We start from the raw sequence: 60,948 nt of genomic DNA, 5'->3' as shown, positions 1-60,948 counted from the left end.
CGCTTTTGATATCCACTCAAAAATTGGAATAATATCTACATTAGATATTAGTTAATTTCATAAATCAATCGAACTCCAACTCCTTTCTATATATATATATATAGAAAGTAAGTTATATTATTGGGAGAATGTTATATTAGATATTAAGCTTTTAGTTGAATTAATATCACAAATTAACAAAACATCAACTCAATTGGAAAAATACCAAAATACATTTTATATACAAAATAAGTTAAAAACTTAAAATTTTACTATTTCAACCAAAATTTCATTTAAATTTTATATAACTTTTAATAAATATACTTATTATATAATAGTTTTACCCCAACATAAATAAATGTGCCATATAGTAAGATACAATCCCTTTTTACTTACTTTTAGGTTCAGTTGAAGTACTCATGTTCTATATTCATGTTCAACACATCCGGAGGTGATACAATCTTTTTACATATAAGGACCAATAGCAGAATTTAACCTTTCTACATATTTTTCTTTCTTTCAACGAATAAAATCCAATCTATAATATTAAAACCTCGTCCAAATTTGGATCATAATATAGTGAATACACTATGCATGCAGTATAAATATTTGAGAACCAAGAAATCACTAACTTACAAATAGCTAGCAATTGCCACAGCCATCAAACCAAAGGCATAATGAAAAAACAAGCTTCAAATCTCATCTCATTTTAAACCGAAGCCAGTAGAACTCATAAAGAAAAGCTAGATATTTCAGAACCAAATAGGTAAATAAAGATTCCATAGCAATAAGTCTGTATATAATAACATCTACACAATCAGACAATAAGTCTACTTTCAACTGCTAAAAACAGTAAGCTAAAACTTGCCTTCACACAAATGACAACATCAAGCGCTTCTGCCACCAGTTTGGTGAAGCATAGCATCAATCTCATCACCATCCTCCATTTCCAGCTGAAGGAAAAGAGAAAATATGCATTAGAACACATTCCCCATCCGCAATGTGCACATTAGCACGAGTGGTCACTCATCTAACAGAGAGAAAATGGAATGATACCTCATCAGGAGTTTGCTCGCCTCGCAGGCGGCGGCCATCGAACAAGAAGGCAATTGAGTTGAAATCCACAGATTGTCGATCACAATATGCATTCATGAGCTTCTTCAGTTGAGTGCTTCTTTTGATCCTAAAGAAAACTTCATTTCCATCCTAGGCACATCATACAAAATTACAAATTTAGTCCAAAATAAAAGAGGAAGCCTTACTCCAAAAGGCCAATTATAAATCTCAATTCCACTACGACAATATGAACACCTCTCCAAATATATATATCATTTAACGGTAAACTAACAAAGTGTTGAACCAGAACCGCTTACCAACAAAAAAATTAACAGTTTCCATGAATAGATAAGTCAAAACAAAGGTGTGTCACGGTCACTACAAGAATTTATACCAGACTTGCAGTTCTCTATCATCCCAAAAGTACTAAAACTACTTCAACCTTCAAATTTTCTACGACCCACAACCCGAATTAACTTCCCATTATTCATATATCTCTCGCTTATATGTGTTTTCCAAACTGGATTGCAAGAAATACAAGAAGCACAAGAAGATCCGAAGTAAGTCCGACACTAACCATTCTAATGTATGCCTACAAATGGAAGGGATGGTTGTAAATTTGTCAGCCAACTTTCAAAAAGAAAACTATCAGATACCGGAAAAATCAAACTGGAAGTGTGGTGTTTCTTTTGGCCAGGGAAAGGGTGCCATTATTATGTAAGCAAAGAATCAATTAAAAGACAAAATCAAACATAAATAAATAAAAACAAAGTGAACTTGAGAGACAGAAACTGGATTTGGTTTGTTATACAAATTGAAAGAATGACATATGCACCGTGTAAAAACTAGTTAACATTCAATATATACTATTTATATATTTGAAACATATAACAAAATGAACTTGAAAATAATTTACCATTACATAGTATTCAACAAATCAGATAAATTTGAAAATAATCATAAAACTCATAATTACATGTCGTTTATCTACATTTTATACTAATAGAAAAATCCATTCTTTTGTGAAAAAAAATACTCAAGTTACCGAAGACAGTCTAGTCTAACTCTAAAGCATGCATAAATCGTAACAAAGAAAAAGAAGAAGAAAATAATGAAAATAATATTATAAGACGAAAATTACAGAATTAACTTTAATTTCAAGTATTAAGCTCCATAACAACAAAAACAGGAATATAAAAAGAACAATCTCTGCAACAACCCAATCGCAATCATACCAGCATCTTATTTAATCCCAAAGCTCAAATATCAAACACAGAAATTACAAGGAAAGACAAGGGGAATTATGAAATCAATCCTAGTCCACATTAGCATAATTTTCTATGTGCAATGAAAAAGAACAGGAATTAAAATAACTGAGCAAACAAGTGAAAAGGGAAAAAAAGAGAAAATTTTCTCCCAGTATTAACTAAAAAAAAATAGAATGGAGGGATTCAAGTGGAGAAAGACCTGGCCTTTGACTTTGAGGTTGATATGGGCGGCGGATTGATCGCCAGGCTTCTTATCTTCCTCTTGCGGCCCCGACATATTATTCTTTTTCTGGGTTTTGTCCTCTCAGTGATTTCTGATTCCGATTCTTCACTAAATCGATCTTTTATAGAATTAGGGTTTTCTTTTCTTTTGATTTCAAATTATTTTATTATTTTATTAAAGCATCAGCTTATATATTTTTTAAATCAAATTTAATGACGTGTAAACTTAATTCGATTTTTATTTATTATCAAATTAAATAAATAAATATAAGTTAACTTTTTCAATAATATATGTTTGACACATTCAAACTTATATCCTCCTATATTGATAATAATATTTATGTCAAACTAATTAAAATTCAATCACTTGTAATTATTTTTTCAAAACATTTTCATTGTTTAATAAAATATTAAGAAAAGGAAAATCATAATTATCTAAAATAAAGACATTTTACTTACAATTGTCAACAACTCATTTTACAATTGTGCAAATTCCAATTTATTTATTTTATTTTTAGGTATATTTTTACCTATTTTTATGCATATTTTAAAGGATATTGAGCAATAATTTTCGTAATTATAATTGGTGAAAATATTCGGACAAGAAAAATTCTTTTAAAAGTTTTAGTATATTTCACTTACATTGTTTAAAGTGATTTGTCATTGGTAGAAATTTGATTGTTGAAGATCTATTTTATTTTATGTCATATCAAGTGTGCTTAATTGGAATGTTTATTTTGATCATACTAGCTTGGATTTACAGTTTTACAAACGTCTATATATTGAAGACTTGTTCCCTAATTTGTGGATGAATTCGAGAGAGAACTAATTTATTCAATAGACGAATTTGTTGTGAGTGCATTTTATGTTGTAAACAAACCATTTTGATTAGCCTATGCCGAAGCTTTTAGGATGAAAGATTTAGTAAAAGAGTGAATATGGATAATTATATAGGAGTGAGTTGCAACACAATGAGCGAATCAAGCATAAACCACATCTTGTACTATTGAAATTATAATGGATAACTCTTCGAGCAAAGTTGTGCAAATATAAGAAAGGATTCCAAAATATGTTGTAACTAATTTGTGTGTTTGTTTTTTTTTTTTACTTTTTCTAATTTCATCTTTGTCGTTAATTGCAACTCAAAATACAATTGAATAACAACTCAACACTAACATGAAGGATTTGGGGAGAAACAATTGAAGATTCAAAGAACTTGGAAGTAATAAATAGTAATACTTCCACTAGGTTTTGGAAGACTATCTGTAACGGCCTAATTTTCAGTGGTGTCGGAAATGGTGATTTGAGATCACTAAATTCGACAAATGAGATTGAACAAGATAGTAATTTAATATTTATGAGTCAAGTAAGAATTTAGAAGAATTTGTGAAATGGTGAAATTAGTGAATTAAAAGAATTTATTAGGTCAAACGGGTCAAAAATGAGGTATCGAGACCTCAAAGTTGAAAATCGAGCTATAAATATTTTTATAAATATTTATGGAGTGTCATTGAGTTAGTATTAAAGTTTCGTTAGAAAATTTTAACGTTTGGATGGCTAATTAATTGAAAAGGATTAAATTGAAAATAGCACAAAATTTGTTAAATTGTGAGTAAATAGCTTAAGTATTTAAAAAGATGGATTTAAAGAGCAATTAGACCCAAAGGTTAATGGCTGGACGGTTTGGGTATGAAATAAGCAAGAAAACAATGTGAACAAGGGCAAAATTGGAAATAAATAAAAGTTAATAGTTAAATAATGATGTAATTGAAAAATCTAGACATTTTCTTCATAATTTCTCAGCCAAAACGCCATAGAAGGTCTGGAGAAAGCTGGTTTTCATATTTTTACATCATGTGAGTCTAATTCTTGCTTTTTCTTGATAATTTTATGTTTTATGACTTTTACAATTAGGTCCACTTGTAGAATTCATTAGTTTTTTATTTTATGGGTGAAATTGGAAGTTACCCTGGATGGATAAGGAATTTTATGATGAATTATTATGAAATTTAAGTTCTAATTTCATATTAAGGTGGTTTTATTAAGTGATTTTGATAGGAAATGATATTTAGGACCTAATTGTGAAAAAGTTGTGAATTGAAGGTTGCTGTTGAAATTCAGAATATAAAAGGTTTTGAAATAGTTTATAATGATAAAATAAAGTGTTAATTGAGAAAAATTAGTTCAATTGATGGGTGAATTGAGTAGGGACTAAATTGTGAAAGCTGTAGATTTTGGGGTAAAAGTGCAATTTCGAAATTTTAACAGCATAAATTGTGAAGTGAAATAGAAATCAAATAAATGCTAATGAGTAGAAATATTTTATATTATAGATCAAGAATCCAAAGAAGAACGAGGAAAAGAAAAAGTTGCGAATAGTCCCAAAATTTCAATATCTTCTACAAATTAGCCGGGTAAGTTCATATGGTTGAAATTAGATGTTTATTTGTGAATGATTGAAGTATATAATGTGTTATTATATACTAATTTGTTGTGGGATTGTGTAGATTTTGTTAATGAAAGAATAAATGTGGAAATGCAAATTAGGAAAACGCAGGATTGAGTACGTCAGTATCGTGACGTGTGATGAATTGACGGATAAGACCATGGTTGTTCCATGGCAAAGTGTGAAATGTAGGTATGGTACCATCCATATTGAGTTGTGAAATGTAGGTATGGTATTATCCATCTTTGAAATGTGAAATGTAGGGATGGTATTATCAAACCCATCTTGAGTTAAGAAATGTAGGTATGGCATTTCCCATACCGAGTTGAAAATGTAGGTATGGTATTTCAATGAGGAAAACCATACTGAGTTGTGAATCGTGGCATTGAGCAACGACGTACTCAATTTCGTAAGTCGTTTCCTAATTTGATTATAAGAAATAAAAGAGAAGTGATCCAAATGAAAGAGATTGAGTAGTTATTCTTGTTGAGCTCAACTATGTGAATTATTATAACAATGGTTGTGAATCGCAGGAAACTTTAGCAAATGTTTTGGTATTGTTTGGAAATATTATGTTTGGTAAGCATTACTTTTAACCTATGAACTTACTAAGCTTCAATAAGCTTACTTGTGTGTGTTTAATATTTTATGTAGATTGACTTGAAGTGAAGTGGGTAGATCGGATCAACACAACAAAGCACACTATCCAGATCAATTCGGTAGCTTTTGTTTTATGTTTGAAGATTTATATGGCATGTATAGAGTTTGAATGAATTGAAGTAAAGATGTTATAAACTAGTTAACAATATTTGTACTAAAATAGTTTTCGTAAGTAGCAGTAGTTTGACTTTGAAAAATCACTAAAAATAGTAGAAATGGAATTAAATAATGAATAAATTATGGAATCGAATCTCGATGAGTCTATTTTCATATGGAAGAAGAAAAACAGGTATATGAGCTATATTTTATGAGATGTTTAAATTTTTGTGAAACAGGGCTAGAGCAATTTCTGGATCCCCTGTTCTGACTTTGGAAATTCACCATAAATTTTACAAAGATAATTAGAAGTCATACTTTATATGTACAGATTCCTTATTGAGTCTAGTTTTATTAGAGACAAACGGCATAGTTATTGAAGCTCTGTACAGAGAGATATCTGATTCGTAATACACAAAGGTTAGAGTAGTCAAACCCTGAAACAGGGAGATTTTAAATAATAAACTGTACTAATTGGCTTGACCAAAATTCTAGAAAAAATTGGTAAGTAGATATATGAGTATAAATTCAGAGAAAATTTACGGATTTGGATTTGAGTTTTATAACTCGAGATATGAATTATTTAGCAACTATGACACAGTTGGACAGCTTGTCTGGAAAGTGTGATATAAATTGTTTGAATTTGTTTAAGTGCTCAAATAAGTTTAGTAATGCCTCGTGCTCGACTCGTGACGGTCTCGGGTAAAGGGGGCGTTACATTTATTGGTATCAGAGCCTGGTTTAGTCGATTCTCGGAACGAATTTGATGTGTAAAGTGTTTAAAAATACATGCCATATAAATCTGTGATAGTGTGATGTGAATGATCCGATCTAATTACTAATTTTGTTATAGATTGTAAAGATGTCGATAGACCCGATGGTGCTAGTCAGGAAGAGGAAGTTAATAGTAGAATACAGACTTCTGAGCGGGGAACAAGTGGTAATGTCCCGATTTCTTTGATGAGAGAGGAAGAACTTAAAAATATGATTTACGGATTAATGAATCGGTGGTATCATGAAACAATACAAGGAAGAAGTCAGCACAACAACCTCCTCCTCCCCTCTTGTACCACCGATTTACAACCCGGTTGCTCCTCCTTTAATAGATGAATCTAGCAAAAGAACACCAATTGAAAAACTCGAGAAAGTTTGGAGTGAAGAATTTCGAGGAGATCGGACGATGATCCGGTTAAAGCGAGTATTGGTTAAAGAGTTTGGAGAGAGTTTTAAGCAGATGATGTGTTCTCCGGAGGACTATTTGGGATGTGCGTTTCGCTATTGAAAGAAGAAGCGTATAATTGGTGGGAAACCATTGCGGCGATGGTACCTGCAGATAAACTTACAGGAATTCTTCCAAAACGAATTTAAGAAGAAGTATGTGGGAAAGAGATATTTAGATAAGAAGAGAGAATTTCTTGATATTCGACAAGGGAATAAAACAATGGCGAATATGAAAGAGAATTTGTGTATCTCAAGAGATATGCTCGGGATGTTGTACCGACAGAGGAAGAAATGTGCATTAGATTTGAAGAAGGGCTTAATGATGAAATCGAATGATGATTGGAGGTACAGAGATTGAGAATTTGTGATTACATCGATCGAGCTCAAAAGATGGAAGAAGTGTATAACGAGAAAGATGCAAGGAGAAAGAAGAGGTAAAGAGGTATACAAAAGAAGTTTCTCTAGACCAACTTCGACTTTTTCGCCAAAAGTTCGAAATGATTTCGTCGACTGTTATAATCCGAACGATCGAATAATAGTAAACCGACTCAACAAGATGTCGGAGTAACTAAGAAACCAGCAGACTAGTGTTAGTAGTGTGCAAAATATTCGAGACTTAGATGTAAAAATTGTGGTAGATTTCATATTGGTGAGTGTTGGGGAAGAGCGGAGCTTGCTATAAATGTGGTGGAACTGATCATTTTATTCGGATGTCCTCAATTATTAAAAGAAGATAGAGAACAAGGGAGAAGCAAGCAAATACTCCTCGAAAGGTAAGCGTTCGGGTCAAAGTAGTCTTCTTGGACTGTTCATTCGGGAACGAGAGATCTGCAACTCGATCGAGACAAGAGTACCAAGACGTACATACGCTTATCCGGGTAAGGAAGAAGCTTCGCTCCGGATGTGATAGTGGTAATTTCTATCTTTTGATGATTCTGTATGCTTTAATTGATCCGGATCTACACATTCATATATTTGCTTTGCATTAGTGTCGAAAAGAAAATGGTATTGAGTCCATGACCTTGAATTGCAAGTCACTAATCCACTAGGGCAAAGTGTGTTGGTTAATTTAATATGTCGGAATTGTCCCTTTGAAAATACAAGGTCGTGAATTCTCTGCTGATTTAATGTTGTTACCTTTCAGAGAATTTGATGTTATTCTTGGAATGGATTGGTTGATTGAACACGATGCCATAGTGAATTGTAGAGAAAAACGGATTGATTTAAAATGTCGACGGGGAAATAGTTTCAATGAGTTTGGGGATAAAAGAATGATGTCGAGGATTATTTCACCTTTACATTTCGAAAATTGATTCGGAAAGGTAATAAAGCATTTCTAGCTTATATTCTTGATACTCGGGGTTCTGAATTGAAGATGGAACAATTGTCAGTTGTTAATGAGTTTACTGATGTGTTTCCTGAGGAATTACCTGGTTTACCCCAAGATCGTGAGGTTGAATTCACAATTGATGTAATTAAGATGCAGCCCAATATCAATAACACCGTATAGAATGGCACCAGCTGAGTTAAAAGAGTTGAAGACACAGTTGCAAGAGTTATTGGATAAAGGGTTCATTAGACCGAGTACATCACCTTGGGGCGCACCTGTCTTATTTGTGAAAAAGAAAGATGGTTCATTGCGATTGTGTATTGATTACGAGCGGTTGAATAAGGTAACAATTAAAATAAATATCCATTACCTCGTATCGATGATTTGTTTGATCAACTGAAAGGTCTGCAGTGTTCTCAAAAATAGACCTTAGATCCGGGTATTATCATTTGAAGGTTAAAGAGTGTGATGTGCCAAAGAGCGCTTTTGAACTCGGTATGGTCACTACGAATTTTTGGTAATGCCTTTTGGTTTAACGAATGCCCCGCTGCATTTATGGATTTAATGAATCGAATTTTTCAGTCTTATTTGGATAGATTTGTGGTGGTATTTATTGATGACATATTGGTCTATTCAAAGATGAGAATCCGAACATGCACAAAGACTTGAGAATTGTACTACTGAGACTTTGAGAGAAAAACAGTTATATGCGAAATTTAGTAAATGTGAGTTTTGGCTTCATGAGGTTGGATTTACGGGTCATATTATATCATTTGAAGGAATTCGTGTGGATCTAAGTAAAGTTTGGCGGTGGTGAATTGGAAAACACGAAGAATGTAAATGAAGTGCGAAGTTTTCGGGATTAGCAGGATACTATCGCCGTTTTGTAAAGAATTTTTCCATGATTGCTTCACCAATGACTCGTTTATTACGGAAGAATGTTGAGTTTATGCGGTTCGATGAATGTCGTGAGCTTTGATCGATTAAAGAAAATGTTAATGAAGCTCCGGTCTTAACTCAACCGAATCGTATACCGTATGTTGTGTCTGATGATGCATCTTTAAGTGGTTTGGGTTGTGTGTTAATGCAATCGGGAAAGGTAGTGGCTTATGCTTCACGGCAATTAAAACCACATGAAAAGAATTACCCTACACATGATCTTGAGTTAATGCAATTGTTTTTGCCTTAAAAATTTGGAGACACTATTTATATGGTGAGAAGTGTTATATGTATACGGATCACAAAAGTTTGAAATACTTAATGACTCGTAAGGAACCGAACTTAAGACGAGAGGCGGTGGTTAGAGTTCTTTGAAAGACTATGATTTGGTTATTGACTATCATCCGGGAAAGCTAATGTAGTTCTTGATGCTCGAGTCGAAAGTCATCCTTGTTTGCACTTGAGCAATGAATACTCATTTGGCTCTTAATGAAGAAGGTGTTGTATTAGTAGAATTGAAGGTAAAACCAATGTTTCTTCAACAAATTCAGAAGCTGCAGAATGAAGATCCAAAATTGGTGCTGAAACGACAAATGGTTCGGGATAATTTAGATTCAGAGTTCAGTATTGATGATGAAGGTATATTGCGCTATCATAATAGGATTTGTGTTCCCAATAATTCGATTTAAAGAATGATATTCTTTTCGAAGCACATAATAGTATGTATTCTATTCATCCGGTAATACAAAATGTATGGTGATCTGAAAAAGACATATTGGTGGCCTGGTATGAAAAGAGAAATTTCAGAATTTATTGCAAAATGTTTGATTTGCCAGCAAGTTAAAGCAGAGCATCAAGTGCCAACGGGTTTATTACAACCCATTATGATTCTGAATGGAAGTGGAGCATATTTCAATGGATTTTGTGTCGATTGCTCGTGACTCGAGAAAGAAAGATTCGATATGGGTGATTGTTGATAGATTGACAAAGTCAAGACACTTTATTCCAAATCGAATAGATTTTTCACTTAATAAGTTAGCGAATTGTATGTGTCGAGATTGTGAGACTACATGGAGTTCCAATATCTATCATTTCGCATCGGATCCGAGGTTTACTTCAAGATTTTGGAATAAATTGCAAGAAGCCTTAGGCACCAGATTGAATTTTAGTACAACATTTCATCCTCAAACAGATGGACAAATGAGGCGAGTGATTCAAATTTTAGAAGATATGTTAAGATGTTGTATACTCGAGTTTGGTGACAGTTGGGAAAGGTATTTACCGTTGGTGAGTTTGCTTACAACAATAGCTATCAGTCTAGTATAAAATGACACCATTTGAGGCTCTTTATGGTAGAAAATGCAAGACTCCATTGTGTTGGTGCGAATTGAGTGAATCAAAAATAGTTGGGGTTGATTTGATTCGAGAAACCAAGAGAAAGTCCGGATTATTCGAGATAGTCTAAAAGTCGCTTGGATCGTCGAAGTCATATGCGGATTTAAAACGAAGAGACATAGAATATGCGTGGGTGATCGAGTATTTTAAAAGTTTCACCATGGAAAAGGGTGTTACGATTTGGTAAAAAGGAAAATTAAGTCCGAGATTCATAGGGCCATATGAAATTGTGGAAAGGGTTGGTCCTGTGGCTTATCGTTTGGCTTTACCTCCGGAACTTGAGAAGATTCATAATGTGTTTCATGTGTCTATGCTAAGGCGGTATAGGTCGATCCTTCACACGTAATTCCCCCATCTGAAATTGAGCTTAAACCAGATATGACTTATTCGGAAGAACCGGTGAAGATTTTGGCTCGTGAAGTTAAGGAATTGCGGAACAAAAGAGTACCATTGGTTAAAGTATTATGGCATCGACATGGTATGGAGGAGGCAACCTGGGAAACAGAGGAGTCAATAAGATCACAAGATATCAAATCTATTTTCAGTAACAAATTTCGAGGACGAAATTTTTAAAGGGGGAGAGTTATAACGGCCTAATTTTCAAGTGGTGTCGGAAATGGTAATTTGAGATCACTAAATTCGACAAATGAGATTGAACAAGATAGTAATTTAATATTTATGAGTCAAGTAAGAATTTAGAAGAATTTGTGAAATGGTGAAATTAGTGAATTAAAAGAATTTATTAGGTCAAGCGGGTCAAAAATGAGGTATCGAGACCTCAAAGTTGAAAATCGAGCTATAAATATTTTTATAAATATTTATGGAGTGTCATTGAGTTAGTATTAAAGTTTCGTTAGAAAATTTTAACGTTTGGATGGCTAATTAATTGAAAAGGATTAAATTGAAAATAGCACAAAATTTGTTAAATTGTGAGTAAATAGCTTAAGTATTTAAAAGATGGATTTAAAGAGCAATTAGACCCAAAGGTTAATGGCTGGACGGTTTGGGTATGAAATAAGCAAGAAAACAATGTGAACAAGGGCAAAATTGGAAATAAATAAAAGTTAATAGTTAAATAATGATGTAATTGAAAAATCTAGACATTTTCTTCATAATTTCTCAGCCAAAACGCCATAGAAGGTCTGGAGAAAGCTGGTTTTCATATTTTTACATCATGTGAGTCTAATTCTTGCTTTTTCTTGATAATTTTATGTTTTTATGACTTTTACAATTAGGTCCACTTGTAGAATTCATTAGTTTTTGATTTTATGGGTGAAATTGGAAGTTACCCTGGATGGATAAGGGAATTTTATGATGAATTATTATGAAATTTAAGTTCTAATTTCATATTAAGGTGGTTTTATTAAGTGATTTTGATAGGAAATGATATTTAGGACCTAATTGTGAAAAAGTTGTGAATTGAAGGTTGCTGTTGAAATTAAGAATATAAAAGGTTTTGAAATAGTTTATAATGATAAAATAAAGTGTTAATTGAGAAAAATTAGTTCAATTGATGGGTGAATTGAGTAGGGACTAAATTGTGAAAATTGTAAATTTTGGGGTAAAAGTGCAATTTCGAAATTTGAACAGCATAAATTGTGAAGTGAAATAGAAATCAAATAAATGCTAATGAGTAGAAATATTTTATATTATAGATCAAGAATCCAAAGAAGAACGAGGAAAAGAAAAAGTTGCGGAATAGTCCCAAAATTTCAATATCTTCTACAAATTAGCGGGTAAGTTCATATGGTTGAAATTAGATGTTTATTTGTGAATGATTGAAGTATATAATGTGTTATTATATACGAATTTGTTGTGGGATTGTGTAGATTTTGTTAATGAAAGAATAAATGTGGAAATGCAAATTAGGAAAACGCAGGATTGAGTACGTTCAGATCGTGACGTGTGATGAATTGATTGGATAAGACCATGGTTTTCCATGGCAAAGTGTGAAATGTAGGTATGGTATCATCTATACTGAGTTGTGAAATGTAGGTATGGTATTATCCATCTTGAAATGTGAAATGTAGGGATGGTATTATCAAACCCATACTGAGTTAAGAAATGTAGGTATGGCATTTCCCATACCGAGTTGAAAAATGTAGGTATGGTATTTCAATGAGGAAAACCATTCTGAGTTGTGAATCGTGGCATTGAGCAACGACGTACTCAATTTCGTAAGCCGTTTCCTAATTTGATTATAAGAAATAAAAGAGAAGTGATCCAAATGAAAGAGATTGAGTAGTTGTTACTATTGAGCTCAACTATGTGAATTATTATAACAATGGTTGTGAATCGCAGGAAACTTTAGTAAATGTTTTGGTATTGTTTGGAAATATTATGTTTGGTAAGCATTACTTTTAACCTATGAACTTACTAAGCTTCAATAAGCTTACTTGTGTGTGTTTAATATTTTATGTAGATTGACTTGAAGTGAAGTGGGTAGATCGGATCAACACAACAAAGCACACTATCCAGATCAATTCCGGTAGCTTTTGTTTTATGTTTGAAGATTTATATGGCATGTATAGAGTTTGAATGAATTGAAGTAAAGATGTTATAAACTAGTTAACAATATTTGTACTAAAATAGTTTTCGGTAAGTAGCAGTAGTTTGACTTTGAAAAATCACTAAAAATAGTAGAAATGGAATTAAATAATGAATAAATTATGGAATCGAATCTCGATGAGTCTATTTTCATATGGAAGAAGCAAAACAGGTATATGAGCTATATTTTATGAGATGTTTAAATTTTTGTGAAACAGGGCCAGAGCAATTTCTGGATCCCTGTTCTGACTTTGGAAATTCACCATAAATTTTACAAAGATAATTAGAAGTAATACTTTATATGTACAGATTCCTTATTGAGTCTAGTTTTATTAGAGACAAACGGCATAGTCATTGAAGCTCTGTACAGAGAGATATCTGATTCGTAATACACAAAGGTCAGAGTAGTCAAACCCTGAAACAGGGAGATTTTAAATAATAAACTGTACTAATTGGCTTGACCAAAATTCTAGAAAAAATTGGTAAGTAGATATATGAGTATAAATTCAGAGAAAATTTACGGATTTGGATTTCGAGTTTTATAACTCGAGATATGAATTATTTAGCAACTATGACACAGTTGGACAGCTTGTCTGGAAAGTGTGATATAAATTGTTTGAATTTGTTTAAGTGCTCAAATAAGTTTAGTAATGCCTCGTGCTCGACTCCGGCGACGGTCTCGGGTAAAGGGGGCGTTACACTATCATTGGTTAGTCTCAAGTATTCATTTACTTGCAAGATCAAGAAGCTCAATAGTAATACCTACACTAGGTTTTAGAAGACTATCATTGGTTAGCCTCTAGCCGTTCATTACTAATAAAAAATAGATCCAAAAGCTCAAGCCACCTCTTAGGAAACTAAAAAACATGTAAAGTTTATACATAGTTTAGCTAGGAAATGGAATTTTGAAGGATGTTGGTATGGAAAAACGTTAACAATAGTGTGATACTAAAATCCTCTCACTATGAACGATACCAAAACCCTTAATAATCCTTAAATAGATAAACTCAAAGAAGGTAAGTCAAGTTTGCCCAATTAGTCTCTCCAATGCTAGTTATAGGCAAGGGAGAAGTCAGAACAATCTTTTAGGGGGCGAATGAAATTTTAATTTTTTATAGTCTATATCTTTATAATTTTAAAGGATTAAATCGAATTTTTATAATTTTAGATGGGGCAAAATACAATTTTACCTTTATTAATTTAATTTTTTTTAAATTAAGGGCTTAAATAACAATTTTACATTTTAAAGGGGGTCGGGGCCCATGCCAGCACCCTTATAGATTCGCCACTGTTTATAGGCTTTTTTTTTTATAAAAATAACATAAAAAAATTAATTAATTATGAAAATGGGTTGGGGAGAAATTATTTACGGGAATGGGTTATTTGCAATAGTACTCGTCGGTGCCGCTGGTGACACACCTACGACATCACTCCCATTTCAGCCAATCATGACAAAATCATTATTTAAAAAAAAAGAATTTTTTATTAGTGTCGCCACTATGTCAGACAACACCTGCATTTATTTATCAAAATACCCATTGAAATACAGGTATCCAAAGTGTTAAAAAAAATAATAGTGTCATTGGTCTGTTCGGCGGCACTGGTGATATTTAAAAAAACTGTTGTTAGGAAAAAAAAATCCTAAGATAAAAAAAATTAATTGATGTCACCGGTGTGTCAAACAACACCACTATATTTTTTAAAAAAAAAAATTTGGATATTAGAGGGGAAAACAAGGGAAACCCCAAAAAATTAATTTTTTAGTGGTGCCGTCGACGTGTTAGGTGGAACTAGTGGTCCCGCAACATTGTTAGGTACACCACCTAGTATATATACCCCTTTCCCCTGTCAAAAAAAATTGTTTCTATTGAAGAGAAAAAAGAAGAAAGATTAATGTTTAGTAGAATGGGAGAAAACAGAAAAAAAAATAACTAAAAATAATTTGTTTAGCAATACGAGAGAAAATAATTGGTTTAAGAAATCGGGAGAAAAAAATGAGATGTTAAAATCAATATTTTAAGATTAACATTTGCTTTTCGTTTTAGACTTTAAAAATTAAGTTCGAGTTTATAATGTTAGTTTGTAATTATTTGTAAATTTTATTTTATTTTATAGTGATAATTAGTAATATGAGATGCAAGGTATATTTTTTGATAAAAATATTTTTGTTGCTATATATATATTTTAATAAGAGCTAATATTTTTTAGTTTTTTAATTTATTTTACAGATTTAGTATCGAAGATAAATAACCAATTCTTCGTATACGTTCATTTTGAGGGGGTAATTTTACAAATGATAGTTGGTTATATATTTGAATCTCGCCAACAAATAGGAATGAAGTTTAATAAACATGTAAAAGTTGATGATATGAAACAAAAGATTAGTGCAAAAATTGCTCGATGTTGTAGGAGGATGATGTCCAGACTATTCTACAAATTTCCAATTTTGTCAAATCCCTGCAAATATACGGAGATGGAATCTATAGATGATGAAGATGTGGAGACTATGATCATACTTTATTGCTCGATTGGAAAATTTGAATGCTAAAAAGTTGAGTTGTTCGTTGAGTTAGCGTATGTGGAGCCCGTTCAAAATGTCTGTAACGTCCTCTAACCCTATACCGTCACCGGAACAGGGTTACGAGACATTACCAGTCAGTACAATCTAATTCTGGTCATTAATTAAAATAAATATTCACACTCATCCTAGTTTTAAGATGTCGTCCCTTTAATGGGCCCTCGCGGTCCAATATGAACAGTAAATTCAATTTGGAACTAATTTAGAATCAATACGAATTTTTTTATAAATTTCAAAATTCATACTATATACCGTTGCCAACCACAATTTACTTATTTCATCAATACTTTTACAACCTAAATGACTCTCATTAAACATCCTAGGTACATGCCATTATCAATACTCAACATACTTTACCTCATTGAATTCGGGATCGGCCTGGGATGCTGATTCAACAGTCTAGCCTTAACTCAACCTGCGCACGGAAACAAACCGTACTCTGAGTATACACACAGTGGTATTTCTATAATCTAAACACTTAAGCAATTATAAAACTTATTAATTTATATATATTGAACTATTCAAACTCAATGAGTATTCAAATATTCACTTTCCAACCAATGTTTTGGTCTACTTTAAATTTCAAATCATTTATTAATTTCAATAGCAATTAATCAATCAGTAATGTTCATTAATAATCAGAACAATTATTTATTCAGTAACAGTCAGTTATTCGGTAACAATCAATTATTCAATAACAACCAATTATTCAGTATTGATCAATTGATTGGTTATCCAGTAACAGTCAATTATTCGGTAACAGTCAATTATTCAAAAATAATCAGTTATTTTATACCTTTATTTACCCCTATTAACATGACTTGGACTCAGACGGATACACGGATCCAACCAACACACCAGTACGGCACATAGTGCCTCATCGGCCGAAGCCAAAACAGTAACAGTAACAGTAGCAATACGGTACACAGAGTACCTCATCGGAACAAATCCGAACGAATGAAGATGAAGTGATAAAGATTCAACACACAAAGTCTTTGAATCAATAACGATAAGAATAAAGATTCGACACACAAAGTGCCGAATCGATAATGATAATGGTAATGATAACGATGAGTCGGCACATAAGTGCCTGATCAGTAAGCCGGCAAAACCCGTACTCTTCCATATCCTATGGCATGCCAACTATATCCGACTAGCCCGACTAGTTAATAGGGTATTTAACTCACTTTTCAGATAATTTCTATCTCATTTCAAAGATCAATTATAATTCACTTTCTCAATTCAATAATTCTTTCCTTAATATACCATTCCAATAATTATATATATTCACACATTTTCATTCAATTCAATATATATATATATATATCTCGGTTATGCACATTAATTCATAATTTAATACAATTCAATTCACTTTTCATTTTCACATAATTAAATTCCACAATAAACACATGTTCATAATTATTTCACAATATTTTCAAATCAAATTATTTCAATAAAACACAATACCAATAATTCATATTTTAATTATTTACCATAACATTCAATTAAAATACAACAATTATTAATTAAATTCACCCTTCAATTTCAATCAATATTCATTTTATTTCAAATAATTTAATCAATGCACCTACCATACATAATAAATAATAAATTCAATAATTAAATATTAAGTTCGGGTTATAGAAATACAAACCGTAATTTTCGAGCTAACTCCCGTTGACTTTGTCTTGTCCTTTCTTAGCCGAGATTTTCGGCACCACATTGACTACGAAATTAATACAATTCATAATCATTAATACATTACTAATTTATATCTTGAGTTACAGAATTCTAAATTAAGATCCGTTAATTTTTCCTGAAACTAGACTACAAATCTTATTACCATAAAATTTTTCAGAATTTTTGATTTAGCCATTAAGTACAGTTTATTCTTTAAATTCACCCCTATTTTGCTGTCTGACAGTTTCGACCCTTCTTCACTAAAAATTAATTATCTCACAGTACAGAACTCGGATAATATTCCTGTTTATTTCTCCTAAAAATAGACTCATTAGGGATTCTAAACATATAAATTTAACCCTCTAATTATTTTTCTCCAATTTTTGGTGATTTTCCAAATTTAGAACAGGGGAACTCGAATTCATTCTGACCTTGTCTCACAAAATTCATTATATCTCATAATTTACAATTCAATTGCTTATACCGTTTCTTTTATAAAATACTAGACTCAATAATATTTAATTCAATATTTTATTCATACTTTAATTCAATTTCTACAATTTTTGGTGATTTTTCAAACTTAGACTACTGCTGCTGTCCAAAACAGTCTTAGTGCAAAATGTTGATTTTCTACTTTTAATTTCAATTTAATCCTAACTAAATTCACTTACTTTTCTATCTTAATTCATACTTTATTTCTACTCAATTTTAACCAAACTTAGACATAATTATCTATTTTTCATCATAAAACCATAATTTCAAAATTCTTTCAATTTAGTCCTTAAAGCATAAAACTTATGAATCACTTTACAATTCAATCCTTATTTCATTTCTAACTTAAATTTCTATCAATTTAGCCATTAATTCATCATTTTACTCAACATGAACAATATTTAGAAATCTAATAACTTTCAAAATATCAACTTAATTTCATCAAAACTTTGTTCTAAAGCTTTTAAAACATCAAAATTAAGTAAAAAGGGCTAAATTGATATACCTATTAAAGTTTAAAGCTTCAAAACCTCGATTTTCCCTTTTTTCCCTTTTTTTCTTTCTTTGCTTTCTTTCTTCCCTGTTCTTCTCTATTTCGTTTGCTTTGTTTTCCTCTTTCATTTCTTTTATTTCATTTATTTTTTATTTCATTTCTTTATTTTTATTATTAAAATATTAAAATATTTATTATTTATACATGTGTATATTTATTAATACACATGTATTCATTTATCACCTTACACTTGTCATAACTTTTATTTATTTAATTAATTAATTTAAAATAATATTAATATAATATAATTTAATTATTATTATTTTACTTATATAATAAGTAAATACACATGTATAATACATGTGTACCATTTATATTTGTACACATTTAACTTATTTTAACCATACATTTGTCACCCCTTTTGACTTATTTGCCTAATTAGTCCCTTCACTTTTCTTTATTCTATAATTAAATTTTCACACTTAATTCAATTTAATCCTTTCCATTAATTACTCTTAATTAAGCTAAATTTACTTAATTAAAGTCTAATTAACCACTCAATTGATTTCAGTAAATATTTTTAATAAATATTTACGAATCCATTTTTTTAGAAATGGAGATCCGAAAATTTACTTTCCCGATAACCGTAAAATTTGGGTCATTACAATGTCACTCTATTAAACCAACAATATGGAGTTCAAGACTTGTGTACGGAGGTTACGAGGCGTCGTCGACAGGCGTAGCTGGGACTGCATGGGCCTGGCCCCCCCTAAAATGGAAAATTTCATTTTAGGCTCTTGAAATTTTTTAAAAATTTTAAATTAGTAAAGGTAAAATTGCACTTTGCCCCCCTAAAATTATAAAAATTCAATTTAATCCTTTACAAATTATAAAAATATAAACTATAAAAAATTAAAATTTTATCCGCCCCCCCTAAAAAAATTTTCTGGCTTCGCCCCTGTCTGTCGATAGGCGATCGTTTGTACACAGTTTTGACTTTGATCTGAATGTTGGATGAGCAGAACCGTGCAGTTATGGATCGACATCGGTATGGGCCAAGAATCCACACAATGCTGCTACTATGTATAACAACCATAATACAAGTCCTCGTTTACAGATACATCAGTTGGTGGTTGGTACTCATGTAGATGGTGAAGAAAGATGCGGTAATGATAGTCGTTCTGATCATGAGGGTGAAAATTTTAGTGACCCAGTCTAGTTGAAGTCTCAGATGATATCGACAACAAATGTGCGGATAATGATTTATATGCCACTTCGGTTCCTACTTATGGCATTGTCATACACAATGACCCTGAGATCCACATGTTGAGCGTAGGTCCTGATGTGGCGTATGCATCCGAGTTCCTTGAATACCAAAATATAATACATTCTCTCTGGTTGGTGGTAGATTCTGAATTGGAAGAGTTGTTCGTAAGCCAACAATTTGCAAGCAAGGAGTGTCACATCCCAAAAATCGGGTTAGAAGAAATTGGGTTAGTGAACTAAAAGTTTTCTTGTTCTTACTTTTAAAGTTATGTTTGAGCGATTGTGGAAAAAAAAGAGTTACTGGCTTGGCGGTTAAGAGTTAGTGAATTCATCCTTGAAACCCAAGTTTAAATCTTTTCCTTCGTATCATTTTTATTTTGTGCAATTTTGCTCCAAATCCTAGTAGATGTAATGCCTTATTTTAAAAATAAATGTGGTAAGAGTTTAAACAAGAATGAGATTTGACCTAGTGGTTAAGTAGTGTAGTTACTTGAGATTGAGTTTGGTTTCCCTTGCTCGCATTTCTTTAACTGAGTAATAGGCTTACGCCTATTTTTCTTTAATTGAGTGTTAGCATCATAAGGAGTACTTACTGGTTTAACATCAAAATGTTCAAATTTTTTTAGAAGTTTCTCAATATAATGTTTTAGTGATAGCATCAAGCTATCACATTTAATTATGATCTTAACACCCAATATAACATTTGCTTCCCTTATATCTTTCATGTCAAATTTAGAAGTAAGATCTCTTTGTCTTGAGTAGTAACTCATATTTAGTACTAAAAATTAACATATCATCAACATATAAACATATAATCACTATCACTATCAACAAGCTTTGTATATACACATTTATCTACTTCTACTGAGAAAAACCATCATTTATTAGAGTTTGATTGAATTTCTCATGCCGATGTTTAGGAGCTTATTTCAAACCATACAAGAATATAAAATGTTTACAAACCTTAGATTCTTGACCTAAGACAACACATCCTTCAAGTTGTTTCATGTAAATTTCTTCTTCTAATTTTCTATTTAAAAGGCTATTTTGACATCCATTTGGTGTTCAAAAAGTTTATGAATAGAAGCTAAGGTAATCAAAATACGTATTGAAGAAATCCTTGTTACTAAAGCATAAGTATCAAAATAACTAATGTTTTGTTTTTATGAAAAAAACTTGTGCTACTAGTCTAGCTTTATATTTTTCAATAGAACCATCGAGTTTGTATTTTTTTTTTTTAAATTCACTTACAATCAATAGGTTGTGCTCTAGGTGGTAAATAAACCAATTTTCAAGTTTTATTTTGAAAGATTGAATCAAGCTCGATTTAATTGCCTCTTTCTAAAAAGGAGCATAGAAAAAATATATTACTTCAAAAAAAGTTAATGGATCATTTTCTATCAAACATGTGTAAAAATCATTTCCAAAAGATTTTTCAATCCTAGGTCTTTTGGACCTTCTTAAATCCTCATATCTAAAGTTATTTTGTAAGATAGGTGCATGAGAATAGTAATCAATCTTTAATGGAAAAATATGCTCAAAGAACTTAAGCATTTTTTGTTTCAAGAATAGTATTATGCTCAAGCACATCACTTTTACAATTAAAAATTTGTATGTAGCACTATATTCAACATAACCAATGAACATGCGATCAGAATTTTTAGAACCTAGTTTCCTTTTCTTAGGCTCAGGCAACATGACTTGAGCAAGACACCCTTACACTTTCAAGTATTTAAGATTAGGAGGATTAAATTTCCATAGTTCAAGTATTTGATTATTTTTGTGTTTTGCTATTAGGTGCATTCATCAGTTAATTTTAGTTTTAATCCATCTTTTGAATTATTAAGTTAAATAAAAGGAAGAAGATAATTACTAGTAATTGTAGTCCTTGAAGGAACGATATTTGTGCTCACCATAACTAAACTATTAATTGATAGGTGCAGTTGCCTTAGTTGATTTATTAGTTAGTTTAGTGGACATCATATATGTGTGATTAAGTTTGCTAGAGAAAGGTTTTGATTAGCAAATTGGCCATAAACTCTTCCAACAAAATGATTTTCTCAGTTTTCAAATCCTCTAAAAGTTTGCGGTACTCATTCATTTGCATTTTGATGTCTTTGTTATTAGAAATACCCCATCGGTAGTATTTAACTATAAAATACTTCTATTTGCCACCATCATCGGCTGTGTACTCCAAATCTCTTTCACTCCCTCGTACGAACAGTAAACATAAAAAAGTTCATTTGAAAGCTTAGAAATTATTGTGTGTCTACATACCTTGTTGCCAAATACCCACAATTCAACCTACTTATTTGAGGTGTTAAACGAGGTTTCTCGGTTAGAGCAAAAGTCACTCCATGCATGTCAAGGACAGAAAATATACGTTCCTACCAGTTCTTGAAATTATTCTTGTAAAAAAAATTCGATCTTAGAGAATTAGAGAATGATTTAACATACGATACAACAGGCATTATCGAAGTGGGGGAATATGTACGACATTGGTCGAAGGGTGATTAGTGAGGAAGCTGGCAGAAATGTCTACTGAGGTAGGAATAACTATAGCAACGTTGTGATCCATCTATCCAAAAGATTGTTAGAAATCCAAGGGTAAAAAAGTTAGCATTGCTACCTGAGTTAGCATATCCCCCAAGATTCAATAAGTACTTCTGTTAACCGGTAGGAAAACAAGAAATAAGGAAGAATAAGCCAATTAAATACTCGACTAAAATCGTAGAATAAAACTTTTAAGAAACCAAAGAGTGTTTTAAAGAGAAGGTAAAGAATAAATTGATGGAATTTATAGGTACCATGCATGCTGAAAATAGGAAAACATAACGGTTGGGAAAATATTTGATATTGTCAGTTAACGTTAAGAAAATATGATTTAGTTAGGAAATTAAGTAACCTTGTTTAACTAAAACAATACAAATAAAATAAATGAGAAATGTGAAAAGCAAAATCGATTTGAACCTAGTATCACACTCAAGGGGAGAGAATCGTTTCGTTTGAACTGAACTAAGCTTTTGGGCTCAAGCCTCATGCACACATGCCCATCTTCTTATTTTGGCTCTCATAAGCATAAAGTACATAATCTTGATGGTCTAACTTCTGAAGGGGATGGTGCAAAAGATTATTGAATTCAATTTATTATAATACAAAATTTTAAAATTTTACGAAGTAAAAAATAAATTTTATATTTAATTATTTGCAAATTTATATTACAAATTAATCAATTTGCATATTATTATATTTTCGTAAACACCACATATTCACATTATATATTACTTATAAGTTAAAATCTCACTTTCATTATTTACTGTATACATTTACATTCTTTATCTTCCATAGATCCTCATCATTTACAATATTATTTAACAACTTAATTGATTTTTTAAAAAATCTAATTAAAATTTGGAGCTTAAATAATTAGTTATCCTTGCATATATTTCAATTACTAGTATAGATTTTCACTAGATTTATTTATGGATCTGATTACTTGCTCAAATTTTAAAAGGTCAGTTTGAAATTTAAAAGAGTTTAAGTAAAAATATTAAGTTTGAAAAATAGATTTGGACAAAAAAATTAGTCCCATTTAAAATATGGTCCCAGCTCGGGCTTAAATATTTAAGGAGTCCAGTCCAATCTATTTTTAAATTGGTAATATTTTATAACACGTTATTTTTATATATTATATAATTTATAACACAAAAAATTAAATCTAGTAGTATTATATGGGAGATTAAGTTTTGTTAGAAGTAAATTTTCATTTTGTTTGTAATTTCACAAATTTAGATGCGGTTTCACTACAAAACAGAGAAAACAGAATGATTAGGTTATTATGTATGGCATTCCAGTTAAGCAGACCAAACGTTAAAAAATGGAGTATTTAATATTAAAGTCCAACTCACCTCATTCACCTAATCTCACCATACCACCTGCCATCATCATTACTTTTTAGATTGTTATTTTCTTTTTAATATTTTTATGGAATAAAATTACTTTTAAAACTGTATAATATTCGTTACATTTATTCCTGGTAAAAAAATTACCTTGTGTTTTTTTAATTATATTTAAAAGATTAAAATGAATAAATAAAGTGTGCAATAAAATTTAAATTTGCATTTTACAATAATTTTTATATGATTAATTGTCGGACTTGAATTTTAAAATTTAAAAATTAAATAGATTAAATTTTAGAAATAAAAATATAGAGGTTGAGTTTTAAATTTTAAAAGAATATATAGACTTATAACATATTTTAACTTTTAAATTATAATATTAGGTAAAAATATTAATATTCCATATAAATTTAAAATAATTTTGTATGAATAGAAAATAAGTATTCGATACACTTTAATTAACCACTTATCTGTAATTTATATTTTAAAACATTATCACTTATTTTTTTATATAAAATAGAAAATAGAGGATAAATATTTTTTATATACGTAGATAACTATCTTTAATTTCACATATAAGATAAAAATTATCACTTATCTTTAATTTATATTTTAAAAATAAATCAAAACAGAATTTAATCTCATTTATTAAATTTAAAAATTCTACAATTATCATAGTTGTTACTTATCGGAATCAAATTCAATTAGTTAGTCAAATCCATAAATTTAGGAACGGGATGAGTTGAACTAATTTTTGAATAAAATTTTAATTTTAATTGAATTAAGATAAAAATTGATTGAATCAATTATTAAAATAAATTATTTAATTAAAATTGAACCGATGGTGGAATAAATAATAATAATATGAGGAATTTGATTTTAAAAACCATGAAGATTAGTAAATCAAATGAAAGGGTAAACGTGGATGAAATGTACAACGGGTGACACATTGCGGGTGATGAAGGTGAGTAGCATAGGAATTGTACAGCTGAGGGCAAAACGTACTGGGAAGAGAAAGTAGGGCCACGTGGGATGGAGTAGTCTTGTGTTTACCCAATTCAAGCCATGTTTTTCATCTTAAAAAGCTCTGACTAAGGTTCTCTCACTAATTTTCTAAGAACGAGAATGTTGTATAGAAATTAACATAAAAATTTTAAATAGTAGTATAAACACCATACGATTTTCGATGCAGCCAATAGTTAATATAGATTACCGAAGTGGAGGGAATCGTGGTCCGTGCAAACTCTGACGCCCCGCATCTCTCTCTTTCTCTCTCTGGTTATTGTCAATTTCTTCTGACACCCAGGTCCCACCCCCACCATCTCGATCTGCTCAAACACACTATTCACTCTCACATTACACACCTAATCTTCCCCACTCTTTTTCTCTTTTATACACTCCTCAAAACCCTACCGTTGAACTCCCACTACTCCCTCTTCCTCTTCATCTTCCTCTTCCTCTTCCTCTTCTTCACTTCATTTCTGCTCTGCTTCTCAGTGGGAAAAAAAAAAAAATTCATAGAGCAGAGCAATGGTGCCCATTTTGGCTTCTTTCTCTCTTTTACTCATTTCTGCTCTCTTCATTGTTGCAGGTAACCAACATTTTGGTCTTTTTTTTTTTTAAAAAATGGTTGTTTTTTTTTTTTGTTTCTCTTGGGTGATGCATTTGTTTTTCCCATTTTGCAGACTGTGGTTCTATTGGAGTAAACTACGGAAGAATTGCCAACAACCTTCCTTCAGCTACCAAAGTAGTGGAACTACTTAAATCCCATGGTTTAAACCGTGTCAAAGTCTACGACACTGACCCGGCTGTTCTCCATGCATTATCTGGATCCGGAATCAAGGTCACCGTCGACCTCCCAAACGAGCAACTCTTCGCCGCTGCTAAAAGCACTTCCTTTGCTAACTCTTGGGTCCAGCGAAACGTCGCCGCTTACTACCCTCACACTGAAATAGAAGCCATTGCCGTCGGTAACGAAGTCTTCGTGGACCCCCACAATACGACTAAGTTCCTCGTACCCGCCATGAAGAATATCCACCAAGCTTTGGTTAAGTCCAACCTTCACTCGGATATTAAAATCTCTTCCCCCATTGCCCTTTCCGCTCTCCAAAACTCTTACCCGTCTTCTGCCGGATCTTTCCGACCCGAACTCATTGAACCCGTTTTTAAACCCATGTTGAATTTCCTCCGCCAAACCGGGTCTTTCCTTATGGTCAATGCTTATCCTTTCTTTGCTTATGAGTCAAACACGGACGTCATCTCCTTGGACTACGCTTTGTTTAGGGAGAACCCGGGTGTGGTGGATGCGGGTAACGGGTTGAGGTATTTTAGTCTTTTCGATGCTCAAATCGATGCCGTTTTCGCGGCAATGTCTGCTTTGAAATATGATGATATTCGATTGGTTGTGACGGAAACGGGTTGGCCCTCCAAGGGGGATGAGAATGAGATCGGTGCTAGTGTCGAAAACGCCGCCGCTTATAACGGGAATCTGGTCCGTCGGATCTTGACCGGCGGTGGGACCCCTTTGAGACCCAAAGCAGATCTCACCGTTTATCTGTTTGCCCTTTTTAATGAAAACAACAAAGTCGGGCCTACATCCGAACGAAATTACGGCCTCTTTTACCCGACCGAGGAAAAAGTTTACGATATCCCTTTCACTGTAGAAGGGTTGAAGAATTACCATGACAGGCGGTCGCCGGTGGCCGGGAATCAACCCGTCAACGGAGGAAAAGGGGGTGTGTCGAAGAGTACGACGGGGAACACGTGGTGCGTTGCGAACGGTGAAGCTGGAAAAGAGAAGCTGCAGGCAGCTCTAGATTTCGCCTGCGGTGAAGGAGGTGCAGATTGCCATCCGATCCAACCAGGTGCCACGTGTTACGATCCCAACACCCTGGAAGCCCACGCTTCGTTCGCTTTCAACAGTTATTATCAAAAGAACGGACGCCACATGGGGACGTGTTATTTTGGCGGGGCGGCCTACGTCGTCACCCAACCCCCTAGTGCGTATTCTATCCTTCTCTCCCTCTTTAATTCGGCGCATATTAAATTATTTTCTGCATATAAACTGTTTTTAACAAGGTCCACGTTAGGGAGATGTAACGTGGGGAGTTACTAACGTGCACAGTGGGTGGTCCACAGTGCACGCCAGGTTAAGAAAAAAAAAATCCACGTGATTAGGGGTGAAAGTAAAATTGGAATCTTTCAAAAGTTGACGTGGTGTGGGGCCGCAGTGCAGTGGGAAATAATAAAAACATTAATGGTAATAATGCTGGGCCTATGGATTCCATTTTAATGCAAATATTTGGTTTAATTTTGCAGAGTATGGTGATTGCGAATTTCCGACGGGATACTGAAAGAGATAAGGAAGAAAGGAGTGGCAGAATGAAATCATGAATTTTTAGGGTGGGGAGTATTATTGTGTATTTTAGTTGGATTTGTTAGCAAGTTACTACCTTTGTGTATAAATCAATGGATTCTAAATATGTTATTCTATTCCTACTTTACTTTTCAATCTAATCATCAATTCGTTACTACTACTCTACTCTAACAATGGTTTTCTTTTTCTCACGTTATTTCCGGTGAGATGCGTTTAGTTTTTATTTTATTTTTTATTTCATGTTATAGTATTTAGTTTATAATATTTATTTATGTAATAGAAACAAATTTATTTATTTGTATTTGAGTATAAGATTGAATTAAAATTTTCAAATGCTAATTCAAAATTGGTGTAATAACCTAACCTTCTTTTTAACATTTAAATTTGTATTTTTTAATTAAATAACTTAATTAGATGAAAGAATATTAATTTTGTCCATGTGGATGTCACATCAATAATTAAATAAATTTAATTAAATAAATTTAATATATATTTTAAGAGAATTATAATTTTTTTACAAAATTTTAAATAATTTTATGAACTTATTTTTCTTTGGATTTTCTTTTGAATTTTTTGAAAAATTGAATTATCTATTGTTGTGGTATTCACATAATAATTCACGAATATGTCTACATTAATTAATTTAACAAACGTTAAATAAATTATTATATATTAAAAATAATTTTTTTTGTGGTTGATGTACTCTAGTAAAAATATGAGGTTACTCAAAATCGACTACATCATCATCAAAATAAATTTTAAGTTTTTAATTACATGGAATCATACTAACGTCATAAGTAAGTCAAATTTGAGCAAACAAATAAATATAATGTCAATAATTAAATTAAAAATTTAAATAAAAGAGAAGAATTAATTTTAAGTTTTGGCTAGTAATTAAGTATTAATTCGATTGACATGAGCATTATTATTTATGTAAGAAGACGTGAGTTCGGATGTGTTGAGGTATATTATCCTCCTATTAATATGTTAGGAAAGAACGATGAATAATTCTAAATATTGTGTCAAATAACACATATATGATTAAAATCTACTATATCAATATTCTTTTGAAAAAAAAATTTTTTGAAATAAGTATTAAAAACAAGTTTAAATAAAATGATAAACATATTTTATTACATTTGAACTTATATTTTATAGTATTATTAATATCGATTTAAAACCACAATTTGATAATCAAATTGGCTTATATAGGAAGGAAGCAGACAACATAACTAAATTCATTCCTTGTTTTGCCCAAATAACCAATGTAATGGGGGCATCTTCTGACCCTCGAATTTGCTTCAAAACATGGAAGTGTGTTTATGTAATGGGGGGGGGGTTTCTACTAACCCTAGACCCTATTTTAGGTGGGAACCTTTCGAACCCAATGTAGATAATATATAAATATAATATATATGCGCTATTTTACCTCAAAAATACAAAAAAAAAATAAATTCAATGATATTTTGTTGATATAAATAATTAATAGAAGTAAAGATGGAGGTCTCAAAATAAGAAAAAAAAAGAAGATGTTCTCTTGTTTTGGAGAACAACGGAAGTAGGAGCCCCCCTACTTTGGGGTTTAGGGTTTCATTTTATTATATTAGGTTCGAACTCCGGGTCGGGTCATTTTTATTTTATTATAATTATATAACAATTTATTCTCTCATCTTGTCAAAGAAGAGTTATAAAGTGACTCCTCTGAGATAAGCTTACACTTATAATGTGTTTAATTTGGGGCTTACTATATAAGTTTTAACTTGAAACTTTATTGAATAAAATTTGTTGCCCAATAGTGTGGGACAAGAGTCAAGAATTGTAATGCAGAATACTGTGAACTATATTTGCCAGAAGAAAAAAATTATAGGCTAGCGAACTTAAAGAAGATTATACGATATCAGTTTTGATCTTAAATCAACTAATTCAAATAATTGAAGGTTGTGATTTTAACTCAATTAACCTTTATACTATGAGCCAGGAACATAAGTTTGCGAGCTGTTTTGGAGGTTGTGATATTGAACCGGTGAGCCTTTAGAATATCTGTAACACCCCAAACCCGGCCAAGACGTTATGGCCGGATCCAGCGTGTCACATTGAAGTGTTTTATCGAAAACTTTGTTTTCATTGAAAACCCTTCAAAAGAGAAAATTAAGTAACATTTAGTTTGTATTTAGTTTCAAAGCATAGTAATGACAATGAAATAATATCTAGCGAATAGGCCTTATTACAATCCAGACTGAAATAACTTAAAATACTAGAAATTATATGCTTAAGAAAATAGGTCCAAGTCGTCTTGCTAGCTGGCCACCTCGGAGTCCCTCCAACCATCGAACCACCTACTGAGGATCACTTGAGAAAAATAAAAGAGGGGGGAATGAGTTTTCGAAAACTCAGTGTGTAAGTTTTCGAAAACTCAGTGTGTACAACCCTTGGCAAATAGTAAAGCATGCAATAGCAAGTCTTTTTGGGCCTAAGCCCAATTCAATATCAGAATAGATGTAAAGCAATCAAATATGCATGAATCCTTCCCATCCAACCGCTACACACCATCTCCATCCCCCGATACACACTATGTGGGGATTAAATATCGACCCACCCACCGATACACTCCAATGGTAGCCTGGTTGCGGTACTACCTAACGTTGCAGCAAGCTGCTACTCATATATTAGGCTTAAAAAGCCACCGGTGGATCCACGGTCGTCAAACAACTATGCGATCCTCATATTCTTCCTCCGTTCCATAAATCCCAACCCATTTGCAACCTAATCAGACTGTGATATGAATGCAACAGGTATACATGTAACATCCATAAATCTTATGTGACAGCCCTAATGTGACCCTAGTTGGGAAGTGGTTTCGGGGCCACAAAACCGAGTCATAAAAATAATTAGCTGTCATATTTGATGCTTATTATATGTATATATGCATGTGTGAAAAATTTCATATTTGAATTTTGTTTAATTGTAGGTGAATTTTAGTAAATAGGACTTATGTGAGAAAATTTTGAAATGTGATAGGTCAAAACATAAGGATCTATTAGTGCATGAAATAAAAGGGGGACTTGCATGTCAATTTCCCCTAATTAGTAGTGGCCGCCATGACAAGTATGGTGGACCAAGTGTGATGGGCAAAAACATGTCATAAACATGTTAAGTTAGTGTTTCATGGGAGGTATGATAAAATAAGGAGCATGGGAATAAAATAATGAAAGGAATATGATGAAAACAAAGAAAAAAAGTGTGTGGTTGTTCCCCATTTTGCGAAACTAGAAAAAAAAAAAAAAAGGAAAGGCTTCATCCTTTGGTTCTTCTTGGCGGTTTGAAAGGAGGAAAAAGAGGTTTGGTCACCTTGAGCTTAAGGGAGGTTAGTATGTTGTGTTAAATTCTTAAGTTTTAAACTTGTTTCTAGTTAATTAGCTAATTTCTTACACAAACCATGGCAAAAATTTTGAAATCTCGGTGATGGCTTGAACATTCGGTTTTGGTTGTTGAAAGGAATGAGTTGGAGGTTGGATCATGTTAAGATTCGACCTTGTACATAAACATTAAGAGTTTGATGTTTTTGTGATTTTTGGAAGGTAAATAAGGTTATACACAAGATAAATACTAAGATTTTGGTTGACTTGTTTTTAGTGAGGTTCGGCCAAGGACCTTATGTGCAAGTTAATTCGGTTTAAGTAGAGAAAACGTGACGAGTAGATATGAAGTAATGTGTATATTGGTTCGGCTGCTAAGCAAGGAAATAATTGTTAGTAACATAGTATCTATGCACTTATGTATATATATGTATGTACAAATAACCTATTTAGCTATGGATATCTAAGGTGTTAAATAATGAAATTCTTGATGACTTGGGTTAAATAGCATTCGGCCAAGGACTACATGGGCTTGCTAATTCGGTTTAAGTGAAGAAACTATGATAGAGAAATATGACTAAATTGTGGACTTTGACAATTTAAATGATGCATTTGACTTGTGTACCGACCTCTGACGATATGTGTTTCTATATGAAGTTAGATGGTGTTGATGAAATTGGTAATGCATGATGTTTAAATAGTATTGAGCAAGGTCATTGTACTTAAATTGTATGACATACATGTATTGAATGGAATTGCCCAAGTGAAAAATAATTAAATGAATTTATTTGTTTAAATTAAGCTCAAGAGCAAAGGGGATCTAAATCCGATAAAGGGAAGGAAAAAGTGGTCGAATAGCCATCAAAATCGTTCGACAACATCCGAGGTAAGTTTTCGAGTAACGAGACTTAGTTTACGATTTGATTAAGTCATGACGTATGAGCATAACAAATATACAGTGATATGATGATTCTACTTGAATTTTATGTTGAGTTAATTTGTCTATACGTGTGACGGGTAGCCGTATGTGCATAGAGATCGTGTCATAAAGCAAACTAAACCATGCTGTTTGTATGTGGCTAGTGAGCCGAAAATGGGATTGCTTAATACGTGACTTGTGTTTGAACTCTGATTATGAAAATGGAATATAAATGTGTCATGATTTGTTGATATGTGCATGAATGTTTGGGTGATAACCGGGCTAAGTCCCGAAGGCATTTGCGCTAGTGACTAGTTCCGGGCTAAGTCCCAAAGGCATTTGTGCGAGTTACTATATCCGGGCTAAGTCCCAAAGGCATTCGTGCGAGTTACTATATCCGGGCTATGTCCCGAAGGCATTCGAGCGAGTAGCTATATCCGATTAAATCCCGAAGGTACTTGGCTTGGGAATGAGCGACCTTGCTGTAATAGTTTCAATTAATACGCTCGTAAAATCCCAGCGATGAGGTATGTTTCGTATGTGCTTTGAATTAGTTGATGCCTTACAAATAAGTATTCGCTAAATCGATAAATGAGCTACCGGCCTTTGGCTATGTTGATCTTTTGTGTGTGAATATAAGGGTTGGTAATGTGAAGTAAGTATGATATTGAGAATTTGTGCATGTCAAATTATCCATTTAGCCATATGAATGCTACATTTTAGTTGTGTCAAATTTTATGGCTCAAAACTTACGAAGCATTAAATGCTTACTCCGCTTCTGTAAATCTCTGTTTTATAGATTTTGGTTCTTCAGCTATCGGACTCGGGATTATTGAAGTCGAAGTCGCCCACACTATCAAAGCCCCTTTGGTACACTTTTGGTTGAACTTTGAAATGGCATGTATAGGACTACCCGTTTTGTTGTTGGTCATAGACCCTTTGGTTTTGTATAAATTTGGATAGCCATGCGAAAATGGCTTATATACACTTTGAGCTTAGTATTATAATCGTCTTGTATGATGTTCATTAAGAGGTATGGAAATGTTTGGGAACGATTAGCCATTGGAATGGTTAATCATGATCATATTTTGTGCTATTCATGCAAAAGGGCTAGTTGAATCATGGAAACCATGTAATAGGTAAAGTCTACCTCAAAAATAGATGCTGATAGCAGCAGTGACGTGAATGTGAAAAATCACTAAAAATAGTAGAAATGGAATTAAATAGTTAATAAATTATGTAACCGAACCTTGATGAATCTATTTTCATAAGAAAGTAACGAAATGATCATATGAACAGTATATTATGAGATATTTAAGTTTTCGTGAGACAGGGCCAGAACGGTTTCTGGATTCCCTGTTCCGACTTTGGAAATTCATCATAAATTAACCAGAGATAATTAGAAGTCATGACTTATATGTATAGATTCCTTTTTGAGTCTAGTTTCATTAGAAACAAACGAAATCAGTATTGAAGCCCTGTACAGGGAGATATCCAAGTCGTAATGCGCAAAGGTCAGTGTAGTCGAACCCTCAAACAGGGGAGACTTTAACTAATAAACTGTACTAATTGGCTCGGCCAAAAATTCTAGAAAAAAAATTGTAGATGGATATATGAGTCTAGTTTCAGGAAAAATTTACGAAACTTGTTTTCGAGTTTTGAAACTCAAGATATAATTTTTAAGGCGACAATGATGCAGTAACCAGCTTGTCTGAAAATTTTTAAATGGACTGTAAAAATAAGTGAATTTAGTCTGTGAACCCCTCGTGTCTGACTCCGGCAACGGTCTCGGGTACGGGGTGTTACATCTTACATTCCACACATAGGGGTATTTTAGTCATTTTTTCCCTTAGGGACATTTCGGTAATTTCTCTTTATTATGGGTTTATTACTTACCTTGGTCCGTTAACAAGTTCTCGTTGGCTAAAGTGAACAGATACTATGCACCAGGTAGGATTCCAAAGAAGAGGAGGTGGGTCATTAAGACCGCTTAAGTACCAAGCTCTCCCTAGATCCAATCCTAGACATGTATATACCTATTGCCACACCTTAACCTTATGACTCGTCCACGGTCGCAATTAGTTAATTATTTAAGTTTTATATCTGATTGAGTAGTTACCAAAAACTAGGTCCACAACCCCTTACTAAACACTAACAGATCTACACTTATTCATTTGGCCCCTTTAGGACCAATCTCATTCACATGGCCCATCAGGCCCAATCACATTCATATGGCCCGTCGGGCTCAATCACATTCATATGGCCCGTCGGGCTCAATCACATTCATAGTTATGCAATCATATGATTTTTTATCACATAGTATCAAATTGCTAATTTTGCTTATTATGGGCCTTACAGCCCATTCTGGCCCGGTTGGCCAATACTCGGCCCAAGTCCATGGAATTGCTCATGGGGCCTCTGATAACCTATCGGTTTCCCCCCTTACGAGTGTTCGCGCACTCGCAAGACTATTGTAGCCAAACTTCTGGCTTTTCGGTATTTTGGCTTTTCGGCATTTCAGGATTTGCTAGTCTACTGTGTGTGTAGAGTGTTTGTACACACCTGGTACTAAAACGTGTCGCGATCTCCTTAGCCACGAACCTACAAACGATGTCACTCAACGATTAATTACACACTTATCAAATACGATTACCAAAAACTGAAAATCTCACCTTTGCCTTACCTTGAACGACAAGCCTTAACAACCCTTCCTTGATCACTAATCACGAGTATTTCTTAAATCTGCATCAATCTTAATCATTAATAACTAAACAACAAGTGACTCGCAATCATCTTAAGTCACTCTTAAATCATCCATGACCATCCGGCCAACCTTAACCAATAAAAGAGGAATACTTACCCAAAACCCCAAAACGCCTAAGGAGCAATTCGACAAAGATCTGAAATCCGAGATTCGATACTAATCCCCTACCAAAATTGATTTAGAAAGAGTGAGGGAGAGAAGAAATCAGTACTAGGAAGACCGACTAAAAGAAAGTAAAGCACTTACACAAGAATCGATCGGCCAACGTTGAAGAAAAAGTGGCGGCACAACAGGATTTTGGCCAAAAGATATTCGGCTTTAGAGAAAGTAACTAGGAGCAAGAAAGAAAAGAGTTTGATGAGAAAGGAAGGGAAGGAATCGACACAAAATAAAAGAGAAAGAATAAGGGATTTCGACTTTTAGATACTTGGAGAGAAAAGTGTTTTCTTTAAAATAGAAAAGAAGAATCTGATATTAGCCTAGAATCCCCAAAATCGGCACCTATATATACTATAGCCGAATTTACCTATCCCCAAATTCCCAATTCGGCTCCACTTCTCTACACCCCTCATCACCTAACTTTTCTCCCTAATAACTCCTTAATCCCTTCCCTAAATTTCTCCTCTGATCACTCCCTTCAGAGTTCACATCTAACGTCACTATTGGCCATTTATTGAGCAAAAATAAATCCTTCTTTTGAGCAAGGAGGGATTCGAACCCCAAACCTCCTTGCCATGCATGTGATGCCACCTCTAAGCCCCACATGTGACGCTACTTGCCACTCTAACACAAGACTCCTTGTGTCCAATTCCTCCTTCATTTATTTGAAAACCAAACTACTTGCCATCAAGGTTCTTTTAATTATTAAACTATAATTTCTTTCACCCCAAAGTTCGAACTCAAAACTTAACCAAGGCCTATTATCACATGAATAACACTTGACTAGGAATATTAAGCACACCTTTTATCAAAATTGAAAAAAAATAAAGTTCGGGATTTTTGGGGCGTTACAATATCAGCTGAAAAGTAGGTCCGCTAATTGTTTTGGAGGTTGTCATTCTTCACCTGTAGTAGCTTTGCTCACTCTAACTATATTGAAGGCTGCGATTCTTCACCTACGAGCCTTAATATGACAGTTGAGAGCTTTGCTCTCACTAAATGTGTTGGAGGTTGCGGCTTTTCAGCTGCAAGCCTTAATGTAACAGTTGGGAGCTTGTAACTCTCGCTAACTGTATTGGAGGCTATGGCTCTTCACCTGCGAGCCTTAATATGACAGCTGGGAGCTTTGCACTTGCTAACGGTGTTAGAGGCAGCGACTCTTCACCTACGAGCCTTAATATGACAGTTGAGAGCTTGTAACTCTCGCTAACTGTGTTGGAGGTTGCAGTTTTTATCTTGCGAGCTTTTGTAATATCACCTGTAAGAATAAAAAATTATGCTTGTGAAGAGAGAATACAAGGCAATTGCATAGTGATCATCTCTCATAGAATGAAACTTAAATCGCACTTACAGATGTCTGCTATTTTCTGAGTTCTGACATCTTTTAGAATGCTTTGTCCAATGTTTTGAACTCTATATTTCCTAGCTAAAAAAACATATGAGGAGTTGCCTTTTTTTTTTGTCTTCTAATCTCAAGCATTTCACCACAATCAATACTCAAAACAAATTCCGTAAACAAGGTTTTTACTTCTTAGTTATAAGTAATAAGGCTAACATAGAAAACATCTATATTTAAGGAAATATGTCATCAATAACAAATTCAATTGCAAATATGTCAGGCTGTCCATTTAAACCAAACTTAACAATTTGAAGAAATCAACAAAATTCGGATGAAAAATGTCACGAATAGAAGGCTAAAGAACTTCTAAAGGTCAATTTTAAATTTCTTCTTTATATGAGTTATTCTTCCCTCCCTCCCCTTTTTTATATATATATGAAATCAGCAAAGATAACCTTAACCTAATAGTATAATCCTACCATACATTGCTAAATATCATGTAATTTAACAAGACACATCATTAAATATGACGCATGTAACACCCCTAACCCGTTTCCATTGCTGGAATGGGTTACGAGATATTACCGAAGCAAATACTTATTCGTAAAATTTCCATGCATTTACTTCTATCATCTTCATTGCGTTAAGTTTATCTTTAATAATGTATAATTCATTATACTCCCATATAGATCCTTATTCATACATAGCCGGAACACATAGTTAATCATTATCAAGTTCAATCAAAACTATTACATAAGTTTACATCATATAACAACCATATCATACGATTGCATGTTATGTTAAGACATAACTAGACGACCCATTATGCTATCTCAATTTAGATACTAAGATCATATACAATAGCCACGTTGCAATTAATCACTTATATAAATGTGTCATAATCGAACCACCCTAAAAACATATAGTCAAGATTTCTTAGCATTATCAACCCTCAAGCATATGTATAATTTTTATAGATATATATATATATATTTATCATTCATTAATAGCATTAAACATTATAGCCAAGACAAATTATACCATGATTAAATATAACCAAATTCAAACTTAGTATTTAAGCCATATTCGCATGGCTAGAAGTATACATATCAAAGTTCAAACAAATACATATTAGCCTATACATGCCAAAATGTTCACTTAGACCAACTAAGAAGAGGGTACCAAAATGTTGCAAGCTGGTGTGATGACTTCGATGATGGTCCCGAGCACACAAAATGGATCGAAGAAATCTAAATAAAAGACAAGTAAACACACCAAATGAGTATTCAACTCAGTAAGTCATAAGCAATATAATTCATTCCATTGATAAAAGATCATAAGAAAAATAATGTAAGATCTATTACTCCATCCATACCGAACTATGCCATAATTACTTAGATTATTGGTTCAATCTTAAGCCAAGTCCTTTTACCTAATCAAATATCAAAATTACCCAGTTGATCTAGATCCATTTCCTCAAAGCATGAAACAATGATGCACTAGATAAATTCATACATATACATTTCATGTCTCAAATTCGATATTTTAGTTAATAGTTCTATCACTTTATTATTTTCCTGCACATATTATATTATCAACATAGTGCAAATTAAGCTTGCACACATAGTGCAAATTAAGCTCGCACACATAGTGCCATACTAAACCGCACACATAGTGCCTGAAATTTTCACTCATGCATCGACATTCAAATCTGCACACATAGTGCCATTTAATTCTGCACACATAGTGCCAATGTTAACTCATTATAATAATGCAATTTACTTAATTCAAATAGCATCTAAAATCTGCACACAAAGTGACATTTAATTCCGCACACATAGTGCCAATGTTAACTCATTATAATAAGGCAATTTACTTAATTCAAATAGCATATAAAATCTGCACACAAAGTGACATTTAATTCCGCACACATAGTGCCAATGTTAACTCATTATAATAAGGCAATTTACTTAATTCAAATAGCATATAAAATCTTCACACAAAGTGACATTTAATTCCGCACACATAGTGCCAATGTTAACTCATTATAATATGGAAACTTACTTAATTCAAATAGCATATACGGTCACATTAATAATATATATATCGCTTCAAAGGAACACCTAACAAAAGGTATTCTTTCATGATTCACTAGTATTATTTATGCAAAAACTAATCAACCTTACAAAATGCTTAAGGACTTACCTTGTGTTGGGTAAAACAGTTCCAACTCGGCTACTCGATGTTCTTTGCTTTGCCCTTGCTCGATTCCCTCCTTTAAGTTCTTGAGCTTAATCAAATAAATTAACTAGTTTAACCGTCTTGCTAGATATTTATATCAAAATATTAGTGATTTTATATCATAAGAAACACATGGTAAAATTTTATCTTTCTACCTTATGCTTTTGAGCTATTCGGCTAATAACCATATAATATCACCTTACTATCAATAATCCAATTACACATACATATATAACACATATATATTTGTATATCGGCAACCACCCTTGCTAATTTCTCACATATATAGTCTAATAATTTTCATTACATTTTACAACCGTAATTGTTCAAGACATTAAAACTTCAACAAATATTCATCTATTACCTCGAGGCCGAATGCATCGTCACTTCTCAACATAACATTATCTCAAATAGGTTTACATTCAAATATATATATAATCATGAATCAAACTCAACTTATAAGCCAACATCACTCATTTAGTCGATTATATATAATCAAAGGTAATATCACAAATGGGCATACCTATATAGCGAATGTGCAAAAATTAAATTCAACATCACCTATGTACTTAATTAGATGGCCGAATATACAATATCAATTATAATATCATTTTTAATTCATTTACACACATAGTTTCATCTCATGAACACTTGACCGAATTTTTCCTAAACTAGCATAGCTTCACATCTATTTATAACATCATATAAATCCACATATATCTACATATCTACCCTAATTTTCTTTCACCTTTCTACTATTTCCGTTCAAAACATCAAAAGCACCATACTCTTAGCATTTACCTCCCTCTAACCGTATGCCATTTGTCACTTATTTAGGTAGAAAATTAACATATGGGATATAATAAGACATTGGCTACTAACTAGATTTTCACAAAAAATTAATAAAATTAACATGATTCCTACCTTAATCAACCCTTTAGGATGGCCGAATGTCTTAGAAAATTTCCTCCTTCTTTCCCTAGCTTATGACATTTGCAAGAGGAAGAAGATGAATACTTTCTCACCCTTTCTTATTTTATTCATCTTTTTCCTATTAATTCCTTTCTTTAATTTATTTTAACCATTAACTAATATAAAAAAAATTACAATAAAATTCAACTTAGTGGAAGAAGCATCTTGCTTGGCCGGCTACTACTTGAATTTTGGGCAATTTGACATACAAACCCAAGCTTTCTCACCTTGTTGTTATTTGATCCTTACAATTTACCTATCATCTTTTCTAAGTTTCTCAACTAAGTCATTTCAAGAAAATTCACATTCCTAAGACTAAATTAAAACATTAAATTTTCATACACACACTATCACACATTAAATATATGCAATAAAAATTAAAGTAAATTTTTATGACTCGGTTTTGTGGTCCCGAAAGCACATTCCGACTAGGGTCAAATTAGGACTGTCACAACTCTCCCCCACTTAAAAATTTTCGTCCCCGAAAATCATACCAGCGAATAAATTCTGATAACGTTCTTTCATAGATTCTTCAAGCTCCCAAGTAGCTTCTTCAACCCCATGCTTAAGCCACAGTACCTTCACTAATGAGATTTTTTTATTTCGTAATTCTTTTACTTCACGTGCTAAAATGCGAACCGATTCTTCTTCGTAACTCAAATCAGATTGAATCTCGATCTCAGAAGATTAATTATGTGCGATGGATCGGATCTATAACGTCGAAGCATCAAAACATGAAAAATGTTGTGAATCTTTTCAAGCCTAGGGGGTAAAATCAATCGGTAAGCGACTGGTCCAACTCATTCGGATATTTCATACGGCCCGATGAATCTCGGACTCAATTTGCCCCTACGGCCAAAGCTGAGCACCTTTTTCCAAGGTGAAACTTTAAGAAACACTTTGTCTCCAACCTGATATTCAATGTCTTTTCTTTTTAAATCCGCATACGACTTCTGACGATCCGAAGCTGCTTTTAGACTTTCATGGATCGCCTTTACTTTCTGTTCAACATCTTTAATTAAATCAACCCCGAAGATTTTACTTTTACTAAGTTCGGTCCAAAACAACGGTGTACAGCATTTACGACCGTACAAAGCCTCGTAAGGTGCCATCTTAATGCTTGATTGAAAACTATTGTTGTAAGCGAATTCAATCAAAGGCAAATACCTTTCCCATGAACCGCAAAACTCTAGGATACAACATCTCAACATATCCTCGAGTATCTAAATTATCCGTTCAGATTGACCATCAGTCTAGGGATGAAAAGCGGTGCTAAAATGCAACTTGGTACCCAATGCTTCTTGCAATTTCTTCCAAAATCGCGATGTAAATCTCGGATCTCTATCCGACAGAATAGAAATAGGTACTCCATGCAATCGGACAATTTGGGAGACGTATAATTCTGCCAATTTATCGCTCGAGAAATCCGTACGGACAAGGATAAAATGAGCAGACTTCGTCAATCTATCAACAATAACCCAGATTGAGTCTTTCTTACTCTGTGTCAAGGATAAACCAGATACAAAGTCCATCATTACTCGATCCCATTTCCATTCGGGTATCATAATCGGTTGAAGTAATCCTGAAGGCACTTGATGTTCTGCTTTCACTTGTTGACATATCAAACACCTTGAAACAAACTCAGAAATATCTTGTTTCATACCAGGCCACCAAAATTGACGTTTCAGATCGTTGTACATTTTTGTACTCCTCGGGTGGACTGACATTCGACTACTATGAGCCTCGTTCAAAATCATCGAAATAAGTTCTGAATTTCTTGGAACACATAATCGACTCTTGAATGTCAAGCAATCATTGTCGTCAATCTGAAACTTTGAGTCCACATTTGAAACACATTCAGCTCGTTTAGCAACCAATTCATCGTCGACTTTCTGGGATTCAAGTATTTGATGAATCAATAATGGTTTGGCCTTTAATTCTGCTACTAGCACATTATCAGATGAAACGGACAGGTAAACATTCATCGCTTTCAAAGCAAACAGTGATTTACGACTTAAAGCATCGACAACCACGTTAGCCTTTCCCGGGTGATAATCAATGACGAGTTCATAATCTTTCAACAACTCAAGCCAACGTCTTTGTTGCAGATTCAAATCTCTTTGAGTCATCAAATATTTGAGGCTTTTGTGGTCCGAATAAATATGACACCTCTCTCCAAACAAGTAGTGTCGCCATATTTTCAAGGCGAATACAATGGCCGTTAATTCAAGATCATGGGTCGGATAGTTTTTCTCATGCGGCTTTAATTGCCTCGACGCGTAAGCCACAACTCGACCTTCTTGCATCAACACACAACCCAGCCTAAGTAAGGATGCATCACTGTAAATAACAAACTCTTTACCGAATTCTGGATGTACTAGCACTAGAGCTTCAGTTAAACAGGTTTTTAATCGGTCGAAACTTTTCTGACATTTTTCTGACCATTCAAACTCAACATCTTTTTGAAGTAGTTTCGTCATCGGTGTAGCTATCATTGAAAAACCCTTTACAAACCGTCGGTAGTAACCAGCAAGTCCCAAAAAGCTCCTAACTTCAGTAACATTCCTCGGAGGCTTCGAATCGAGTATGGCCAAAATTTTACTTGGATCAACTTTAATACCCGATGCGGATACTACATGTCCCAAAAAGCTAACCTCTCTCAACCAAAACTCGTATTTACTGAATTTCGCGTATAACTGCTTGTCTCGTAAAATCTGTAATATCAATCTCAAATGCTCAGCATGTTCAGTTTCATCTCGTGAATAAATCAAGATGTCATCTATAAACACAACCACAAACTAGTCCAAATATTGTCTGAAAATTCGATTCATTAAGTCCATAAATACCGCAGGGGCATTAGTGAGCCCAAACGGCATCACCAAGAACTCGTAGTGACCGTATCTCGTTCTAAAAGTAGTTTTGGGTATGTCTGAGTCTCGAACTCACAACTGATAATAACCCGATCTCAAATCTATCTTTGAAAATACTGATGCTCCCTTTAACTGATCAAACAAATCATCAATACGTGGTAACGGATATTTATTCTTTATTGTTGCTTGATTCAATTGACGATAGTCGATGTACATTCTCATGGTTCCATCTTTCTTTTTCACGAATAATACTAGTGCACCCCAAGGTGAGAAGCTCGGTCGAGCAAAACCTCTATCCGTCAACTCTTTCAACTAAGTTTTCAATTCTTTCAATTCTGTTGGTACCATATGATACGGAGCTATCGAAATTGGTGTGGTACCAGGTGCAAGTTCGATGCCAAATTCTACCTCTCGAATGGGTGGTAATCCAGGTAACTCCTCAAGAAAAACATCTGAATACTCACAAACCACTGGTACTGATTCAAGTTTCTTTTCTGACTCTTTGCTATCAAGTACGTACGCAAGATATGCTTCACACCCCTTTCTTACATATTTCTGAGCGATCATCGAGGATATTATTGCTGGCACTCCCTTCAAGTCAGTAGACTCAACTCGGACTATCTCATTATTTGCACACCTCAAATCAATGGTCTTTCTTTTGCAATTCACCACTGCATCATGTACGGTCAACCAATCCATACCAAGAATAACATCAAATTCATCAAACGGTAAAAGTATCAAATCGGCTGGAAAACAAGAATCTCGGATTATCAGAGGGTATTTCTTACACACTTTGTCAACAAGTACATATCGACCCAAGGGATTTGACACTCGAATTACGAACTCAGTAGACTCAACAGGTAGAGTCTTACTGGATGCTAAAGTCTTACATACATATGAATGAGTAGAGCCAGGGTCAATTAATGCAATCACATCAGTATTAAAGAGAGTGAAAGTACCAGTGATAACATCAGGAGAGGATGCCTCCTCTCGTGCGCGGATGGCATAAGCTCTGGCAGGAGCACGAGTCTCAGATCTAATAGCCGTATCAGAAGTCCCTCTCTGACTACCACCCCTACCTCTTGTAATTCTCGGTGGTCTACCTCTAGTTGTTGTACCATTAGGTCTCGTACCTTGCATCTTATTTTTCTCGTCAAGTTCCGTGCAATCTCGAATGAAATGATCCTTCGAATCGCATCTGTAACAGGCTCTATTAGTAGACTTACCCCAACATTCACCTACGTGTCGTCTTCCATATTGTAGACATTCAGGTTTTTCTTGGCGATTGTTACCCACACTAGCAACCGAAGTAGCTCGAGAGTCCGTTGATGGTCGCTCTCTAATAGAAATTCCTACAGTTGTATTCGATTTATTAGTATTGTCCCTAAACTTTTTTACAGCCGAGAATGAAGTTTTACCCGATCTTTTACGAAAGTCTCTAGCTTCAAATTCAGCTTTCTTTTTCTCCTTTCCAAGTTCTTCAGCCTTGCAAGCTCGTTCAACTAGTGTTACAAATTCTTTTATCTTTAAAATACCCACTAGTAGCTTTAAATCTTCATTCAATCATTCTTCAAATCTTTTACACATGGCAATTTCATCAGCTACACACTCCCCAGCATATCGACTGAGTCTTACAAACTCACGTTCGTATTCGGATACTGTCAAACGGCCTTGTTTAAGCTCCAAAAATTCTTTATGCTTTTGATCGATGAACCGTTGACTAATATACTTTTTTCGAAACTCCATCTGAAAGAAATCCCAAGTAACTCATTCCTTCAGGACAATAGTAATCAAGGTTCTCCACCAATAGTAGGCCGAGTCTCGTAACAAAGATATGGCACACTTTAAACACTCATCAAGTGTGCAAGACAGCTCATCAAAAACTCGGATGGTGTTATCAAGCCAAAACTCGGCCCTTTCAGCATCATCAGTAGCTGTGGCTCGGAATTCCTCGGCCCCGTGCTTCCTAATCAAATCCACAGGAGGTTTACTCGGCCTCACAGGATCAGTAATTGGTGGTATTATAGGCACCTGAGGCGGATTATTTAAATTCGGGAATGGTTGAGCAGCCGGGTTAGTTCGGGCATATTGTGCAACCCACTCGTTCATCATGGTAAAGAAGGCTTGTTTTGCCCCTTCATCTTGATTATTCGCGGATGATTGAGGTTCAACAGGCGGTGTCCCTTGCGCAGGAGCAGCCGCTACACTTTCAACGTTATCCGCTAAGGTTCTCTCTAAATTGGGTTCCATTTACTAATCAAAACAATAATTCCAACCGTCAGAAGTCATCACACTATCAAATACTAACATTAAGACATGTATAGCTAGACTCATACGTGCTATGGTAGTCCTAGAACCGATTAAACCGTAGCTCTGATACCAATAAAATGTAACACCCCTAACCCATTTCCATCGCTGGAATGGGTTACGAGATATTACCGAAGCAAATACTTATTCGTAAAATTTCCATGCATTTAGTTCTATCATCTTCATTGCGTTAAGTTCATCTTTAATAATGCATAATTCATTATACTCCCATATACGATCCTTATTTATACATAGTCGGAACACATAGTTAATCATTATCACGTTCAATCAAAACTATTACATAAGTTTACATCATATAACAACCATACCATACGATTGCATGTTATGTTCAGACATAACCAGACGACCCATTATGCTATCTCAATTTAGATACTAAGATCATATACAATAGCCACGTTGCAATTAATCACTTATATAAATGTGTCATAATTGAACCACCCCAAAAACACATAGTCAAGATTTCTTAGCATTATCAACCCTCAAGCATATGTATAATTTTTATAGATATATATATATATATTTATCATTCATTAATAGCATTAAACATTATAGCCAAGACAAATTATACCATGATTAAATATAACCAAATTCAAACTTAGTATTTAAGCCATATTCGCATGGCTAGAAGTATACATATCAAAGTTCAAACAAATACATATTAGCCTATACATGCCAAAATGTTCACTTAGACCAACTAAGAAGAGGGTACCAAAATGTTGCAAGCTGGTGTGATGACTTCGACGATGGTCCCGAGCACACAAAATGGATCGAAGAAATCTAAATAAAAGACAAGTAAACACACAAAATGAGTAATCAACTCAGTAAGTCATAAGCAATATAATACATTCCATTGATAAAAGATCATAAGAAAAATAATGTAAGATCTATTACTCCATCCATACCGAACTATGCCATAATTACTTAGATTATTGGTTCAATCTTAAGCCAAGTCCTTCTACCCAATCAAATATCAAAATAACCCAATTGAACTAGATCCATTTCCTCAAAGCATGAAACAATGATGCACTAGATAAATCCATACATATACATTTCATGTCTCAAATTCCATATTTTAGTTAATATTTGATATTTTAGTTAATAGTTCTATCACTTTATTCTTTTCCTGCACATATTATATTATCAACCAAATTCGCACACATAGTGCTAATTAAGCTCGCACACATAGTGCATACTAAACCGCACACATAGTGCCTGAAATTTTCACTCATGCATCGATATTCAAATCTGCACACATAGTGCCATTTAATTCCGCACACATAGTGCCAATGTTAACTCATTATAATAAGGCAATTTACTTAATTCAAATAGCATATAAAATCTGCACACAAAGTGACATTTAATTCCGCACACATAGTGCCAATGTTAAATCATTATAATAAGGCAATTTACTTAATTCAAATAGCATATAAAATCTGCACACAAAGTGACATTTAATTCCGCACACATAGTGCCAATGTTAACTCATTATAATAAGGCAATTTACTTAATTCAAATAGCATATAAAATCTGCACACAAAGTGACATTTAATTCCGCACACATAGTGCCAATGTTAACTCATTATAATATGGCAACTTACTTAATTCAAATAGCATATACGGTCACATTAATAATATATATATCGCTTCAAAAGAAGACCTAACAAAAGGTATTCTTTCATGATTCACTAGTATTATTTATGCACAAACTAATCAACCTTACAAAATGCTTAAGGACTTACCTTGTGTTGGGTAAAACGGTTCCAACTCGACTACCCGATGTTCTTTGCTTTGCCCTTGCTTGATTTCCCTCCTTTAAGTTCTTGAGCTTAATCAAATAAATTAACTAGTTTAACCGTCTTGCTAGATATTTATATCAAAATATTAGTGATTTTATATCATAAGAAACACATGGTAAAATTTTATCTTTCTACCTTATGCTTTTGAGCTATTCGGCTAATAACCATATAATATCACCTTACTATCAATAATCCAATTACACATACATATATAACACATATATATTTGTATATCGGCAACCACCCTTGCTAATTTCTCACATATATAGTCTAATAATTTTCATTACATTTTACAACCGTAATTGTTCAAGACATTAAAACTTCAACAAATATTCATCTATTACCTCGAGGCCGAATGCATCGTCACTTCTCAACATAACATTATCTCAAATAGGTTTACATTCAAATATATATATAATCATGAATCAAACTCAACTTATAAGCCAACATCACTCATTTAGTCGATTATATATAATCAAAGGTAATATCACAAATGGGCATACCTATATAGCGAATGTGCAAAATTAAATTCAACATCACCTATGTACTTAATTAGATGGCCGAATATACAATATCAATTATAATATCATTTTTAATTTATTTACACACATAGTTTCATCTCATGAACACTTGACCGAATTTTTCCTAAACTAGCATAGCTTCACATCTATTTATAACATCATATAAATCCACATATATCTACATATCTACCCTAATTTTCTTTCACCTTTCTACTATTTTCGTTCACAACATCAAAAGCACCATACTCTTAGCATTTACCTCCCTCTAATCGTATGCCATTTAGTCACCTATTTAGGTAGAAAATTAATATATGGGATATAATAAGACATTGGCTACTAACTAGATTTTCACAAAAATTTAATAAAATTAACATGAGTCCTACCTTAATCAACCTCTTAGGATGGCCGAATGTCTTAGAAAATTTCCTCCTTCTTTCCCTAGCTTACGACATTTGCAAGAGGAAGAAGATGAATACTTTCTCTCCCTTTCTTATTTTATTCATCTTTTTCCTATTAATTCCTTTCTTTAATTTATTTTAACCATTAACTAATATAAAAAAAATTACAATAAAATTCAACTTAGTGGAAGAAGCATCATTGCTTGGCCGGCCACTACTTGAATTTTGGGCAATTTGGCATGCAAACCCAAGCTTTCTCACCTTGTTGTTATTTGATCCTTACAATTTACCTATCGTCTTTTCTAAGTTTCTCAACTAAGTCCTTTCAAGAAAATTCACATTCCTAAGACTAAATCAAAACATTAAATTTTCATACACACACTATCACACATTAAATATATGCAATAAAAATTAAAGTAAATTTTTATGACTAGATTTTGTGGTCCCGAAACCACATTCCGACTAGGGTCAAATTAGGGCTGTCACAACGCAAGAATCACTAGCATTAATAAAGTTGCATATCTAGAATTTTAATATATATTAAGTGTATGTATACACAAATGAATATTAATATGTCATTGTAAGCATTAAAAAGGAACTATATTGAATCACCAACCATGCTTTCCACTAATTTTCATATTGGTTTTCTATACTAATGAACAAGTACATCTGTATAAGCTCCCATAAAAGGGATAAATACACTAAAATATCTAAGGTGGAAATTCTCATTGACGAATATAAAAACAGAGCAGAACTGGTATTATTTATAGATTAAATTTAAATGAGATGAAAGACAAAAGGAAAATGAATAAATGAGCAGGTGATGAACCGATTAATGTAGCAAACTAGCTCATATAATCAAATCTCAATTCTTAAAAAAATTTTAAAGTGAGCCCTTTAAATTTGTTGCATAACATATATACATATTTGAGTTTAGTTTTGACAAAGGTTGTAATTATCCTTAAATAGGACAACCTTTTGAAGCAAGATCTTAAAGGACTCTGCTAAAATCCTAAAGTTTTAATCCTTTTGACAATTTAGAGTTAAGACATAATCGAGTTTGAAAGCAACATGAAAGAGTTCAGGAAAAATATATACATGAAATATTAGAACATGATCCCAGAAAAACTAAAATGGATGTTATATTCGACAAGAAATAGGAATCTTACCTTTGAAAATGTGATGAAACGACATAAGTCACAACCCAAGACTGATCAAATCTCTCCTCACTAACTTGTTTGATCGGATATGATGACCAGAAATGAAGAAAGCTATCAAAAGATAGCCACTCCAAACCAAAGGGCTTAATGTAGCTGCCTTTCACTCATCTAAATTTAACCAATTACTTTCACCTAGAGTGGAAGACCTCCTATTATCCCTTTTTCAACCCCATCATGGTTGCTTTTTTATTGCTCAAAGAAGAGCTTTGTAAGGATTTCTCCAATGATTCTGCGATTGTTTCCATACTTGGTGCTCTCATTGATAGCCTAATTTAATGAAACGATTATCAATTCAAACCTTTGAGTAAAATTAAGAAAATGCTTGGAGAAGCACAATACTGTTACAACAGTAGAGAAATGAAACTATCTACTTAGGGCAAGGCATATTCTTTTTAAGTTATAATGTATGGATAACATTTTCCTTGCAAGAAATTTGGGCAACCTAAAAAGTTCAAATAGTAATAGATACCATATTGAACAATTAGATCTAACATCTTTATATTTCCAAAAGAAGTGGGGTAACCTAATGCTTTTAACTCATTAACTTTGATTAATTGAAACAACAAACTATGTAACTAGCTAAGTCATATGCCTTGTCTTTGTTTTAATTTCTTTCTCCTTTTTAATATGCAGATTGGATGCATTAACAAACCATTAGAAGAATTTTAAAAGTAGTTTTAACTCAAAAAAAAAAAGGTTTCGTATAACATGAAGTTGAAAGAAGCAGCTAGTGTATTAAAGAAGAAGAAGAAGCTGGTAGTTACCTTCTTGTAACACCCTTAACCCGTATCCATCACCGGAATAGAGTTACGAGGCATTACTGGAAAATATAACATTTATCAAACATTCAATATCGCATATAATTCATTCATATACACAAAGTCCCTTAAATAGGTCTATAAGACCTTAAAACCTGCTTAAGAATGGTTCGGGACTACACCGATCACATATAAAAATTTTCGAACACTTAGAAAAATTTCATGAAATCATATGTCACACGCCCGTGTGAACAGGCCTTGTGCCTCACACGGCCACCAGACACGCCCGTGGCACAGGCCGTGTGAAAATAGGGCATAGATACTGACTTGTACCACACGGTCGAAGACACGCCTGTATACCATGGCCGTGGAAAAACTAGGGAGGTTACTGACTTGGGTCACACGGCCGACTACACGCCTGTATGTCTAGCCTGTGTACCCTTCGAAATGGCCACACACGCCCATGTGCTGGGCCATGTGCCATTAAAGGGGTATACTGTCTTACGTCACATGGTCAGTCACACGCTTGTGTGTGAGTCTGTGTGACACACACGGCCAGTAGACACACCCATGTGTCTAGGTCGTGTCGAACCTGTAAGGTATACTGACTTAATTTGTAGGGCTATCCCAAGGAACACACGACCGTGTAACCATGACTGTGTGTCGCACATGACTGAGACACATGCCCGTGTCTCTGCCTGTGTGGACAAAAATAGGCCATTTATAAAGTCAAATTGCCACCCTTTCCACAAGCATACAAATCAACCAAAATAACACCATTTCAATACATTTTTAGGCAACCAAAAACATGCTAAATCAATCACATATCAAGCTATATATCATCAACCAATTCAACTATTGATTTCCATATACAAATATACCAAATCCATCAAAATTTGTCATTCCTCAAACATTGCTAATTAACCAAATCAACATCCATTTAACTATATCCACAATTATGGCAAACATACCAAAACAAGCCAACATATAAGGCATTATATGCATCACATATATCACTTATCAAGCACATAAGTTAAGCCAACTTATATGGCTAAAAAGATACCAACACTTACATCATTAATAAGCCAAATCACATGGCTAACATCATAGCTCAAAACATACCAAAATGAGACTAGCCTATACATGCCATATACCATATATACAAAACTTTCAAAGTACCAAAAAAATGATCGATAGTGTGACGATGCTCCTAACGATCCCCGAGTCCAAGCTAGCTTTGACGATCTATAAAACATAGACAAATAACACACAGTAAGCATCATAGCTTTGTAAGTTCGTAGTTAAGTAATTCAATTCATCAAATAATATAATTCAACTATTTGCACATTACCAAATCAACATTACATTAACAAAAACCTTATTCATGTATCAAACATGATTAAATACCATTTCATTAAGCTTTCTCAATGTAGTACTTGAATAGGTTCCGTACATACCCGTATCACCTCGTACTAGCCTCTTTATCAACCACGACATTCATTTATCCGTTGAACCATTAGGGATAGAAATCGGATACTCACGAATCACAATCGATAAGTATGTATACCATAGCCCGTAGCCAAATCAAAGTAACTTATCCCGGAGTACCTATACCATGGCCCGTAGCCAAATCAAGGTAACTCCTCTCAAAATACCTATATCATGGCTCGTAGCCAAATCAAGTTATTATTCGCACCTGAAGTTTCGATATCTTGGCCCGAAGCCAATGCATTAACTTAATGACATTATATTATCATCATCACTGTACTTAAGGTTTAACCAGGAAGTTTCGCTTGTCGATTTCATCATTGAACACTTCCGTATAGTCATATTCACAATTCAAACATTATTCGCAATCTCATAAACACATTTTATGCAATATCAAAGCATATATCATTCATTTATAATGAAATTAACACCTACGAACTTACCTCGATCGTAGAAACAACGAAACTAGCTGATTAATCGCGTACTTTGTTCTTGCATCGATCTAAGTATGAGTTCCTCTTTTCTTGATCTATATGTATTCAAAATTAACTTATTTAATCATCTATTCACTCAACTTCATCCAAAAATATATATTTGGGAATTTTTTGACTTTAGCCCCTAAACTTTCACATCTACTCAATTTAGTCCCTAATTCACAAATACACGAAATTCACAAAATTCAATTTAAAACATGCTTGGCTGAATTACCATAGTGCCCCTAGAATCCCATATTTTTCATTTATTTCACTTTTCAACCCTCAATTTACACTTTTTACAATTTAACCCTTAAATGGTAATTTTACTAAAAATCATTTTACAAAACATGATAATCTATCAACAAACACTCATTTTCCATCATCAACAAGAACTCAAACATTCATCAATAGAAACTTTCAAAATCACCAACACTTTCAAAAATTAAGGCATGGGCTAGCTAGAACACGAAGCAACGATCACAAAAACGTAGAAATCATCAAAAACCGAGCTCAAAACATACCTTAATCACAAACACCAAGTGCCGAACCCTAAAACATGGATATGGCTTCTTCTTTCTTCTATTTTTGGTTGAGAAAGATGGACATTTAACATTTAAATTATTTTTATTATAATTAATATAACTTAATTCATTATTTACCATTTTACCCTTAATTAATAAACCATTCAATCAACAAATATAAGGTCATGTAGGTCCATCTCCACTATCCATGGTCTAATTACAACATAAGGACCTTTCATTTAATAATCCATAACAATTAGACACATTTATCATATAGAATGCACCTTTTGCATTCTACACGATTAAGTCCTTTTTCCCAAATTGAACTATTAAACGATAAAATTAGCTCACGAAATTTTCACTCATATAGATTCAAATACTGTAAACACCAAAAATAATATTAAAATAATTTTCTGACCTCATATTTGTGGTCCCAAAACCACTGTTCTGATTTAGCTAAAACCAGGCTGTTACACTTCTGGTATACGATAGATAAACTGTTAAATTCATCAAATATGCCATCTTTGATTCCAATAATTTGAGTAAACAACTTGCTTTGGAGGGTTCACCATGTTCTGCTACAGATACATTATACTGTAAAATCCTAGTTTAAATTAGCAATACCTGCAGCCAATATAACTCCCAATGCATTTTGGGTCTTAGGTGAAGATATAAAGGTCACGTGTTTGATCCACGCTCACCGCACCATTTTTGATACACAGAATCAACAAAAGCAAATATGGAGATCCCAAAATGAGAGAAAATGATGTTATCTTGTTTTAGAGAAGAAAAATAGAAGTAGAAGGAGTCCTCTACTTTGGGGTTAAGGGTTTCCTTTATTATGTCGAATCGGATCTCGGGTAGTGTCATTTTTATTTTATTATAATTATATAATAATATTCTAAACCAATTATTTACCAAAATTGTATGTTTGCAACAGATGGGGCCTGACAAGGTAGCGATACCACCCAAAATTTTAATTAGGTCATCATTAGACCATTACAAAACAAATATATTTTAATGGTGGAGAGACCCAAAATTTTTTGTAATTATTATTTATTTGTTTAAGGTTTTGTGTTATTTATTATTTGTTTGATTTTATGGTTTTAGAAGGAGATGAGGTAACAACAAATTTTATTTTAAATGTAATTTTTTTATTTGTTTAGGGTTTTGGGTTCTTTATTATTTGTTTATTTTTGGTTTTGGAAGTAGTAATTTAATAGGGTTTGAAGGTAAATTTTTAATTTTTTGTAATTATTATTTAATTGTTTGTTTTGTAATCTTTATTATTTGTTTGTATTTGTGGTGTTATGTTATTTATTAGTTGGATGTAACTATTGAGTTGAGGTTAGGTTTTAGAGTAGCTGGTATGTTCTTATACATTTAATTTTGGCTTTTTTACCTCAATAATCTAAAAAAAAATTAAATACCAAAATGGGTTACCCTACAAATTAATTATCGAATTGGGTTGTTTGTGACAAATTTATAGGGTGACCCGTTTTGGTATTTAATTATTTTTTTTGGATTATTGTGGTAAAAAGCTCAAATATACACTAAATTAATTGTCTTCAAGTAGAGAAATTATCATAATACTTTTAATTTTTTATAAGAAAATCAAATGATTGATGCGATTTTATAAGAAAAACATGTTCTTTGCTTATCTTCAAGTAGAGAAATTATCAGAAAAATTTCAAAATTTTTTTTACATACACTTGACACTTGATTAAGATTCACTATCTAAATAGAATGAATTTATACATGTTATTGGATAAAAATATTATTAATGCTTCCAAAAAATTCATTTTAATTTTAATTTACACACTTAATTTTTATTTATACACTTGATTAAGATTCACTGTCTATATTGAATAATTTTAATTTTAATTTATAGACTTGATTAAGATTCACTATCTAAAAATAAATGACTAACTTACATTAGAGTTAGTGCATCCAAAATTACGTTGTTATTGGATAAAAATATTATTAATGCTTCCAAAAAAAAAACTGTACGAAATTCATTGTTGTTATTTGTATATTGTTTATTTTTTTAAGCGACGATTAATTTTTTTTTTGAAATTGTAGATATCCAAATGGTTTCTTTGATTAGAGAAAACAAACACACAACAAATATTGATAAATGTGTCGATAATAAAATTGTTCCTTTTTATTCACGGGTCCTCTTATAAAGTTGCGCATCATTTTTTTTAATTGAGATATTTATCTAATGTGGTAATTTAATATGGTCAGGGTGAGTACTGCATATTGAGGGCCCATGTAAACGGTTCGGGCTATAGGCCAGATGAACACATTATGCCATACTTAGAAGCATCTGGATTTGGATCAGTGGCATCAATCTGCATGTTCGCTTTGATGGCCGACTTGATATCTACTTTGGCTGAGTGGTGGCACTCGGAGACCCACACATTCCATTTGCTGTGTGAGGAGTGCACCATAAATCTGGAAGATGTTGCATTGCAACTTGGGCTCCCATTCGACGGTAGCATAGTCATGAGTATAAGTGTTCGAATTGACGGTGCTTTGCCATCACTTACTAGTACGCTCGCTTGGTGATACTAGAGATAATTTTAGGACTTTGAGATTTTCATGGTTGAAAGTAAATTTCGAATCTTTGCCGAGTAGTACCACTGAGCAGGAGATGATGTGCGCTGCTTGAGAAAATATTTTGCATCTAATTGGGGGTATTCATTCCAGGTGCAAATAATAATAAGGTCCACTTGTTCGAGTACAACCGTTGGTACATCAATAATGGGAAACCATATTTATTTGATCAGCAATTGATGGTAGTGTAATAGCCCGATTTTGGGCTTAGTCGGAATGGTGGTATCGAGACCACCAATTTGAAGTTGGAGAAATTATTTTATTATTATTTTAGAGTTATAGCATATTTATATTAGTGCATGAAAAATTTGGTGAAGTAATTTTAGCGTTTGTGAGCTTAATTGTGAAAAAGGACTAAATCGCATAAAGTGCAAAAGTCCTGTTTTAACAGCCAATGGTGTCAAATTTTTAGAGAACCTAAATTGGGGGTATTTAAAGTGAAATTGGGCCATTAAATAAGTGATGACCGGCCATGAGACAAGGAAAGCCAAATAGTCAAATGTTAGGTAGGTTTCGGTGGATTATTTGACAAAATAGAAATAAAATAAAGAAAAGATGATATCACTTTATCATCTTCTTCTTCTTCTTCACAGATTTTCAACATCAAAAAGGGGGTTTAGAGAGCTCAAAATACCAGCCATTAGTATCTCTTGCAAATCAAGAATTACAAAATCCGGGCCTAGACCTGGGAAAAACAAAGCTAGCGAGCTAAGCCGAAGTAGTCGCCATATTTTGAATACCAAGGTAAGTTGTATGTTAATAATGCAACTATATCTTTATGATGTGTAATTGAGTTGATATGGCATAAATTGTCTTGATTTTTAATATGAGAATATACGTTGAGAAATTTACGTAGTAAAGACTTTCGTTGAACATTTGGAATAGACTTGGATATTTGTATCGTGATAATGGGTGATATGTGTGCTAGTGTAAGACATGTCTGGGACATGCACCAGCCACAGCATGAGAGCCAGTGTAAGACATGTCTGGGTCATGCATCGGCATTGAGACGAGAGCTAGTGTAAAACATGTCTGGGACATGCATCGGCCTCGTGATATACAAGCTAGTGTAAGACCTATCTGGGACATGGCGTCAGCTTGTGGTGTGTCAGTGTAAGACCTATCTGGGACATGGCATCGGCCTTGCTATATGAAAGCTAGTGTAAGACCATGTCTGGGATATGGCGTCGGCATCTTAACCCATGTTAGGGCTATTGAGTATCTGGTAGTATTCCAAATGGTTCAACAAAATGTTTATGATCTTTATTGAAATGAGAAAAGTTATGATCATGTGATGAGTGGAACAGGTACCTAATTGAAATGTATGAGATATGGGCTCGATGTATGCAATATGAGTTGTATTGGATGGTGATGAGTAAGTCGTACTTACGTTTATTTATGGTATTCATGAATAAATTATGAAAGGTTATAAGCATATTTCTTTATGATAAGTAGTTATCGTTTATTTTCATGCAACTTACTAAGCTCTATACTTACCCTATTTTCCTTTCCATTTTCTTATGCCGCCATAGTATCTTGAGGATCATCGCTACGTCAGAGAAGCCAGTCACACTATCATCCAAAGCACTTGGTATAGTTAGATCTTTTATTTTGATTATGGCATGTATAGGACCTTGACTTTTGAGTTTTCTATCGTTGTTAATTGGCCATATGTATTGGCTTAATCTAATAATTGTTTCATTTTGTATAAGGCCATGGAAAATGGATAATATTGAAAATTATTATGTGAATGCAAGCTAGTCTTTCATGAATGTGAAATTGTTGGCATCGTTGAATATATGAAATGTATATAGGTCTTAACTATGGTTGTTTGGTTGAGAAATCATATTAAGTTAGACTTTGATATGTTGGTTGATGTTAGATTGTGTTTCAGGATGGCAAAAGCTTGGTAGATAGCCTTATATAGTCCATATGGGTAGACACACGGGCTTGTGTCTAGGCCGTGTGTGAGACACGGTCAGCCCTATGGGGGTTTTGTTCAGCCTTGTATCCCTTGCATGTAAAATTTGCAAGTCAAAATGCATGGTAGTAAACACAAGGGCAGAGACACGGTCGTGTGTCTCATCCGTGTGGAGGACACGGCATCTGGCCACGGGCATGTGCCTTAGCCATGTGCCTCTTACTGGATGCTGACGTCAGAAATAGAATGTTAAGGTTTTTAGACACGGGCTAAGACATGAGCGTGTCATGGCCGTGTGAGGGACATAGGTGATGGACACAGGCGTGTGTCAGGTCGTGTGAAAACCCCAGTAGGTTTGAATTTAGAATTTAGTTCACACGGGCATGGGACACGGACATGTCCCTTGATGCTTAGGACGTGTGTGTTACATGGGCCATCAACACGGTCATATCATAATGGTCATACGTGCGTGTTCCCCTTTCGCACGGACGTGTTGCCCTTCCACACTGGCATGTGCCCTGTTTCAAGGGTCATTTTTATAAAGTCAGTTTAAGGACCCGAGTTGGTTCTGAATGGCTTTCAATGGATATTTGAGGCCTCGTAGGTCCATATTAAGGAGTTTAGACAAAGTTCGAAAAAGTTTTCAATTTGACCAAGTCTTAATGACATCACAATGAGTGTATGCATGTGATTAAGTGTGGTAACGCCTCATATCTCGTCTCGGCGTAGGGCTCGGGTGTAGGGTGTACAGGAAGTCCCTCCACACTCACATCGATGAGGGCACCTGCCTCCCGTACCTTAACCCAAGTGGTCTTATACACAATCTTCCGGTAGTTCTTATCATCGAAATTTGGCAGGGTCATCAGGCTATATATGTCACTCGAAGATTCCTGATTCCAGTTCTGATCATCAAGAACCAAGATCATTAATGGTATTTGATATTTTTAGCCCATTACCACCCCGGTACTCCACATTTTTGGGCAAACCTTTGGGACGTACGATTTTTCAAGTTTGCTTAGCACACCCCAAGGTTTGCCGATGGATGATGTGAATGATGGTCTAGATGAGGAGAATAATGAATGCTACGAACACCCTTAACGCTAACGTCAGGCACCATAATAATTGACCCCACGACAACACCATCAAACTATCAAATTTAGGGTGTGTAACATTATCTTCATTGCATGTATTTTATAATTGTAATTCAAATTTTAAAGTTTGTATAATTTATATAGTTTAGACATTTCTTTGTATTTCAATGTAATATTCATTGAAGTGCAATCTTTTATTTTATAGTTGAACATGTTTAAGCAATATCAAAATTCCATCCTAATTAAACAAATTTTAATAAAACTAAAAGTATACACAAATAAGGACTTAAAATGAAATATTACTTCAATTGATAACAACGTTTTACATTCATTTGAACATGGAATACATTAACTCATATTCCACTCTATCGAGATGATTATTTGAGATGGTAGATTTGATGCGAGAATTTCTCTTGATTATGACCAACTATTTTGTATACACCGAAATGTTTAGGGTCAATTTTCTCCCCCAAGTCCATTTCACCATGAATCCTGGTGACGTGTGAGTGGCCTTTTGACTTTTTACGTAAACATTTGTTTGGTACAAGCTTGAAAGTTAGCAAAGACACTTCCTATGTTGACACATCACACAAGATAGGGAACGTGTTTCCCCAAATACGCAATGTGCGATCCAAAGTGTACATCTCATAGACATATTTTTCAACACTGATCGAGGCGCAAGCTACAATGATGTGTGTAGAAGGGTAACAAAATGTTTGGAACTTCCTTTTGGGAAATATGCACTCATAATGTAGTAAATATGTAATTGTTTTCTATTTATTTGAACGATGAATAAATAAATAAAGTTTATTTCACATTTCACTATTATGTCTTTTGTATTTATGTCTTTTATATTTTACATGCATAGCGAAATTGTGACAAGTAAATATTAGCTCATTGATTGTCTAAAGTTCAAACTGAAGATAAGTGGCATTGTAAAAAACGTTTACATTGCGAGAAAGAAAACGTACTTTAGTAGATAATCTAAATAAGTCCATAATCCCGTAAAATAATCAAAGTAAGCATTTGATTCAAATACTGAGTATGATTATTATGTCATCTATAATTTCAATTGGGGAGATGGCTAGTCTTGGCTATCAAAGCAATTGACTCCATCAGTAGAGACATAGATGTATTCATTGGTAGAATGATACATTGGACTAGACCCAAGATGAATTGATTTTGAACCTGTTTGTGAATGAATTCACTTGTGACGTTCATGGTGTGATTTACCTAAATCCTGAGTTAGTCACTGACCATGCATATGCAACTCATGTGCTTTGATATAAATGAAGGCTTATGCTCTAAAGATTGTCGAGCCTATAGTTGGTATGTTGGGTACATGACTTGTGTATGGCATGACTTTACTAGCAACAGTGGATTTCATAGCTCAATTAAAGAGTTAATGATATCTTCTCATTGGCATTGTGTTGAAATCAAAATTTACCCATGTTCACTATTTTTTTCACCAGTCTTCAATTTTTTACGCTCGGTTGAAGTTGACGGCAATCTGCTGGATGCAATAAACAGATCTCCACGGAACACTGGAATGCCTAATCACGACAATTAGTCTCTTTAATCTAGAAGATATGATGCAAATATTACCTTCTTTAACAATATACATCCGCAAGTTCATCGAGAAGAAATTCCATAATTCCATGTCCTCTGACTCCACAATGGCAAACACTATTGGGAGTAAGTTTCAATTCTCGTTCTGAGCAATCGCAATAGGTAGGATCTACATATATTTTTCGTATAGTCAAGTTTCATCAACCTGTACAAGAAGCTTAAAATGGGGAAAGCCTCATACGCATGGATCGAATGTCCAAAAAATCTGATGGAAACTCTTCTTCCCAATTATAATTGGTCTTCAGGGCATAATAAGGTTGTGTCTGCAACTCAACGATAGTGCTAGGCACATACTCTTGCATAGCGGCTATCCACCACTGTAAATCATTGTACGACGCATCCCAATCTCCGTAAAATTGTTCCATGACCATCTGTTCAGCTATCCATGCTTTCTGGTATGACACTCAGTACAAAAATTATTTTTGAATTTTGACAATTAGTACTGATACAGGAATAGTCAACATGTCCTTCACCATTGGCATAATGCAATTACAGATAGTTTTCACATCAAGTTTGCGGTGATCTTGTTTCATACATGCAGAAGTGCATGTATGAGGCCCAACAGATTTTTGGATTCCCATATTTGTGACTTTTGGAGAAACGTAGCTTTTACCTGCCAATTTCACCCTTCTGCTAACCTCCAACACTCCCCAATATATATTGTTTCTTTAGATACAACAACTTTGTAGTAGACTGACACATGCATGCTATACCACTTAATAGTAAATACGCAATCTTCTGTCGTCATGAATTTTTGCCCCACGAACAACTCTTAACGTTCGGGATCTGCAGCCAATTGGTGAAAAATAGTATATCAAGGTCTACAATTGGCATTGGGTGTAACACCCCGTACCCGAGTCCGTTACCGGAGTCGAACACAAGGTACACACAGACTTAGCTTAATTGTTTTCACAGTCCGTAAAAAAAATTTTCCAGACTAGCTGGTTACTGCATCACTGTCGCTTTAAAAATCATATCTTGAGTTTTAAAGCTCGAAAATCAGTTTCGTAATTTTTCCCTGAAACTAGACTCATAATTCCATCAACATATTTTTTTCTAGAATTTTTGGTCGGGCCAATTAGTACAGTTTATTAGTTAAAGTCTCCCCTGTTGCAGGGACCGACTGCACTGACCTTCATGCATTACGAATTGGATATCTCCCTGTACAGGGCTTCAATACTGATGCCGTTTGTTTCTATAGAAACTAAACTCAGAGAGGAATCTATACATATATGGCATGACTCCTAATTATCTCTGGTTAATTTACAATGAATTTCCAAAGTCGGAACAGGGATCCAGAAACTGTTCTGGCCCTGTTTCACGAGAACTTTAATATCTCTTAATATATAACTCATATGACCGTTTCGTTTCTTCTATATGAAAGTAGATTCATCAAGGTTCATTTACATAATTTATTCACTATTTAATACCATTCCTACTATTTTTAGTGATTTTTCACATCCACATCACTGCTGCTGTCAGCATCTGCCTTTAAGGTAGGCTTGACCTATTTCATGGTTTCCATGATTCAATTGGCCCCTTTGCATACATAGCACAAGGTGTGATCATGATTAACCATTCCAATGGCTAATCATTTCAAAACAATTCCATACCTCATAATGATCAACATACAAACGATTATAGTACTATGCTAGAAAGCATTATATAAGCCATTTTCGCATGGCTATCCGAATTTACACAAAACCGAAGGTACATAACCTACAACAAAAGGGTAGTCCTATACATGCCATTTCAAAGTTCAACCAAAATTGTACCAAAATGGGGGCTTTGATAGTGTGGATGACTTCGACTTCAATGATCCCGAATCCGATAGCTAACGAGCAAAATCTATAAAAGCAGAGAAAGCAGAGAAAGCGGAGTAAGCATTTAATGCTTAGTAAGTTTTAAGCAAAACAAAGTGTTCTCAATCACTATCATTGGTCATTCATATCAACTGTTCGATGAAGTTAATCCAGGGCTTCATCTCGATCTATAATATCATTAAACGCAACACTTGGCTGCCACATAAATACTTTGAATAATAATGACCTAGATGGTCAAATATTTCCCAAGCACATTCTTCATCGATTTTCAATTTCAATAATCCTTTCCACTTGTTCATAATCACATCCATGCTTTTAAGTATTTCAACATGACAAGTACTAAATTACCATAGGCACATAAAGAACCAAACATATTCCTTATCACATATCGTAAGCTTACAAATCATAATCCTTACCTTGTCTTGGCACATCTAGCTCAACCCAACCCATACTCAAATCATAGGCTTTTGGCAGAATATGCACTAATACATAAGAATATTTCATCGCATACTTTACTATACAACATACCATTACCAATTAGATCATTCTCATATTTGGAGTTATAATATTAGTCACATTTACCTACCTCTTTGATACTGATAATTCACCTCGAAATCACCCCACCGATGGGTAAGTAATCGATACTGAACATCTTAAATACATAATACTTATTTGATGGTAACTTAATGCGGATACTCAATATCAAAGTCTTACTTGAATCCTAGCCTTTAGCCGTCGGGTCTTTAAAGCTCGAATCTAGTACGAGCACGAAGCCTACGGACATTAATCAGGATAA

The 60,948-nt window shown here is 33.6% G+C and overlaps 2 protein-coding genes across 2 annotated transcripts; one reads left to right on the top strand and one right to left on the bottom strand.

Annotated features, from left to right (window-relative positions):
* Positions 1–729: 729 nt before the first annotated feature.
* LOC108469937 (small ubiquitin-related modifier 1-like) lies at positions 730–2,681 on the bottom strand. The gene is made up of 3 exons (XM_017771071.2): positions 2,503–2,681; positions 1,036–1,185; positions 730–932 (listed from the first exon to the last, which is right to left on the bottom strand). The coding sequence occupies exons 1-3, from the start codon at positions 2,578–2,580 to the stop codon at positions 867–869; spliced, it is 294 nt and encodes a 97-aa protein (XP_017626560.1). The 5' UTR covers positions 2,581–2,681; the 3' UTR covers positions 730–866.
* Positions 2,682–24,627: 21,946 nt separating this feature from the next.
* Positions 24,628–27,103, top strand: LOC108454020 (glucan endo-1,3-beta-glucosidase 13). Its single transcript, XM_017752312.2, has 3 exons — positions 24,628–25,158; positions 25,253–26,566; positions 26,886–27,103. Exons 1-3 carry the CDS (start codon positions 25,098–25,100, stop codon positions 26,918–26,920), a joined length of 1,410 nt encoding a protein of 469 aa, XP_017607801.1. The 5' UTR covers positions 24,628–25,097; the 3' UTR covers positions 26,921–27,103.
* Positions 27,104–60,948: the final 33,845 nt, after the last annotated feature.

The sequence above is a fragment of the Gossypium arboreum genome, chromosome 7 (genome assembly GCF_025698485.1).
Source record: "Gossypium arboreum isolate Shixiya-1 chromosome 7, ASM2569848v2, whole genome shotgun sequence".
NCBI classification, from domain to species: Eukaryota; Viridiplantae; Streptophyta; class Magnoliopsida; order Malvales; family Malvaceae; genus Gossypium; species Gossypium arboreum.
This window is presented reverse-complemented; position numbering and strand designations above follow the sequence as displayed.

Coding starts and splice junctions, on each gene's coding strand:
- LOC108469937 (XM_017771071.2), bottom strand. CDS start 2,580: ATGTCGGGGCCGCAAGAGGAAGATAAGAAGCCTGGCGATCAATCCGCC. Junction 1,186..2,502: donor ACCTCAAAGTCAAAGGCCAG/GTCTTTCTCCAC, acceptor TGATGTGCCTAG/GATGGAAATGAAGTTTTCTT. Junction 933..1,035: donor GCGAGCAAACTCCTGATGAG/GTATCATTCCAT, acceptor CTTTTCCTTCAG/CTGGAAATGGAGGATGGTGA.
- LOC108454020 (XM_017752312.2), top strand. CDS start 25,098: ATGGTGCCCATTTTGGCTTCTTTCTCTCTTTTACTCATTTCTGCTCTC. Junction 25,159..25,252: donor TGCTCTCTTCATTGTTGCAG/GTAACCAACATT, acceptor CCCATTTTGCAG/ACTGTGGTTCTATTGGAGTA. Junction 26,567..26,885: donor CGTCGTCACCCAACCCCCTA/GTGCGTATTCTA, acceptor TTAATTTTGCAG/AGTATGGTGATTGCGAATTT.